Raw genomic sequence first — 71,871 nt, 5'->3', positions numbered from 1 at the left:
TCATTTCCTGTTATTCTCCCCAGCATTTCCATTCGCATGCTGTTCTTTTGCCGAGCAATGTGGCACATTCCTTCCACCCAGTCTACATCGCTAGATACACTGTCCATTTCCTTCCCAGTCGCCGTGGGGAGGACGCGGGTCGGCGGCCGCGGCTCCGCGGCTATGTCCGGTCACCGGTCACTCTCGGGGGCCGCCGGTCACCGCTGGACGGGAAGATTGGCCCGTGTCGGGCTGGCCGGCCGCCGCCGCCGCCCTGACCCGTCATTACCTGTGACGGGAGCGGTTCGGGGCGGCGCACCGGGGTCTCTATCGGAGCCGTGACGGCGTGACGGCTGTGACAGGCCCGGTGTCGGCGCACACTGCACTTACAGCGCCTGAGCGGCAGTTGTGGCGCACCTTTGTGGGCCGCCGCCGCTGGAGCGTAGTGGCTCGAAGCAAAGCTCTACGGGTAGTCGCTAGCTCTTTAGCCTGCTGGAGGATCTTCACGCGCATGGCTTTTTGGACGAGAAAGCTGGTGTTCACAAAAATATTGACAAATTGTCCTGGTCGAAATCGTGTATTGGAAAGTGAGACTGCTGTTATTTCGAATAACATTGAGCGTCTCAAAAAAAAAAAAAATAGCTTAGCATTGTTCCAATCGTACAATATGACTTTATAACTTATTTGTACTTTCATATGCTATTTCGCCTAACTCAACGGAATTATTTTGTCATGTCCTTCATTTAGGTATACAACAGGACAACTTTTAACAACAAATTTGGGAGTTGCCGATGCTCTTATTGACTGGTATTACGGAACCAGTATATCTTATACAATTTCAAACTAGCAATATTATTATGTCCCATAGACCTTGAAAAGTAAAACAATATTCTCCTCTGTTCGTCACTGCCTACATGGGAGCGCGCTCGGAGAGTGAGTTGTTTTCTTGTGTTGCGCTGCATTCACCAATGCATCCGGTGCTAGCTTCTTGTGATCCGTTGCAGTCGCGCAGGGAAAGTCGCTTGTGAGTGAGCGAGCATTGACTGCAGTGGCAAGCGAGCATTGAGCCGTGAGAAATGAGCTAATTGGGCGCATCATTTGGTGCTGGCACACTCGTTAATTGAAATTCCTTGCAGTGTCTTTGAAATTGAATATTTTCTTTAATTCCCTTTTTTGTTAATCACTAGTGAATGGGACAACACTAAGACTCTGCAACATTTCATCGAAGTATATGTAACATTTCAAGTTAACATTTCAAGTAACATTTCATCGCTACTCGCAGGGCATGTGATTCCCCTCCCACGCCTAACTTGAACTGCCCGACAAGTCCCCGTCCAGCCAGTGTCGCTGGTACCGCGGTCTGGCCAGCTGCACCCCCCCCCCCCCCCCCCGGCCGGGCTGCCGGCCACCGGAGCCGGGCCCGCACGTGCCGCCGCATCACAGAGGGGACTTACGGCGAGTCGCGGGCGGCGTGGTCAGCATACCGGCCACTACCATGGCCCGCCCCGAACGCAAACTCGCCGGCACGGCGGAACGTGATGCCACCGGGTCTAGGGAGCAAACAGGGCCGCGGCAAACACCGCTCCGCCACTGTGAGCACACAGACCGGGGGCCCGGGACGAGCTGAACGGGAGACTGTACCACCACTGTCTGGCGCGGCGGGACGGCATATGACAGGGGTGGAGAGCGGGGGCACGGCCGGCAAACATCCGCCGAGACCGCTCCGCCGCGTGTTGTTCGTAGTTCCCTCAGATGGGGCTGTCATGTTGTTCAATGTTCGTAGCACCTGTCGATGAGCTGTGCTGTGTTGTTCTTGGCACCAGCGAAACGGTGACGGAATCAGGACCATGGGATGAGCCCAGGCGTTTGCGGCTGGCTGATTGTGCAAGACACCTTCCGTGCTCATGGTTGCTGAAGCTGCGGGAAGACTGCCTGGTGGACAACCATATAAATAAAGGCACATCTTGATTATTTTCATCCAGGAAATGGTTGCATTGTCGAGGAAACTGAGTGTTTGTCGCATAGCTCATTCTTAATGACTGGCAAGTTTGTCATTTACCACACGCTAGCGAGATTTAATGACTGGAATACCGGAAACTCTACATTCATCACTGCCTGAATGAATGCGGCGCTGGAGCCCGTCTCATCTAGCGTGGGCCGACCGCTGTGACCCGGCGTCATCGGCGGCAGTGGGTGAGCGATACGCCGTGGTGTGAGCGGTGAAGGAGTCGCAGTCTCGACTGACCACTTAGGGCGGCATTGACGCGCCTGGGCGGCACAGGAAGCCGCCGGCGCTACACTTAGCCGCCCGCTCCGCTCCTAATTACTGCCTGTTTTTTGTTCAGCTATCATTTATACACTTCATCCATATGCAGGAGTGTTTGGGCAGGTCCAAATTACAGAGCGAGCTGGCGATTCGGCGCGAGAAGTCGGCTATTTGTCGGTGTTTTTGCGCGCGCCGGCCGCCGCTGGACTCTGTGCCGGACCGGACCGGTGAACTGACCTGCCGCGGCCCGTGCCGAGCCTGACCCGCCGCACACTGGTCGGAAACGCTCCAGCGAGAGGCCAGCGGCCTTTCCGCAAAAGTTTTTTGCTTGTTATTCCACAACTAGTGAAGCAAACTTCATAAAACTTTGCATACCTTCTCTGTCATATGTAAGCTATCATTTGGATGTCAAGCACTAAATATATGACGTGAATCTGTTAAGTTATGACGTCATAATTGAGTATAATACAGGATCTAGCACCACTTTAAGTCAACAAGGGAAATTGGGAGCTGCTATTCGGGCACCGGGAATGGTTTCATGCACTCCTTGCAAGGTCCAGTGCTTCACTTTAGCATTGTTGACTTTGCGTGACGTCATTTATGACGTCACTAAGGCCATATAAGTTTTTCGTCAATAACTCCTGATCAGATGGAGCTAGAGAGTCGGGAAAGCCACCATTAGACTCAGGAAGACCTGCCGAATCGAATGATATGCGATATGACCTCCTTCAACCATTTTCGTGACCTGAGGGGCTCCGACCTGACCTTGACCCGAGGTTAACACCTTAAGTTGACTTCACCCGAACACCAAGTATAGCATTCAACGCGCCTGAGCTAGACAAATACGATGATGTCAAAATCGCGGCAGTGCGACCATTTTTGGCAAAGTAATTAACCCGCGCCCTGCTGGGGGGGGGGTGTTTGAACACCCCCCCCCCCTGTGGTTTTTCGCGAATATCTCAAAAACGGCGGCGCTCCGCGCCGCCGTTTTTGGTACACTTTATCATACATCAATTCTACACATGTTGTGAAAATTTCAGACCAAGGTCATTCAAGGTCAGGTCACCAGGTCACTCGAAGTGACCTCACCTAATAAAAAGTTTCAATGTCTGTCATAGCTACACCGAGTGACCGATCGCTTTGAAACTTTCAGCGATTGCTAAGAGCATTAGCATGTACAAAATGTGTATCTCAGAATTTTGATATCGATGACCTAAGGTCAGGTCAATTTTGCGACCTCACCATTATAAGTCAATGGGAGAAAATTGAAATGCGCCTGTTTTGGACGAAAGACATTATAAACACTCCCAAACACTGAATAACAAGTGGTTTAGACACACTGAACATGAAAATGGTGTCTGTGACCCCTGTTTATGCCCTGAGGTCATCTTAGGTCACGAATGGTATCTAACAGTTTTTCGCAAATAACTTTTGATAGAGGCATGCTAGAGCGATGAAAACGCCTTAGATGTGTTCAGCTCGACGATACGGATCGACTGATATGCAACATGACCCTTTCCGGTCAGGTCATGACCTTGACCTGAGGTCAAATTTTCAAGTTGACCTTTCAAGGTCAAATTATAGTTCGTTCGATGCGTCTTGACGAGAGGAACACGATGTGGGTAAAAGTAAGCTCGTACAATGCTTGGGTCAAAAGTTATTGCAGAAAAACTGTTTCCGAAAAAATCGGCTATTTTTGCAGTTTTTGCCCCCTGCAGGCAAAACCGTTGACGTTAGGTCAAATCTGAGAGAATTACTCAGAAAGGGCGTTAATAGGGCTATCGAATGCGCTTTTCCGCGGCGCTGTAGCTCTATTGGTTCCCGAGTTATGCGTTGGCTTCTTGGAAATTTTCGACATTCGACCTGGAAATCGGCGAAAATTTGCCTTCAATGACCTCTGGTGACCTGACCTTTGACCTGACCAAAAAATTGACCGAAGTGATTTCCTCATTATTTTTGACGCTCTTTCGAACGCCGCCTTCCGCGTATCGCTACGTGGCCCAGGAGCCGAGTTAGAAGGGGGGTGTTCAAACACCCCCCCCCCCCCAGCAGGGCGTGGAAATCCAGGACCCCCAGCCGGGCGCGGGTTAACCTAAAACCGAGCCCGTGCCTTGTGGCACTTACCTGACCTAAGAGGTCACTGGCTGACCTAAGACCTTAAAATCGGGTAGTACCTAATTGTTGCGTCTTATAACGGCACACGAGCTTGTTTTTTCCGCGAGGCTCTAGCTCAATTAGAGGCGAAACGGCGAGGGAGTTGTACCAAGTCAACCCTCCCCGGTCAATATAGAAAACCAATCGGTCCGGCCAGGGTTAAATACCGGAATTGTGATCTAATGTAAAAAGACGGCCCAAGGTAACCCGACGTCAGTGACAGGTGTCCTATATTTGCAGCGTCTTATATTCACGAAGGTTTCAATTTCCACTTTCTTCAGCCGAGTGATGGTTGTCAATAGCAAGGCTCTCTAAATGCAAGCCGTAATCGTCACGCAATATGTGGAAGGCTTTTGATGTCAATACATACATAAATGCATATATAAAACACGCTTTTCACCAAATTCATAAACTCAAGCGCATCTGTTTTTAATGACCAGTCAACTACGCATGGATGCGTGCAGGCCCACATAGGTCAGCGTAAGCCGGGCGCGGCGGCCGAGCCGAAACTGGGGCGGGGCGGGCGGTAGTTGGGTAGGAAGAGCGGCTCCTGCAAATTTTGCGCAAATATGCGCAGTTAGCTTTTATGTTGCCCTGGTGTAAATTTAAATCCTGCTTCATCTCACAAAAAATCAGAGTGGAACTAGATGGGACTACCTGTTGTTTCCTTACCTAAACTTTGCAGTTATATTCCAGAATCACTGTAGGAGAGCCTTCATAAAAAAGCTTCAGTAAATCTTAGGTAGGGAAAAAGTATACCAAAAATTTTGCACTGACCAGTCGGCAACTTCATAACGAACATTTTGATGCATAATATGTGGGATTTCAATTTGGTGTCAATCAGCAATAAGACTCTGAATATCCGGCTCAAGAAACCTCTTGCTCCGCGTCAGTTTCCGAGTTCTGGGATACCCCATCTTCGGGGGCTGATTACAGTTATTTTTGGTCACCCGGATTAGTTTTTTTTGCCTAATTATAATAATTTGATCAATTTCAAATCTATCTATATAAAAAATAATCCGAAACTCCGGAATCGCCCGTGGCCTCTCGTGAGGGCGTTTCCGACCAGTGTGCGCCGGCGCCGCTCCGACCAGCCCGCCCGGCCGCCGCCGGCCAGCCAGGAGAGCGACCGTGAGCGGCGGCACGCGCAAAAACGCACCTCTTGGCCCATTACAGCACGGACAAAAGTGCCCCGCAGCCTGTTGGTAAATGAGCGTAATTATGCATCATTAGGCTTAACGTAATTATGACCCATGAGAGATGCGTTCCGCGCCGCGTCAGGACGGACTGACAGGAGGAGAAAGACGAAACATTCCGACGAAACAATTGATTTTCACTATCACATCCTGCTATCATGTAACAAGGCAGCGCAACGTTCCAGGTTATTTTCATGGGAGCGTGTAACAAGGAGTGATTCGCTATGATTTGCTCCCTTTCCTTTTTTGTTGATGGTATCGCCCTTGACTCGCATCAATCATTTGTGACGGTAGCTTCTATATTTCCCTACGCTCAGGTAGATCCAGCGATCCTCTTTGTTGGAATCAGTGTCGATGACGAGGTGCCGGATTTTTTTCCGATGTGTCATCCACTAAGCTCCTCAGACTCTACTGACAGTCAAAGAGCCAGCAGAAGCGCTTCTCGCGAAACATTTCCGCGGGAAACTGCACATGTGTTAGCGACTCTGCGACATCGAGCGTAAAATCAGAGCAGCACTCGTAACAATGGCAGGAAATAGCGACTGGATTTATGGCAGGTATCGTCGCTCTATTAGCTGCAACGACGTGCTGATGGTTCCCAGAATGCCTCGGTGGCGATCTGGTAAGGCAGGTGCAGGTCGCGTTACTGGCAGGCTGTCCAATCTATCGCAGTTAACGTGAACTTTCGATGGTTGCCACTTTAAAAAATGCCAGAAAAATGAAGTTCAACGTATCATTAGCAACAGTTTTGATTTTATTGCAGAGTAATCTCTGAGATGATACTGGCCCACTTGCATGGAGTGTGACGAATATATTTAGATGTGGATTGCAGATGAAAAATATTTAACTCATTTTTTAATTGTCTTATAACATTTGCCTCGTTCCAGATAAGGCGACGCTCCCAATTTCGATTTCTTGACATCATTACCGTCTATTTCATCGTCTTTGTGCTGACTGGAAGTCCCTCGACCTTCATCCTCGCCTTCAGCCAAGATGTGCTCTTATCATCTCCTCGGCCTGCTCTTCAGCGCACCCAGCGGGTGCTGCACAGTGCCCAGTGCACAATGCACGGGTACGGTCGCGGTACCAGTGAGTGCCGCTCGCATGCCGGCAGCTCACCTTCGCGCCGAGTCGCACGTAGATTGCCCCCGACTGGCAGCAATGGGGGCTTCTGACTGAGTCACTAATGACCCCATGTCACGCATTGCCCGCCATGTGTTGGGAAGATTGCTGGGAGGAATTCGAAATGCTCTCTGCTCCGAGTTCCCTGAACCACGCCGCACTCCAGGTCTGACAATAAAACTGTCGTGTTAGTGTGAGTTGTTTGACGCGTCTGAAACCCATCAGGGTAACAAGCAAATGAAGTCATACGGGAAAAGTTATTGTGACGCATAAATTGAACTAATTTGGGAAGATGGATGCATGCTCAAGTCGTGGGCATTCATGTCTAATTACGCATAGGATCGCGAAAAAGAAAACGATTTAGAACCACAGTCACTGCTCAATATGTAAGCGAGTAAAATTTTGATATTCAAACAGTTTTGTTTTATTGCCATGTGCTTCGATCCCAATCAGCCGCAGTGAAAGTACCAGATTTGATCCAAGCCAGCATAGTCCAGAATGACCGAGACAGCATGTACTCGTACGAGTAAGTGGCGTGGCGCGTCATTGACTCAGTGTGATTATGCAGCACCGCGAATGCATCTGACGACCGCGCAGCTCTCTCGGCTGTCCTGCCTCACTATCTTGAACTCCCCTTGCACCATCGCTGTAATGTCGTGGATCACTGAATCACCGCCTATCACTGAAGCGTCGTCTATCACTGTTCTGCTGTTTCCTTGGCCCACGGCGCCACATTCACAAACGACTGCTGACTCCCGCCGGCTTCTGACCGGGCGGTCCTGGAAACGGCAGCCGCCGGCGCTCCTAATTCAATCCCGGCCCGTCGCCAGATTAATATCCCGCCGGGATAATATGTCCGGCTGCGGCCGTCCTGTTTTGTGTTCTGCAGAGCAGAGGCCGCGGGCTGCTGCAGTGGGCGGCACCCGCGCTCCAATGGCCTCCCGCCGCCACCGGCGTGCCCTGGCGGCCTCCAGCTCCTCCGGCCGAGTGGCCACTTGGGGTGGAACACTGCACCGTCTGCAACCGAAATTAAATTATTTCCCGCTCGGCTGTCGGCTGGGCGTGCAACTGGAGCCGCTTGGCTGGCGGCCGCCGGGGCCGGAACCGCTGCCGGTACCGCTCCCAGGCGGCGGAGCCTATGTATATAACCGCCTCAGTATATCGCTCAGAGCCGGAGTCTGCCTGTCTCGGAATATGGTTCTAGTTCTATATGGTCTCAAACGGCACCGGTCGTACTCCGAACTAGTGCCGGCAGTACAGGGACCCAGTCGCAGCGCTGCTATAGCCGGAGGCGTCTGCCGCTCCTCCGAGAGGGGAGGGCTGCGTCTCTTATACGACGCCAGCGGCATGGCGACCGCTACTGGAATGTAATACTGACGTGTAATGACTGGGAACTGAGAACTTCCCTCTCGTCTGCCCCCGGAGCCAGTGCTGCCAGATTTGGAGGATTTCCGCAAATCTGGAGGATTTTGAACTCTATTTGCGGACAAATTTCGCTTTTGGAGGATTTTTGATTCTGGAGGAAAATCTGGAGGAATTGTCGCCCGATTATTATATTCAATTTCATGGAAAAATATAACACTTTCAATAATAAAAAGGCATTTTCCTGCCCAGCGTCACCCTACCCGTTAGGATATATCACGTCCTTTATCACCGTGAGACTGCAGAATGTCTCAGTCTGTAGCTATATCTACGAGGGTCGAGGGTACCAAACTACTGGCGGATCTAAGGGGGACATTTGGGGCAAATGCCCCCGGCCCCCCTGCAGCGCCCGAAATCGACGAAAATTTTCGTTTTTTTAAAGGATAAAACGAAAACTAAACAGCTTTTATAAGAAAAGGTATCTTTTAAACTGCACAGCAGTGCGAAAGGATTCGAAATCCGATGAGTTTTTAGAATTTGGTGAAACTTTTTTGGGGGTATAATAGCCCTCCGCAGCGTCCAAGACCGCCTTTCTATATCTACCAATAGGATTTGGAGGAATCTGGAGGATTTTTGTAACTGATCTGGAGGATTACAGCCTTCCCCATCTGGCAGCACTGCCCGGAGCTGCACCCCGGGTCCCTGCCGTCTGTGACCGAGGATCATCCTTTACGTCTTCCCCGAGGCTATCTCTCCCACCTCCCTCTGACCACCGGAGATGGCTGTTCTGGGCGCAGACTTCAGCCATTCATCAGCCTCGCCCGCTCTAAGTCGAGCCGGGTGCTCGCGAGGGGTTGACCGGACGCTCAGCCGGGATGATAACCCTGTGACTTAGCCTGCTTTTACGCCAGATGAGACGCCGATGACCCAGCCCGTTTCGTTCGTCTCATATACACCGACTCAGCTTCCCCCACCGGCCCAGGAAGCTGTGCTGTGCCGCGGCACCTGGACCGACATCTGGCTGGCGGCAGGCGGTACGGCACATACCGCACATAGTCGGCCACCGTTTATGCTAATTATACATCTTTATGTGGCTCGGACAGGACGCCATTCAGTGTAATGACCGCTGGCGGTCGGCGGTGGCGGAAGATGCGGCCCGCGGAATGCGCGTGTCAAGTGAAGAGGGGATACAGCGACGGAAGCATCGGGGCCGTCACTGGTTCTGCAAGGTCGCGGCCTCCCAGGACGCAGCCTCGTCTGAGAGCATCTGCTGTCAGTCACTCATCTGTATCCAGGGTTGTATACCAATCAAGTCGATTGAATTGATTGATTTGTTTCAACGCGTATTTTGAGTTGATTGGATTGAGTCGATTGACTTTTCGAGATGACTGGTTGACTGACTCGTTTGACTTTAGCGACTGGTTGACTGATTTGATTCCTGAAAATTAGAGTGACTCGTATGATTGAGTCGATTGAAAGGAAAGTTCAAATAACTTTTAGTTGACGAAAAATAATGACACCAATTGATGACATCAAAGATCACAAAACTACACTGAAAACTGCTTGTCATCACAACTGCAGTATGGGGTAGATGGCCAAATAAAGAACAGGGCCTAAACATGAACAGCCAACTTTGACTTTCAACTGCAATAACTGCACCAATCCTGGTGATAGAACCTGGCGATGCACCTACCTACCTTTTTGCACTCAGCAGGAAAAGATTTTTTAATCCAGATGATAAAGTACAAGGCCCTATATACTAATAAAGTGTGATTAATTAATAATTCACATCTCCACATCTCCTCAGAAACAACCCACTGAACTCTATAAATATCTGAAACCCCTACAAAAATAACTGAAACAAAAGCGCCGTTTTCGTCTCGCTATTTACGTTTACGTGCCTAATTAAAGGGACCCTCCCACCTTAACATTAGATTTGAGTTGAGATAGCCAAAATGGGGTCCCTGGCTCACAATTACCGGTTTCGGCACTCACAACATCGAGAAATGCCTTAAATCGGAAATATTGAATTTCAAAATTGCAGCATTTTGATTCAGAGGGGCTAATGCTTAGGAATACCCCTCTGAATGTGTGACGTCAGCGCAAATATCTAACGATTTTTAAATGTTTGACTAAAACGTTTTGAAGCACGCGGTGGTATATGCTATTTGCGCGCAACAACTGCCGCAAACGCCGCACTTCTAAAATAAAGTCGCTAGAGACAGCGGAGATCCCAAAAAAGTAAACAAAAGTAAAAGTCTAATATCTTGAAAACCGGTGAATATTTTTCAGTGAAATTTGGTAGATAATCGTTTTCGCTCTTTCTGAACCGAGCGACATCACTTTCATGCCAATTCATAAACTTTTTTGAAGGTGGGAGGGTCCCTTTAATAGCTAATTTGCTGCATTGTTTAATTTGCAGCAGAACGTTTGTTGATCCTTTTCTCCTGAGAGCCTAAGCATAACATATTTAATATATTTCATTTTCCTTGAAGTATTTTACCGAATATTATTAAGTGGTTTTATTTCAAATAAAATAATAACTAAAACGAAATTGTTGTTGTACAACCGATTTATTTTATGATGATCTACCATACTACATGATAATCAATGACGTCATCTTACCAAAAAATCAAAAGACGTAGAATAAGGATTTATAAAAGCTTAGCATACTTATTGGCAAAACGTTTTCATGCAGTCGGGCTCTGGTATTAACTGGATTTTTTGCCAGCTGGCGCCGTATGGTGGCGCTAGCAGAGCTTCTTACATATCAATGCTAGATATAAAAGAATAAATATTTACCAATCAATTTTTCATTTAAAGCCATTTGAAATATTTATGTCCATCCTACTACCGCGCTTATATCTAAAATTAAATACCTTTCGTGCGTCGCCAGCTGGCCAGCCAGCTGACGCAATCCAGTTGTTACCAAAGCCCATGCAGTCGCACCGTGCCGTTTTCGCGTTTTAATTTTCCTCGTTCCCACTTCCTTTGTCCTTAACTTATACTGTGGTTCCAGAGTTCCTGTCCTCTCCATTCCTTTTAAATATATTTTTAATCCTCATCCCTATCCCCCAGTCCTAACAGTTTCAAATTGTATTGCAATAAAATGTTTTGAATTCTTCACATAGGTACCTAACATTGACATGCCACGTCCAGAGTCGTGGACCGCTAAATACTTCAAATCTCTTCCTTCCCAATCTGACAACATCCCACGTCTCAAATGCACATTGTGTGGAAAGATTTTTCAGGCTGCCCGTCAGTCTCTGTCTAACCAAAACCGTCACATACAGGTAAGATATTTATTTCTATTTCCCTATGGTTAATATGTTATTGATGCATATAATCCATTGAAATAGACATGGTGTAGGGTAAATGGCCAAAGCACGAACACTGCCAAAATCCGAGCAGCCAACTTTCAACTGCAATATCTGATATTTAGTGTAAATGGAGTTGGAATATGGCCAAAATTAAATTGACAACTTTTAGGTGAAAGGTGGTGATTTGGGTTAAGGGGCGAGTCAACTACTGGGTTATTTTGCACCCACTAAATGAAACTTCTGCTCCAATTCTACCCATTGAACCTCAATATCATGATCCACTTGTCCATCACTAGGTATCCTTCCTTATTACATAGAAACTTTGAATGGCATTGCAATTTATAATTTTAAATGACAAAATTTTTATGTTTCTTCTGTAGGTAGGCAGGTAGGTAGGTACACCAGACTGCCATGGACACTTTTCCAAGTTGGTGGGGCAAAAAACCTAATGTATGTCTTGGTTTGAGTCGTTTGATTGAGTTGATTGATTCCTTTCATTGTCGCGTTTGAGTCGATTGAATCAATTCCCGAAAACTGCTCTGACTTGATTGATTTGATTGGTTTCCCAAATTTGTCGTGATTGAATTGATTGCTATTGACTGAGTCGTATACAACCCTGTCTGTATCAGCCACTTCCTCAGCGTCAGCTATGTAGACTGCTTCTATACAAATGACTGGAGGCTGTTCATGACATTGCGTTGTCATGATATGTCTTAGACTTGATGTTTATCACATTATTCACAACTCATAAGGCTACTCATGGGCTCTGTAAGTACTGGAAGTCTTCTTGGCCGTTCCGGTGCGCAGAGTTGGCACCTGCTCGCTACACAGGCTGATACCCAGCGTCTGGAATAAGGCGCCATATCGGACGGGAGTGACGCGCTGTTATCCCCTCGGCACGGCGGGTGGTTTTATGGTCCCATTAGAGCCGGTAAATACGGTCCTTTACCGTCGGGTCGCGGCAGGGAGGAGAGGGAGTGGTGGGCATGCTGAGAGGGTGCACAGGAACACTGCCGGCCACCGCTGCCACCGGCTGCAACTCACGGCTGCCTCGCGCGCTACCGCAAAGCACACCCACCTGTCACCGTGGCCAGTAAAGCCATCAGCGGGTGCGCGCAGGGTGTTCTTTACATGCATCGCGCGCAGCTGAGGAACGGCGAGCGGACCTCCGAACGACAGACGTTTCTGGGAAGGCTGGAGAGCGGGGCACTGAGCTGCGGCTGGGGGGGGGGGGGGGGAGACTATCGAACGGCGGTGACACAATATGTCTGAGGATGTTTGCAGTGTCAGCTCGTTGAATCACGACTGCATGCAGCCGTTTGACACGGAGGTACTGCGGCTCGTGCTTTCGTTGGTCGTTGGTGCTCCAAGTTACGATGTGAGAGTGAACGCAGGCTGCATGAAGACCTAACAAGAATTTGGCTTGCCATGCTGCGCGCGCTTAGGCTGACTAGATATGGGCTCCTAATTTCATGGAAGCAGCTACAGATGCCAATACTCTTACGATGGTTCCGTAACAGGCTGTCACTATTGTCCGAGTGCCAGCTTACAGAGTGGTGTGGACAATGGACATTGGTCATTGGATAAATTGTTCGTCTACAGCCGATCCTCATGGTAAATCGTGTCTGAGATTAGAGGTAGCACGGCGAGGAACAGTTTCAGAGCAATCCACCCTAATCGAAGCCTAATCGATATATCTGAATCTGAATCTGAATCGACCTCTGGGATATAACGGCCGTCAAAGGTAGCGGCACTCATTGTGGCTTTAGGCGTCACCACTAGCCTTTTTACGCCAGCCTGAAGTTTTTATTCTCGGTGTGGCGGCGGCTCGGTTCGGCTGTCACGCACGTGCCGCGCTAATAGTCGGTCTCTGGCACGCGACTGTTCTGATCCGAGTGAACCCGCCAGTTAGCGCACGTCTCGACCAATGAGCGTGCCGCGTGCGGCCGCGCGGCGCCGGCCGAAAGCTCGCCTTTATATTACGTTCACGCGTCGCAGCGGGAGCCTTGGTGTGGCGTGATGGCGGGTGTGGTTTTGACATTCCAATTGGCTCATTGAAGAGAGCAAAACAAGGTAAATGATCGCAGAATCTTAGGCACTTTGTTTTGTTCCTACATATCTTTCGTAATGCAGTGTGACGCATATATTTATGCATAAGGCTCTTCGAAGTTAAAGGAACTTTCCCACCACTTCCTTTGATAGTTTAAAACGTGTTATTAATGTGCATTTACTTTTCTCATTGCTTAACCCAGCAGGCGGTGGGCCTCCCGGCCACCTTCCGCGCGGTGGGGGGGGGGGGCATTTTTTGCCCCCCCCCTCGTATCTCCGAAACTACTGGACGGATCCGGAAAATTCAAACGGCGTTCGATAGACCTGTCAAATTTGTCGAGAGAAAACCAAATTTCATTGACCTCGGGGTCACCGATGACGTCACAGGTCAGGTCAAAGATAAAATGTTTCACCGTTCACGGGGCTTCTAGGGAAAGAGCTGTAATGTAACACCGAGTAAAACGCATTTTGTCGAAAATCAGCGATAGGGCGTCAGTTGTCTAGTACATATGTTGCTATTAGAGGTCACTGGTCATACCAGGTCAGGTCACAGGTCAGGTCACCAAAGGTCACCAAGGGTCACAACATGAGCCCAACTTTACTAAGGTTATGCGATGCATGTTTTATGGCCAGTTTTTCATTTCCAACTCAATGGTGTTGGTTATAAGACCATCAGGTACGGTTTAGGTCACTTTCTGGTGGAGGTCAGGTCAAGGTCAGGTCAAAAAAGGTCAAATTTCAAAGTTGATATTTTTGCATTAAATGGGCATTTATTCGATGCAGCTCGTCACGGGGAGTCTAATGGTGGTCTTTGTTTTGCGCTACGAGGTCTAGAATTGCTAAAAGTTGACTTTGAAAATTTGACGTTATCAATTTTGAAGTTTTTTTTTCGCTATAACTTGGCCAAAAAAAGAGGTATCGATCTCAAATTTGGTATGTAGATAGAAGGCGGTAGGGACTATCACATATATTTCGTTTTTTCGAAATTCAAATACTTTTTGGAGTTTTCGGCTATTATATTCAAAAAATATATTTTTTTTATTTTTGGGGATCAAAATCCGAAAAATTCGAAAAACCGAAATGACAGTTTTATATCCCTCTTAATTCCACACCTTTTATGTCGAAACATTTTTCTGTATCTCTAAAGCTGTAGGCCTGACACTCTTCCCGCGAAGCCAAACTAACATAAATTATTTAGGTGTTTAGTCGGGCTAAAGTTGCACAACTGAATAACAACATACATGTACCTAAGGAGATAGGTATACAGGAGAAAATTAAGATATAGTTTGGCTATTTCTAAATACCTACCTAACGGCTAACAGGTACATCATACATATATGATGACCGTCGAGAGGAGTGGCATGTCGCTCTCCCGCAGCAGCGCCCTTATCATACGTCAGCCGGCGGCGGAGCGCTGCGCTGACAGTTCAGCGTTCAGGCGACAGGTGGCAGCACCTGTCGAGTAGCCGTCTCCACCGGTCGGCCGGCCGTTCCTGGAGCCGGGCTGCCTTTCTCGACGTCACTTACCGAACTGTTCGCTGGGTGTCTCGGCTCGGCCGAGGGCGGGCCGTCGTTTATCAGGTCACTGCTGCCGTGACGGTAATAACCGGCCTGTCGGCGGCCAATTGGCCCCTTTGGTCCGACAGCGGCGCCGCTCAAACCCCGGTCTGTGGTTGCCGCCGGCCGGCCGCGATCGACACTCGCGGCGCGATTTTTTTACAGCCATGAGAGGATGGTTTCTATTGAACGACAGGGCTCGGTGCCGGTTTGGACAGCAGAGGGTTCGGTATGGTCTGGATTCGGGTCTGAGGTTCATGGAAGGAATACGGCCGCCAAAAAGGACCGGGCAGTCCCTATAAGGGCTGCACAATGCCCGTTTGATGATACCTATGTTTGATCATATTTTGGTCTTGTTTAGGGTATTTTAGGTAGGGATTCTTTTTGTTGCAATGTGGTCCACCTCAGTGCAAACTGGAAACGACATGTTCGAAACAAATGTGAATTCTTTTTACAGCTTGCGTTGGCTTAAGTCTATCAAAAGCGCATCAATTTGTGAACGATGAGTTACCTACCACTGTCAGTTGACGTCTGGCTAATGTTATTGTGCATTACAGCCACATCGTTCCGGGAACCGCAGTTCTTGCTATAGCGTTCAATCGCAGACATGCCCGGTTTTGTAATGCCTCTAGGTCGAGCTGACATTACCCGCGGCTTTTATAACCGGCAAGACGCCCATAAGAAAACTCGCTGTCACTCTAGTTAAATAATCACTGTCACTCCAATATATAATTATCAGCCTGCCGAGCTAAGCCAGTCCACACCAACGCAGCACTGTCTGCTGCAGTATTCAGTGCAACATTTCCATATCGTATGTACATTATACAGACTATATGTACAGCGGCCCATACGCTCCGTATCGTGTATCGTGCGCGATTCATAGCCCCCACTGTGACGTCCCGTCATCCACTCCATCAGGCTCCCCGGCCAATGTGGGGCCATTGTCGCGCCGTGAGCAGCACCCAAACTGCGCGCTGAGCCCGCCGGGAGCTGCGGGCGGACCATCGTCTCTCTCCGGACCATTTGACAGAGCTGGCTATCTGATGCTCGTCTCAGTCACCACAAATCCCGGACGGCTCGGACCAAACAAATGCGGCTGTGTGTAACGTGACGGGCCCGCCCGGCAGTGACGGTCAGCGGGGACGGGACGTGATGCCGCTCCGCTCACCGCGGTGTCATCGGGTGCCCCGGGGCAGCAGGGCATCGGTCCGAGACCACATGGGACCACCTGGTCCGCGAGGACACTGGGACCATTGCCCGGACGGACTGTTTTCTTACAGTAGCAACGCTATTTACTAAAACCACCTCAGGCGCCAGAACGATGGGAGATCACTGTTCACCTGAACCTCTAAACGAATAGCGCCCGTTCACGCCATATTCCGAGACCCAACGCCCATAAACCCGGTGGAACACCCTTGCGAATGGTTACCTGGTGGCTTCTTGAAGACATTTCAGTACCTGACGATCCCTGCTGACCGTCGGCCTGCCCTGGGGCGGCGCCGCGGGTCACAGACTGACCGCCGCGGGTCACAGACAGATCGACCGGCCGCAGATCTCGGCCGCACGGCCGGCGGTGGCGCCCGACCACAACAGGCTTTTAGCCGCGGCGCGCCTATCGGTCTCACCATCTCGTCCCGGTGGGCGGCGGCCGCTCTGCGCTGCGGCCCGCTCCATTATACAAACTCGGCTCCCGTTTAAATGGCCGGCCTGGCGGAGGGGTGGCCGAGGGACGAATACCAGCGGCGAAATGGAGATCACTGGTGGGGAGATGGGCACAACCGGCTGGGAGCAGCCGAGACGACTGGCTCTCCAGGACACTCTCAAAGCGTCTTTGAGGATGGGGATTAACACAGCCCTTCTACAAATATTATTAGGTAAGTACTTGCACACCAATATACAGCTGCGGCCTGCGGTCCCTGAGCACAAGCCCTCATATTATGAAACTTTTGCACCGAAACTTAGTCCTGCGATGGTTCCTAGCGGAGCATAGTCTTGAAAAGTGGACACTTCTCAGGTATACATTTCACAAGGTGACATAGAGAACAGTGAACAGTGCACACGTGTTGGCTCAAGTGATGTTAACATTTCACTTTAGGTACAAATGATACCTCATGCACCTCACCAAATCGCACAAAACGTCATCAAAAAGCCGCCGGTAGCCGGGGCACTTAACTCAGCGCCAATGAAGGGTCTAATTAGCTAATGCTGATGGCGCGATTGGGCCGATCTGCGGCGGTGGTGACCTGCCGGCGTCGACGGCCGGCCGGCGCGGAGGGAGTGTTCCTCCACTTCAGACCGGCCGCCGCCCTCGCCGCCGCGCGCCGCTATCGCCGCCGAAAATCGCCGCCGCCGCCCGATGCCGCCGATATCATTGTTGAATACATTAGCGCCGCCGAAAAATCTCAGCGCCGCCGCAAAAACGCCGCACGCCAAATGAGAGGCGGCACCGCACCGCTGGGGTTCTCAGGGGGAGGGAGTCCGCACACGCGGGCAGCTGGTAATGCTCGACTGCCTTCCTCCCATCACCGACCCCTTCCAGGCCGCCCGCCGCCGCCCTCCATCCGCCCGCCGTCCACCGCCCACCCGTCCACTGTGCCCGGATCATTGAACTCGATCGGCGGGATGCAATGGATACGCAGGCACGGTGATGAGGGAGGTGGCACGGCTGCGCCGCCGTCTGCCGCAGTGAGCCAATGATCGCCTCACGATTTCACGGCGCTAACACATTTCCGGATCCGTGCTATACGCCCTGAAAGGATGGCTTAGAAGAACATTGGAAGGTATGCCTCTTAAATGAAATTAAATAATGGAAAACAGTGAAAGAAGTGAAGATAGCCAACAAGTTTGTTTCGGTAGAAGGTCCTTCCAATGAGCCATGTTTGGCGCAATTGCTAAAGGATCACTTGAAAACTTAACAACAAAACATGCTGTTTTGAGTTCAGTGAGGAGCAATTGGGGTAGGGAAGATTTCATGAGTCCTTTTCTTTGAAAATCTAGTTATCCTGCCGTTTTTACATCATCTGCTCTCGCTGGTGAGATTGGAGCAGTTGCGGGCTGTTACTCAAGGCTGACTGTGGTTACGACATTTTCGCGGTGCTCTCCGGCGCAGCTGTGGTGACCGGATGAAAAAGCGCCACTGTGCGGCCGACCGGTGGCTGTTGTGGACACGTTCCCAGCTCGGTCCATCGTTTTGCGGTCTGTTTTTTTGTCCGCGGCACGTGTCAGCGGTCGGCGTCGGCACGCCGCTGACTACACTGGTAGAGGACCTTTGCGATAGGTACTCCCATAACTGGCCCGGCCGTTATCAGGAGCGGTCTCCTGGCGAGCCGACTCCGAGTGGCAGACCTCTCTACTCCGCCGAGTGCCGAGTGCCCTGGAGTGCCCCGGAGAGACACAGACCGGTCAGCGGGCACTCCGGGGCGGGGCGGTGACCGACGCCGGGGCGGACCGACGCTCGCCGAGCGGGGCGGAGCGCTCTCCCGTCGTGATCTGATCTCGTGTCGACGCGGGACGCAGCCGGCGGCCGCCCCGTATTCATAGTCACCGCTACCTACTGGGTTTTTAGTAAATTAATTCACAAGCTCAGCGTTCATTGTACGGGAGCAGAGCGTCGATTAGTGGGCCGGAATATAAATGACGACATTACGGAGCAGCGCGGAATGGATAGATAGTGACCGGAGCTGGCAGCGCGGAGCGTATGTGCTGGCTGTGTGGTGTGGTATACGGTCTCCGTCAGCCGGACACGCTGGCCTGTTTCTATCTTGTCGAGGGTGGTCATAAAGCCGCTCGGTGAAGCCAAAGATGATATAAACCGCACGGTGCTCGTGACATTGCAGTTCGGCTGTCGCGACGATTGATACAAAATAAACACTAATGTAGGAAGTACACGTTTTATCTGACGGTTGTATGCGTTCTGCTACTGTTCTTGGTATACATGATTATTGGCTACATAAAAATAAACAGCAGACTCGTCACTTATGTGCACACAATTCTTGCCATTGTGATGTATTGTATGTACTGTTACATACAATACATAAAAACGCTACCTACTTTTTAATTGGTTTGCAGATCTTTAAAGCGGAGTTTCATTGCAGCATTGACACTCTGTACTGAGATACTGTAGATAGCCATCTGCAGCGTGAAATGGGTGTTCTGTGCAAAAGTACATGACAAAGCTAATTTATCACCCTACCACTCACTCTCAGTTGCCCTCGTCCACCGCAGGAACATACATCACAGTGTCAAAGGGGCGTGCCACTCCCCGGCTCCCCACAGCCCAACCTCCGAGACCGGTCGTGATGCAGCGCGAAATTCGCACAGGCCGAACATAATGCCAAATCATTTTCCCCATTGAGTTTGTTCTCGGTGCTCGGCCGGGCGGCAGCGCCGTGATGAGCGCTATGAAGATGTCCCGCGCGTGGACCCTCACATTTGTCATCCGCGCCCCTCTGCCGCCTGAAAGGCGTCGCTGATTCATACCCCGGCGCCTGTGTCATGCAAATGCTGGTGAGCACCGGTCCCAACATTGATCAACAGCTATATAGAACTCTCGGGCCGCGATGGCGGCGCAGCGTTACCGGTTGGACAGCATTGCCGGATCTTTGCCCGCCAGGAGAGCCGTCTCCTATTCATGACCGCGCTGTCCTGTCCAGGTAGGATACTGTGTCCTGTCCGGACAGAACGTCACGTTCCGTCCGGACAGGAGTGTCATCTTTTCGAGTCAACAGTGTCTTCATCCTTCCCGGCATTTCCTGTTGGGACAGAAAGCCCTCGAAGCAGGAGCGGACGACCAGGAGACGAACGTTTCCCCAGGCATCGTTGGGGAGGATCTCACTCGCCCGGCGTGACTCTCTCCATCTCCGGGGCCAGCCCTGTTGACTCGGACCGCGTTACGCCCATCGGAGAGCAGCGTGCACGCGCTGCTCTAGAAGCGTCCCGGCGCCGGTAATCAGAAGATCTTATTCAGTAGGCGGAACTATGGTCAAGCGTACCCATTTTCGGGAACGCATTTTCGTTCCCATGTTTGGGAACGATAAACCCAAATATGGGAACGCCATGTAGGCATTATTTAAAACAAGAAAAAGAACCGTTAAATGACGTCCAAAAAATATAAAACGATCGTGAACCGCCTGATATTTGTCTCAATATTGTTGGGAAAGAGTTTGATATTGTAAGGCCCATCGTAGTTTCTAATCGCTCCCCTATTTCTAAAGCAATCCATCATCCGGGCCGCGAGCCCAAATTTGGGAACGCTCTCGTACACTGGCGCTGCAAGCGTTCCTTATTATGGGAACGGCGTACCCAAAATTGGGAACGATTTCACCGACGCCTTTCAGGGGCTCTTTTCAGTAACAAGCATCACGTCCAACGCCGCAAATTATTGTTAACGCAACAATCATCAGATGACCTTTCCGGCAAGACCGTCGCATGTTTCGCCCGGTCTTCTGCGCTTTTATTCCCGTCGATCTCGCAGCGGGCACGCCCCCTCTGCAGGATTATACGTAATTCACAACGCTCAGCGATGTTCAACAAGGTCTTCCATACCTATATCCACCGTCCGCGCCGAGGGTGGAGACATGTCAAGCACCTGTCTGTTTATCACCGATAGTTGACAAGCACAAGGAAGTATCCAAAAATGGGAACGCTGAATATGTTACACCCTCAAAGCACATAGTCCCAATGAAAATCTAGTTTTTTCCTTTCTTAATGAGTGTAAGCGGCAAAAAGCCTGGTAGGATGGGCACGAGGAATGATCGAAATCAGCATAAAAATTATAAATAAGTCACACAGAGCGACCTATATAAGAGAACTTCCCCCAAACGATCATGCTTAGAAACACGGAAGACAAAAACCACGCTCATGACGCTCCTTATAAAACAACGCTAAACAGCTAGCATCCAAATAAAATATGTTTTCCGGGCTGATGAAATACAGCTGAATAATTTTCAACCACTGAAACTGAGTTTACAACAGTAGTTCGGTAAAATCACTGACGTTCCACGCGGTCGTGCGCCCCGACACCAAAAGTCAACAATATTACCTCGGGACTGTCCGCGTGTTCGCTTGCATATGTCAGCATCGGGTGTCGCTAGTATGAAACTTCGTAACCAGGCGAAAATTATTATACTTGACCTCAATATGTAAAAAACGCTTCATTTTCCTTAACATTGCATGTTAAATGTAGTATAACCCATGTTTTCACCATTCCGTCATTTCAAAAAATCGTTAAAAATATCATTCCACGGTCAATTTCCTTGTTCAACGGTCAGATTAAAGATAATTTTATAGAGACTTAGTAGATACTTAAATTAGCGTGCACTTTTTTGAGACGTGGTGCACTTTTGAGTTTTCGTGGACGAACGGCCGAAAAATTACCTTGCGTTCTCATAAATGGGAACGCCCGTTCCCATATTTGGGAACTCCGTACCCAAAAATGGGAACGTTCCTATATTTGGGTACTCATGACCATAGTTCCGCCTACTGTATTGGGGCCTTAGTGCGCCGGCCGGCCTATTCAGGTGCCGAACACGGCAGAGCGGCGGAATTTATACCCACCTGCCCAGCGGGTCAGGCGGGCTCGTAAAGAGCTGCCGAATCCGTCAACCCACCGCCCTGTGAAGCTGTCACGCCGCCGCGCGTAAAAACACAATGGCACCCGAGCGGGGTCGCCAGAAATACGAGCAAAAAGCGACACCTTATTGAAATTGTCACCCATAAACCGGGCCCAGGGGAACGACGGTGAAGATATCACCTTTACGGGAGCGGCGGGCGCGATCGGCCGCAGTGATTTATTTATAGTGCTGTTATTACTGAGAGCGAACGATTAGTATCAGAGGGTATCATGTTGAGAAATGCTTATTTGTGGGCCATTGTGATGTCCAGTGTCCACTGGGCAGAGAGCACTTGTTACAGGTTGCCAGTTTTGTCCACGGTTTATGCGGCTATGTTGTTATTACCGGTGATTACAATTTAATAATTGTTGTATTGCCATTAAATTGAGAAAACCAATCAAGCGCATTCCACTAATGTGCCTCGTGTGCTGCAGAATCATAAGCAGCTTGCCTAGGGAAAAGTAATAAATAAAACAAACTACAAAGGTATTCAAATCCTAGGTAGTCCTAGGTAATCCTAGGCATCTTAGCGCGCACCAAATCATTCCTTCAATGTCTGATTCCTATCAGACGCATCAATAGTCTGCCACGCCCGCGACCTCTGTCACTGGCAGCGTGATCTCATCTCGCCGCGTCGCGATCAGATCTGACCAGATCGTGCGCCGGTCTCGGTCAGTTACACGTGTCACCGGTCGCACGGGCGGCGACACTCCATTTGTCCCCGTCCGAACCCGGCAATTAATGCCCCGACACCGAGCCCGGACCCCGCCGCAGTCGTTAGCGGCCGGTCTCACCTACACCGGCCACACGAGACAGTTGTGACGGGGCCGGCTGGTGCGCGTGCTCCGTTGCACGGCGATGATCAGGCGGTCGGGCGGGCGGGGCTCGCGGAGGTGTCAGCGCCGGCAGGCCGGGGGATGGGCGCCGCCCGGCCGACCGCTTTGATCGAGGGCACTGCAGCCAGAGCAGACGGCGGCGGTCCCAGCCCGCCCACCTGATACCGGACATTGCCGAGCGCTGTAATTTACACGGACACGTTACCGATCAGCTCCGGCCGATCGGAAAGTGGTCTGCAACTTATTTTACCTGCTAACGTATGGCAACTTACTTTACCGGCTAATGTATGGCACTTTTCACAAGCGGAAACCACTTCCTTCAGCGCAGCAATAATAAGAACGGGCGTGGCTGCACACTGTAATTCACTCTTCCGTGACGCCACCTGTCATTTGCATACGATGCATGGCGTCTTATGGCGTGCTCTTAATTTGTAACGCGCCAGCTCCAATTACTGATACCGAACCCTGATGAAAGAGGCCAGCACGGCGGCGACCACGAGAAGCGCCCGGCCTGCACTAACATTTACATTATCCGCTCCCGCGGCCCTCGGCCGGGCTGATCGAATTCTCCTCATGAGCCGCCATTAACATGACAGTGGCGTTCCGGCAGCGGCCGCCGCGGTGCTCAGCCGCGTGTGTTTTTCTTGGCTAAACGAAAGCAAACAGGTGCGCGCGGCGCGATGCGGCGTCACGTCCACGCTCTCCGGGTCCCGCACCGACCTTGCGGCCGGTCAACACGCCAGCCCGGAGCCGTGTTTGAGCGCCGTTTTCCCGTCGCCCGCGAGCTCTTTCCGTGTGTTCAGTGATCTCGGGAGATGCCGACCGTCCTTTCGCGTCCCTTGTCAGATGGGAGGCAAAGTGCCGGGCATTGTCCCCCTCAGGGAGAAACCGGCTGATATTTGTACTAGCTTCAAATGTATACAGGCTCGCAGCCAGGAAACCTTGCGTTCGGTGCGTAAAGTGAACGTGCGGCCGCATGATACTGGGCCCGCCCTGCTGGTCAATGAAAAAGGTGTTTATTTTAGTGATGACTGATGGAGGCATTTACATTAACAGCAAACATGGGTGATTACAAAAACATTTAGGGTACACCTATGAAAACATCACACTCGTGACCCAGCCTTTGGGCGGTTAGATACCCTCAGGGTAGGACGTCGCGTCGCGTGAAAATTGAGCGGGATTAGTGTCATTTGCAACAGGACCTGTAACCCTATATGTTTATGGCCTTGCCTGTAACTGTGACCTGAGCTTTGCAAAAAAAGATGCATTTTAACATGGACCCTTCTGTGCCCTTCTGTCCTTACCTTCTGGAAAGATGTTTCCAAATGCGTCGCCAGTGGTTACGTAAACGGAGTGGCCTCACAGTACCGCCGCTAAAACACCTGTGTCAACAATGTGCGTGCTCTGCATAAGCGAGGCGTCATGGTGACATTTGCCGCGAGTTTTGTAAGACGGGCGACAATGGCATAACGTGACGAGCGTGAGACAGAGACAATGGCCGGGGCGGGAGACGGCGCGACCCGCCTCTGTTCGCCGCCGCTCCCTCACACGCGGCGTGTCACAACAGAGCGCATAGACGGGTCACTTTCGGCGGACAGACGCGTCACGCGCGGGCCCGCGACGGAGCGCCTCCGAAGGAGACATTAGCCACCTTAACGGCGGAGACGGTAAGGTATGTTGACGGATCGGGTAGGGACGCACGGCGAAGTGAGGGGAGAGAGGGGGAACAACGGGAGGGGGAGGGACGGCGGGAGGACGGCGCATGGCCGCGGGGAGGCAGGGGCGAGAGGGAAGCGGAGAGGGACATGCCAGGCGCCAGTCGACAGAGGGCAGCGAGCGCGGCAACACGTGCAGCAGTGATTTTTTTTTTACCTTCTTCCATGGAATTCCTAGAACGCTATTTCGTTTTTCTCGTTAAAGGGGAGGGGCCGTTGTGAACCCGCAGGCGGTGTGGTTCTCTCGAGAGAACTCGTCAGCGGGGGATCGACCTTACATCAACCAACTATGTGAACGTGATTACCGTGCAGACCGGACCGAGGACGTCAATTAAATTTAGCTTAACCGGAGCATGAAGTAACGTTTAGTGAGTTCAGTGAGCGCATATAAGTTTGTGTTTTTATATAAAAGCATCTCTGTAAAACGGCTGGCATGTCTGATGGTGCAATGACAAATTAGAAAGTACCCACTTACATTTGCTGTTTCTCTGGGTTATGACCCCCAATTACGCGACGGGCCGACTTTCCATCGTTACATCTCGTGAAACGGCGCCGGGTCACGGCAGCGGTGTCACCCGTGTCACCCGGTGTCACGTGGTGTCGGCGTCCTCTCTCAGGCGCCGGCGGTGATGCTCCTGTCGCGTCACGCCCGCCCCGTCACGCCGCGTCACGGCTACCTCAGCCGCCGAGCCGAGCGGGCGCCAGCGGCGGCTGCTTAGACGGTCGGTGCTCGGGGGAGGCCGGTCACGAGCGGCGCATATCGTCCGGCGACCGGTCACGACACTCCTCTGCACCCGCCGACCACCGGCAACGTGCGGCTGGAGTGGGGGGGGGTAGCATGTGTGGTCCTGGGTCGGGAGAGAGAGAGAGAGAGAGAGAGAGAGAGAGAGAGAGAGAGAGAGAGAGAGAGAGAGAGAGAGAGAGAGAGAGAGAGAGAGAGAGAGAGAGAGAGAGAGAGAGAAAGAGAGAGAGAGAGAGAGAGAGAGAGAGAGAGAGAGAGAGAGAGAGAGAGAGAGAGAGAGAGAGAGAGAGGGAGACGGTCATTGACGTATCTAAGTAACTCAAAGTGAAATAAAATAAAGCATACTGAATAGTATTTCATGGGACTTTCTTCGACCTCAAGGTTATAACATTTATACATATTCCAAAAATGAGAATCGTTACGTTTTGTAAACTCTTATATGAGACATACTTTCGACAAAGGCGGTAATTTCGCTCGATAAGTCTCGAATCTCCTGACTTTCCTCACCTCACTGTCGGTGGGAGTTTCGCGTGTATTGTAGTTTTGCCTGAGCACAACATAGCAACATAGTACATACTATACGTCAACTTACCTTCAATCACTAGCGTCTGAAGAGACCGACCACCCGTGAGAAGCCATTATACCACGATTGAACCTGAAAGGGAGCGTCGCCTTTATCCCAAACAAGCTTTGCTGTCCAGTTATACCTGCTTGGGTTGCGCCGGCGTGGCAGAAAAACCGCGAGCCTCTAAGTAAATGGGCAAGAACAATACACCGCCTTATATGACAGCCTGTATTCTCTGATGCTTTAGGGCACTTTGAATCTTTTAGCTGATTTAGCGTCTGGCCTTTTTGCGATCTCCATCACGTTGTCTGCTCAAGTGACGGTACGGGCCGACCTTCGGGGCGCCCTGCCCACTGAGGGCGGCGCACAAAAGGGGGCGTAACGGAGCCAGGTGGGTTTTTGTGGCCGTAATGGGCGTTTTTATGTGGATCTGTTGCCCAAATATGCGTCCTGAGGTCCGGGGGCGGGTCGGATGGCCCTGAGAAGATGCGCTCATTGAGTCCCGATCAGCTCGGAGTCAAACGCTTGACAGGTGCGCCGGACGCTCGCTGAGGAATTCGGCAACTGGGAGACATGTAATGTGCAGGTATTGTCAGCTTTTGGTGCACTTTGTAGGTACAAATTGCGAAAAACAATTGATAAGGAAGCGAATTGAAAAAAAAACTTCGGCAGTAGTGCTATTAGCCGGTACCTCGCTTCTCGGAAGGAGTTGGTGCAAATATAAATGGTATGACTACCCCCAGTTCATCACATAATATATCCAGCATGTATCTAATCGCAATAAATGACACTCTAGCCATCAAGAACCTTCGCGGATCTGGGGTCGTTTTCGTTCCTCCCCCCCCCCCCCGCCCCCATTGAGGAATGTTTGCGATAGCTCCCGAACGCCTAGAGAAAGGGCGATAAGATTTTAATACCTGAATGTTACCTATCTATTCGATATTCCCTGTCGTCAATCAGGTCAGGGCGTTCGGGAAAATACTAATAGGTAACTGCTATTAACGTCTTAGGGTCTATTTTTCTCACCCATGTAAGACAAATTTCGGCATCAAAGACTCTAACTTCAAACACATGCACACAACTTTCTAGCGACAAAAACCTACCACGAACATTCCTATGTAGCTGATACAAACTAAACAACAATTTGGAAATAGTTTTAGTGACCTGATGTCAGGTCGCCATGCGAGTTCATTATAAAAAAACCTACGTGGTCTCGCCAAACGCAATTTTGATAACAAACCAAGAAGAGTGTAAAATAATCTGAATAAAAAGGTAAGGAGTAAGGACTTTTCTTTTTTTCATAAGTCGGAAGCACGTGGACGTGGTAGCTCCCGCCCAATGTCAATTGTGGCCCGTTGACAGTTGCGTTCTGGCATTAAAGGGACCCTCCCACCTTCAAAAAAGTTAATGAATTGGCATGAAAGTGATGTCCCTTGGTTCAGAAAGAGCGAAAACGAATATCTACCAAATTTCACCGAAAAATATTCACTGGTTTTCAAGATATTAGGCTTTTACTTTTGTTTACTTTTTGGGATCTCCCCTGTTACTAGCGACTTTATTTGGAAGCAATAATTTGGCAGCCTTAACCCTCGCCCGCACATGCCATTTTCCCATCCTAGAACGCACATGGGGGGGGGGGTTGCCACCCCCCCCCGCGCCATTTCGTTCCTGTTGGAGATAGAGCTTAGCGGTAAAGACCAAAAAGATTCTTTGGGAAGAGACGAATACAATGATACCCAGTTTTACCTTCTCAGGTCAGTCATTGACCTTCCAGGTCAGGTCAAACTAAAAAATGTTGCTGTTTTGGGTCACCGTTTGATATCAAGTGCGCTGCTTATCATATACCGATGACGATGCCGTTTTCTGGTGCCAAGCCAGCTAGAACCTCTTTCTCACACTACCCGACCAGGTTTTTGCTGCTGAGGTCATTTCAGGTCAAGTTAGGTCAAGGTCAATTATATGTGTTTGTATGTCTGTGTGTGTCTGTGTGTATACTGATGTGGGCACCGATTGTTTATGTGTCCATATTACATGAAATCATGATCTGAGAAGCTTTTACCAAAAATGCAGTCAAAAAACTTCACAAAAAGCAAATTCCGCTTGCCTAAAACGCAATTATCTTAGATGACCTAGGTTGACCTTGACCTTGACCTTGACATCTGTACATCGTCGAACAACATGTTCCATGATAGGTGGGAGGTAAGACTGGTAAAAAAGGCCGAAATCAAGGTGTCAAAAGCTCACAAGGCCCATAGCCAACGCAAGATGTCGAGATTTGGCCATTTGGGTCATGACATGACCTGAAAAACAAGGTCATATCTCCTAAACCAAAAGTCACAGAAACCTGAAATTTTCAGTGGACATCAAGAAAGGATAGAGGAGCAGCTATACGAAAAATCAGCCTTCTAGCTCTAAAAATGTTGAGTGCAGAGCAGAAAGGCTACCTGGGGGGGGGGGGTGGCAACCCCTCCCCCCATGTGCGGGCGAGGGTTAAAGTGCGGCAGACGTTGCGCGCAAAGCAGCGTATACCACCACGTGTTAACGATGGTTTTAGTCTAAGATTTAAAAATCGTTAGATCTCCGCTGACGTCACAAATTCTAAGGGGGCATTCCAATGCCTTAGCCCCTTAGAATCCGAAAACTGCAAGTTTGAAATTCCATATCTTCGAATTAAAGCATTTTTCGATGTTGTGAGTGCCCAAACCGGTATTTGCAGGCCTGGCCACCAATTTGCCTATCTCAACTCAAAACTAATGTTAAGGTGGGAGTGTCCCTTTAATCGCGATTTGCGTTCCCATTAAAGGGACCCTCCCACCTTCAAAAAAGTTAATGAATTGGCATGAAAGTGATGTCGCTCGGTTCAGAAAGTGCAAAAACGAATGTTTAGCAAATTCCATCGAAAAATATTTACCGGTTTTCAAGATAGACTTTTACTTTTGTTTACTTTTTGGGATCTTCACTGTTCCTATAGCGACTAATTTGGAAGCAATAGCTTGGCAGCTGAAAGTGCGGCACTTGTTGCGCGCAAAGCAGCATATGCCACCGCGTGCTATCACTATCAAACGTTTTAGTAACAGATTTAAAATCGTTAAATCCGCGCTGACGTTATACATTCAGAGGGGGGTATTCTGATGCATTAGCAGTGGCGGTCGCAGGGGGGGGGGGCCATCAGGGCCATGGCCCCCCCCCCCCCCCCCCCCCCAAAGGCAAATCAGGGGGGCCATCATATCATTTGGCCCCCCCCCCCCCCAAACAACCGATGGGCCCCCATAGCCGTATGGAGTCCTGGCCCGTATTCGATTGTTACGAGGCTCGAGAAACCCACGCCAGCTATTAACAGCTCCCATACCAGTCTTTGAGGGTCCTACACTGACCTCTGAGGGCCCTTCAGTGGCAGTCATGCGTCCACATTGACCGCTGAGGACCCACATTGACCTCTGAGGGCCCTCCAGTGGCCTTTGAGGGCCCCTAAACCGGCCTTAGGGGCCCAACCGGCGTCTGAGAGCCTCACACCGGCCTCTGGTGGCCTCATTTCTGTCTCTCGAGTCCCAAGACCAGCCTTAAGCGCTGGATTCTGAAGACCCGATGTCGGCCTCTAAGAGCCCGCATCGGCCTCTGGGGCCCATCTTGGCCTTTGAGGGCCCTCCGCTGGTTTCTGGGTTCCAACGCCGGCCCATGCCGGCCTTTTAGTGCCCCAAACTGACCTCTAAGGGCGCTATGCTGGCCTGTAAGGACACACATTAGCCTCTGAGGGCCCCCGCACTGGATTCTGAAGACCCAATGCCGGTCGCTCAGGGCCCGCATCGGCGTCTGAGGGCCCATCTTGGCCTTTGAGGGCCCTCTGCCGGCCTCTGGGGTCCAACGCCGGCCCATGCCGGTTTTTTAGGGCCCCACACTGACCTCTGAGGGCCCCATGCTGGCCTGTAAGGACACACATTAGCTTCTATGGGCCCCGCACTGAATTCTGAAGACCCGATGCCGGCCTCTAGGGGCCCGCATCGGCCTCTGAGGGCCCATATTGACCTTTGAGGGCCCTCTACTGGCCTCTGGGGTCCAACGCCGGCCAATGCCAGTCTTTTAGGGTCCCATTCTGACCTTTGAGGGCCCCATGCTGCAGGGACGGCGCCACAGGGGGGCAGGGGGGGGGGGGGGCAGCCGCCCCCCAACTCCGAACACTGGGGCCCTCTTTCAGCCAGCATGTCGTATGGACGGAATACTCTCTGGCTGTGCAGAAAGAAGACTTCTGGGCAGAGCTGTAGAAATGACTTCAGGAGCGGGGAATCAAGCCAAAGGGGGCCTTCTCAAAGTGTCGCCGCCAAGATAAAACTTACGGGCTTTGCCCCATGTTTTTGGAAAAGAGCCCAATTTAGCACAAAGCAAGTGAAAGAAAATCATGTATTTTATATCTTGGGTGATTGTGGCCCTGTCCTATCTTCCCAGGCTGTAGAAAGGGCCCGGGCCAAAGAGGGCCCATGCCACGTCTGAGAGGGCCCATTTAATATATGAAAGGGCCCAGGCAAGGTCTGGGAGGTACCATATTATGCCTGAGAAGGAGAGGGCCCATACCAGTCATGACAGGGCCCACAGGGGTGCTGAGATGGCCCTTGGAAGGAGTACGAGAGCCTGTAAAATACCTGAGAGGGCCCATACCAGCCGTGATAGGGCCCATATCAGTACTGAGAGGGCCCACAGCAGGGCCCATAACAGTACTGAGGGGGTGACCAAAAGTTATGTGAAGGCCCGTACCCTGACATAGGTATTACTGAGGGTTATGTCAGTCAATAGCAATAATGGAAGGGGCGGCCCCAGCAGTACTGAGAGGACTGTTGCAATGACTAGGAGGGCCCGTACCATACCTGAGAGGGCCCATACCACTCATGAGAGGGCCTGCAGCAGTACTGAGAGGGCCCTTGCAAGAACTGGGAGGGCCCGTATCATGCCTGAGAGGGTCCATACCAGTCATTATAGGGTCAACAACAGTGCTGAGAGGGTCATTAAAAGGTCTGGTAAGGTCCTTAGAATGTCGGAAAGGGTCCATACCAGGCCTCAGAAGCCCCCTAGTACTTAGTAGTATAAAAAGGCCCATATCAAGCCATGACTGAGGGTCCCTACCAGTCAAGAAAGGGCCTTTACCGGGCTCCAATGGCCAATGGCCATGCCAAACTGAGGATTTACCGAACTTCAGAAGGCCCATACCAGGCCTCAGGAGCCCAAACCAGGCTTCAGAAGGACCAAATAAGGTTTCAAGGGGCCAAGCCAGGTCTTTGAGGCCTCTACTAGGCCTTAGAAGGTTCATAATGTACTTAATGGGGACCTGACAGGTTTCCGAAGGCCCAGACCATGCCGCAGATGGCACCTACAAGGCCTCAGAAGGACAATTTCAGGCCGCATGGACCCTAACAGACCTCGGAAGTCCCGTAACAGGCCACACAGTGCCTATACCAGGCTTCAGAATGTCCATACTTGGCCTAATGGGGCGTAACAGGTCTCCGAATGCCCATTCGAGACCTCAGAGGGCCCATATCCAGTCTCAGGAGAACCTAGGAACTAGGCCTCATAGGGTCCCTATGATATCGAAATCGCCCGCGAATACGCCGCACTAAACCCTGGCCGCCGGTCAACCTTCGGGGTCAATCGTACCGTGCTTGAGAGGGCCCATATCACTCATGCGAGGGCCTTTAGGTCAACCTAAAGGCATTGCCCGAGGCGCCGCTCCTGTGTCATGTGTGTACCATTGTTTTTGGGCCGGCCCTGTCGAGCCGAGCTCCTGTTTGAGCCACTGTCCGTCCGAGTCACTTTCCAGTCGGGAGGCGGGGCATGATAAACTCGAGTATTGAAAACATGCTTTTCTTCAGAATTTTGGCTGCTCGGGCTGATTCAGGTTTTTCACGTGGAATTCGTTGGTGTAGGGATTGTAGGAATTTAGTCATGTAGGGATTGTAGGAATTTAGTTTTATGTAGGGATTGTAGGAATTTAGTCATGTAGGGATTGTAGGAATTTAGTTGTATTGATCTGGCCGTGACATATTATGCATATTATACAGGGATTAGACATTTAGGCGTATGAATGTGAACGTGTGTTACGTTTGTTCGTCCGTTGCGCCCGCGTCCGCGTTGGGATTTACGTCAGTGGAGGTCAGCGTGATGGTAACCAAGCGCGCCTGTTGGTCGGCCTTAGCCTCGGGCCGGCTGACGGGGGGCGTTCCCGCCTCGAGTCCGGTACAGTAGGTCTACTAAAAAAGTCCCCCGCTCCAGAGGCGGCCGGCCGGCCGAACCCCCGGATTCCAGCCCCGACTCTATTGCGCAGGCCGCGGCAGTGACACCGGTCAGGTCGCGGCGCCCGGCGAGTGGGTCAGTTGGCGGCGGCCGGCCGTGGAGTGAGGACGCGATGTTTGGGGCGCAGGGATGCCGCAGTGCAGAGGAGGGGAAGATAGTGACTCTGCACGATGCCGGAAACGATGCCTTTGTGATCTAAGTTAAACACCTGCACTGCAGTGCATATCCTCCCTTGCCCCATTCCTATTATATCATAATCCTTCAATAATCTGTAATGACCATTCAACGCAAGCAAGCAAACAAAACAACCCGTTTAGTGGCGACAGCATCTCGGATAAAAAAGCGACAGTGATGATTATAATTGACTTTGCGCGAGGGCAAATCGAGGGGTATATATGTATCATATGCCGAGCATTTTATTCCCATCTAGCAAATTAAGATTGGGGATCTGTCCAACAAGTCAGCGGCCGTTCTAGACACAGATAAATGCTTTGTTTTCGGTCGCATCATTATCTGCAATAATTCGAAGCGAGGTTTAACCCTCGCCGGCCGAGAAGAAGGGGTGGGTGCCGCCACCATGTATTTTTTTCTTTTGCGGTAGCTCAAAGCACACTGATAATAGAAGGCTGACATTTCATGTGCCTTACATTTGATTCAAGCCGGATCATTTGAAATCAACCACGTTTTCATGTCAGGCCGCTTAACTATGACGTCTACTCTTAACCCGCGCACCGACGGGGGTCTGCGCCAACTTAGTTCCGACGGGGGGGGGCGGATAACCGCCCCCCCCTGAGATCTCGAGAACGAAGCAAGATAGCGACAAGCGGTAAACGGCATCGGATACGCACGGTCAAGATCTACAATTTTTACTAAGGTCATTTTCAGGTCAGGTCAAAGATGACGTCACAGGGGTCGAAAAATGCAAAATGGCGGCGCTAGATATGGAGAGAGTTTTTCTCGAATAACTTTCGAATTAGTCAAGATAGGAGCAAACTAAGGGCATCATCGTGATCCTCTCGTCAATCCGCATCGAATGATATATATGTTGACCTCGAAAGGTCAAGGTCAAAGGTTGACCTCAGGTCACGTGACCTCGAGGTCATCATGTATATCATTCGATGCGTCTTGACGAGCTGAACACAATGAGACCATCCACGCGGCTGTATCTTGTTCCTGTACGGAGTTATTGGCCAAAAACCTTTCGTGACCTTTGATGACGTCACATGACCTCACAGCTGCTCAACAGCAAAACAGACCTCAAGGTAGTGAAGGTTGATCGTATATGAAGTCATGTATGGTATATGGGGCCATTCCGACCCGTTTTAGTGGTAAAAATAGGGAGTTGATTTTTCCCCCATTGACTTATAATGGGGAGGTCGCGAAATTGACCTGACCTTAGGTCACCGATATCAAAATTCCGAGATATACAAATTGTAGTTACTAATGACCTTATAACATCCTGCGACTTTCAAAGGCCTCCGACATCTACTGTAGCTCTGGCACGGTGACAAAGTTGCAAAAAAGTGACTTGAGGTTGGGTCATTCAAAGTGACCTGGTGACCTGACCTTAAAAGGTAGGAGGTTCAAACTTGCACACCATGTGTAAAATTGATGAGGGAATAGTCATACCAAATTTCGCGGCGCTACGCGCCGCGGTTTTCCCGCTATCCGCGAAAAACCTCAGGGGGGGGCGGATATCCGCCCCCCCCGTCGGTGCGCGGGTTAAGTAAACCTCTGCAGACTGCACGGTTGTCGGTTATAAAATGATGCAAATCCGTAATGCACTTAGTGTCATATAAGCATAATGGGAAAATATGGAAACTGCTAATTTGGCGTCGGAAATGAGCTAAAACTATACCTCACGCACATGAAATCGTGACTTCATACATTCTTGGCAAGGTTTAATGCTTCACTTTTGCATTGTTCACCTTGCGTGACGGAGTGCTCGTCAATAGGAGTGCTCGTCAATAACTCCCGATCAAAATGAGCTAGCCAGTCGGGACAGCCATCAATGGACTCTGCAAGACTGGTCGAATCAAATGTTATGCAGCATGTCCTCATTTCAACAGCTTCGTGACCTGTGTTGCCCTAACATGACATTGACCTAAACATCCTACATTGCTTCACCTAAGCAAAAAAGCATATACATAAATTGACGCGTCTGAGAACAGAAAACACGATTGTATCGAAATGACGATAATGCGACCTTTTTTGTGAAGTTATTCACCAAAAACCGATCCAATGCCTTGGGGCCCTTGACCTGCCCTAAGATGTCACTGATATTTAAAAATGGGGTGACAGTCGCTGCGTCACGTAACGACGCAAGCGCTCGTTTTTTTTTTTCCGCGAGACTCTAGCAATTAGCTCAATTATAGGAGCTAAACATGGGGTTGGGGAATCGCTCCCTTCTCACTCACTATTTGGCCGGCATAGTGTTTGCAATTATTGTTAAAATCTAACATTTTAAGATTTCAAATGATACATTTTTTCCGCCCAAGTCTTTCAATTCATTGAAATATGACGTCATTCATGGTCATAACACCAGGTCACGTCAAGTGACCTTACCTCAAGGAAAGTTCCTGTGCTCATCATATCTAAATACATCGACTAACCGATCGCTTTAGAACCTTCAGCGATTTCAATGGGCAATATTATATGTATTTGAAACGTTTACTTTGCAAGTTTGACATTGCTGACAGAAAGGTCGGGTCAATTTTGAGATCGCTAAAGTCAATTGGAGAAAGTTGAACTGCGCTTTTTTTGACGGAACGCATAATAAACACTCTGAAAACATGTGGTGCCTGATGAGATACAATACTGAATGAGAAAATTGTTTGTTTTGGGAGCCATCTTTTTCGGTCTGAGAAGGCCCTTGCAGAGCTATGACATAACTATGCTATGCTCTGGTGTAGTAATTTGGTTGTGCGAGCCAGCGACAGTGATCTGCGGAAGCGAGACTGTTCCCGTGGGACGATTGCCCTGTCGGGCGGTCCAGCCGTCTCCCCAACGGTCACCCGAAGGGGATTATGTGTCCTGGAATGGTTGACATCAACTACAGGTTGGCTGGTGGGGTGACCTCCAGTCCAGAGAGGGAAGCATGAAGACTAAGTAGGGGCGATGCGGATTGGTTTTTCCCGAGGATAGCGAGGACGGAAGGAATCTAGCACCCTTGACCCTTCCTTATACTGAATGTATCTCAGGCTGTTAAATCTCCTAAGCTTTTTTTTTCTCGACATCGTCAAGGTGTCATTAATAAAAATATGAAATCCGGGAGGATAAATTAAATATAGAAATTGTGGCCACAGAACATTATCAGTTGCGTTCAACATACTCGTAAGCATGATCACACACCCAGCTTACACATGAGCCATGTAATAAATATTTTTGATAGACAGACATGCTTAAGTTATGAAATCATCTAAAGTGTTTGTAAAGTTTCACGATACGGATCTAATATCATGCTATCCATCATGACCATTTCTGGTCAGGTCATGTCTTTGAACATAGGCCAAATTCTTCAAATGACCTCCCTCGCCGGCAAAGGGAGGGAGGGTTGATGCAACCCCCTCCCCCTCCCTAAGGTTTTTCGCGAATAACTCGCGTAAAAAGTGGCCGATCCCGACGAAACTTTCAGTACTCTCGCATTGATAAATTTTACACCTAACCTGAAAATTTCATGACCCTGACCCAAATGACCTTTGACCATCTGAATCACCTGAAGGTCAGGTCAGGTCATTGACCTTTGGTGACCTCGGTTCACTTTTTCGAGTTTTACATGTTTCTACGCTAGTTTTTGGAGCTGAATTCGAATTTGGCAACCATTTGAAAATTTGCGAAGCAGTTTTGGTGCCTTCGTAACATGTTGCGAAGCTGTCAGAGGCGGATGACAGGTATTACGAATACCCGTCGTGACCCCTACCGGTTGACCTGACCTGACCTGACCCGACCTGGTCTAAATGCTTTAAGACATCATCTCTGATCAAAACTACACGATATTCGTGATCAGCACCCCGGAAAACCCCATAGCAGCCACACTTTACGACTTTCTAACAGGTCCCCATTTTCCCGATTTTCGGGTCATTGACCTGACCTGGAAGGTCACCCGATGACCTAGGACCTTAAAATTGGGTATCATCGGCTTCCTCTCTTGACGGGCAACACGCTCGTTTTTTTCCGAGAAGCTCTAGCTCAATCAGGGGCCAAGCGCGAGGGGGGTCGTGCCCCCCCCCTTGTGCCGTCGAAGGATGCAAAATAGCCTGTGCCGGCGAGGGTTAAAGATCAACTTTTGGTTCATTCGAAGCGTTTTGATAAGAGGAACACGAGGCTGGTAAAATTAATTTCATGCAAGTTTAGCTTAAAACTTTTAGTGTTTGTGGAAAAGCAATTGGTTTTCTCATAATACCGATGGTGGCAGTTGCTGTTATTTACGTGCTAAGCCGTTGACCTTAATTAAATCTGACAATATTATTCAGACATGGCGGTAAACGAGCTGCTTGTTGTGTTAGGTAAGGCTCTTTCGGTCGATTTCAGAGTGGGAAGGATGACAGGAATTAGGGGGAGACAGGGGGCCTGGGCGGGAGTCCTGAGCCTCATTCTCCGCTGGGGCCGAGCCCATCACGTGGGTTGGATTGCCCTGACACATGGATAGCCCTGGGCGGTGTTTCACGGCCCCGCGCTGCAGCACGCTGCGCTGCGCTGCCATGCATTGTAGCGGCGGTTGATATAAATTCGGCTCCACGCTAGCGTTACGAGCTTCCGAGTCTGTTGATGTTTCCATGGAAATTGGAAACCCAATGCACCGGTGCGCACAACGCACCCTGTCCAAGCAAAATTTTACCATCGATGACCTCTGGTGACATGACCTTTTACTCCGAACCGATCTAAAATTGGCTGAAGTATTTTTTTTTCCTTTTTGCTACTTTCGACGCTACTTCGAATACCACTTAAATGCCCAAATTAGAAGAATCAGACATTTTGTTTTTTTCACAGACAATGACAATACAAAAACAATGTAATAAGACCAGACGTTTCGACAACAAAGTGCCTTCGTCAGTGGAAAACAAGATAGGATAGGATTTACATCGATAAAAAATATAGATTTTTTATATATTTTTTATCTTCTATATTTTTTATCGATGTAAAGCCTATATCTTGTTTTCCACTGACGAAGGCACTTTGTTGTCGAAACGTCTGGTCTTATTACATTGTTTTTGTGTTGTCATTGTCTGTGAGAAAAACTAAATGCCCAAAGCTGAGTTATAAGAATGATGCTCAATCCCCATTTTCCCTCCAGTGAGAGTCTAGGCATTCCTGTGGGGCACGGGCTAACAATGACTATCTCATAATCATTGTGGCCATGAACATCCACTGCCATTCTTTAACACCGGTTTCGCTGCGCTGAGCGGTGGCCGTCTCGTTTGTTGGATTCTACAGCTGGCTGGCGGAAAGCGTTACCGGCCGCCCGTCCACCGCCCGCGGGCCGGACCGAGCGGTCCCGCTGACCCTACCTGACCTGAGCGCGGCGCGATATGGGACGGGCAGACGGGGGTTCGGCTCAGCGAAGGCAGCGCCCACTGGTGCTGGGGACTTTTTTAATAGACCTACTGTACATAAGCACAGCAGGAGGAGGAGTCGGGGCTTAGTGTCTGCCTGCCTAAGTGCTGAGCTGCGCTGTGCCCGACTACTCTTCTGCTGCTGGCTCTCCTGGCTCGAGGTAGGTTCCCGTCACGCAGGGATTGTCGCGGGCTCACGGACATCCCTAAACTAGGATAGGAGCACCTGGGTGGAGGATTAGGTAGATTCGCGCGTCAATTGTCGTTAGGGTATTGGTAGGGTAGTACGCGGAAATTATATCGTCATCTCTCTAGCAGTCCTTTCATGATGTTCGGCTTTGATAATATATGTGGGTATGAATTGACCAGAAGCCTTTTGGAAATGGGATGAGTCGGAGGAGAACGGAAATTGAGCGGAGTCAGATTCATTCGGTACCTAGTTAGTCATTGTGGCTCAGGAGCTTAGCTCCAAACCCAGGGTTCGCTACAAACCGCGTGTGCCCCAAAATGGCGGAGTTATTCACCTGAACCACGATGCATAGTTTAGTACATTTAGTTTAGAGGACAGTGGCCCGGGTGGCAGACGGGTAAAAGGCTGGGAGACGTCCCGGCCGACCACTGATCCTGTAGAGTAGAGTAGAGATCTGGAGGGGAGGTAACGAAGGGCCTACAGGACCGGCCTAAGCCCCCCTCACATTGGTCAGGATAGTAAACAGCTTCCAACAAAAAAGGATACCTATTCATGTTACCACAAGAACAATGTCTTGCCTGTTGTCGAACAGACCCCCTCGGTTTTTCGGGAATAACTCGCGTAAAGAGTGACTGATCGCGACGAAGCTTTCAGTACTCTCGCGTTAATCAATTTCACACCTATCCTGAAAATTTCATAACCCTGACCCTAATGACCTTTGACCTGTGGCGTGGCCTTCTTTTCGAGACCATGTTTGGCCGGAATCGCGATTCAGCGTACCTATGTCGGCTCGCATTAGCCGCGCGTTTGCAGTCTTTTCGTGGTTTCAAGCGTTCAAACATGGGATATGATGTTGCTCCCATGTATTAGGGTGGGTGTCAAGGTCACCGGAAGGTCAGGTCAGGTCATTGACCTTTGATGACCTAGGACCTAGGTACACTTTTTTCGAGTTTAACATGTCTCTAGGCTAGTTTTTGGAGCTGAATTCGAATTTAGCAACCATTTGAACATTTACGAAGTAAGTTTGGTGCCTTCGTAACATGTTGCGAACCTGTCAGAAGCGGTTGCCACCTACTACGAATACCCAGCAAAGCCTTACTGGTTGACCTGACCTGACCTGACCCGACCTGGCCTTAATGTACAGAGACATCATTTATGATCATAACTAACATCATATTCGTATTTCGTGATCATCACCCCGAAAAAAAACCCATAGCAGCCACCCTTTACGACGTTCTAACATGTCCCGATTTTCCCGACTTTTGGGTCATTGACCTGACCTGGAAGGTTAGCCGATGAACTAGGACCTTAAAACTGGGTATCATCGGCTTCCTCTCGTCACGGGCAGCACGCTCGTTTTTTTCCGCGAAGGTCTAGCTTGATCAGGGGTGAAACGACAAGGGGGGTCCAACGGACCCCCGCCCCCTATACGTTCGTGGCTGGAAAACACCAATAGGGGTGAGGGTTAAGAGTGTGTCTTTTAACACAAAATTTATTGTGTAGAAGGCAAGGCAACAGTTGTGGGAATGGTAGGTCAATGTAGAAATGAAGGCTTGCATAGTATTGACGGTATTGACGATATTTCGGAAAGTTTGGGCCCCCATCTTGTTTGGGCCCTTTTTCTGAAAACCTGCCCCCGCAAGGCGAAATCCGTGGCGCCGTCCCTGCCATGCTGGCCTGTAAGGGCCCACATTAGCCTCTGAGGGCCCTCCCCCGCACTGAATTCTGAAGACCCGATGCCGGCCTCTAAGGGTCAGCATCGGCTTCTGAGGGCCTTCTGTTGGCCTCTGGGGTCCAACGACGGCCCATGCCGGTCTTTTAGGGCCCCACACTGACCTCTGAGGGCCCGTGCTGGCCTGTAAGGACCCACCTTAGCCTTTGAGGGCCCCGCACGAGCTTCTGAAGACCCGATGCCGGCCTCTAAGGGCCCGCATCGGCCTCTGAGAGCCCATCTTGGCCTTTGAGGGCCCTCTACTGGCCTATGGGGTCCAACGCCGGCTCATGTCGGTCTTATAGGGCCCCCACGCTAACCTCTGAGGGCTCCATGCTGGCCTGTAACGACCCACATTAGCCTCTGAGTGCCCAATTAGGTCTCTGATGGTCTCAAACTGCTCTTTGCAGGCCCTGTACTGGTCTCTGAGGGCCCTAAACTGGCCCCTAAGGGCCCAAACCAGCCTTTAAAGGTCCCACATCGGCCTCTGATGGTCCCATTTCTGTCTCTGGGACCCAAACTGACCCTTATGTGCCTCTGAGGGCCCCGTACTGGCTTCTGAAGGATCGATACCGGCTTCTGAGGACCCATTACGGTCTTTAAGTGCCTCATACCGACACCTGAGGCCCCACACTAGCCTCTGAGGGGCCCCAAACTGGCTTATGAGGTCTCTACACCGGCCACTGATGGCCCTATTATGTTCTCTGGGGGGCTCATGCTTTACCTTCGGGGGTCATGCACTTGCCTCTGAAGGCCCACATCAGCCTCTAGGGCACTACCTGGGCCTTTGAGGCCCTTCGCTGACCCTTGGGTCCAACGCCGGCCTCTGGGGGGTCTGACACCGTACTCTAAGGGCCCCATTGCAGCCTCTAGGCGATAGGTATCGCCGAAGCGCTATCGATGGGCTCATAAGTGTAGGAACCATGGGTGCAGTGGGCGCAGTTGCACCAATAATTCTGCAGTGGGTGCAGACAATGTATTCTGCATCCACAACAATCTGGAACAAAACCTCCTTTTCTCAGCAACACTGCTTTCCATGCAGCACGAAAATTTAGGATATTTGCCCACTATCCATCTTTCGAAGCATTTGCTACTGTAATGATCTTCAAAACTTACATTTGTGCCCAAGTAAAAAAAAAAGATGAAACGGAACACATGTGATTGAACGGTGAACAGATAGGTACCGATGACCCACTGTCCAAAGTTTTAGCACGATGATCTTAGAAAATGGCAAAGTTAGCCGCCTAAGCCGCCTTTACTTTTGCGGTAATCTATTCACAGTTGTGTGAATTATTGACAATATCAACACTTCAAAATGCACTTATCGGTATTTTTTTCGACATGGTACACCCTCAAAGCTCGCAATAAGCCTCCGCTCGGGTGCCGCTCCCTACCCCCCCCCCCCCCCCGCTTCACCGGCTATGGCCTGGATTTCTGCACCCGTGCACTACGCCGCTCATGGGCCCCTTTAAGCTAGCACCGGGCCCCCTGGGTCAGCGCAGGGGCCCCTTTGCCAAGTTGGCCCCCCCCCCCAAACTCCAAGTCTGCGACCGCCCCTGTGCATTAGCCCCTTTGAATCCAAAGTGCTGCAACTTTTAAATTAGATGTTTTCGATTTGAGGCATTTCTCGATGTTGTGAGTGCTCAAACCGGTTAGTGCAAGCCAGGGACCCCATTTTGGCTATCTCAACTCAAAACTAATGTTAAGGTGGGATGGTCACTTTAACCCTCGCCGGACCTATTGGTTTTCTACATACGCGCCGGCCGAGGGGGGAGGGGGGCTGGTAAGACCCCCCTCGCCGTTTCGCCCCTGGTGGAGCTAGCGCGTCGCAGAAAAAACGAGCGTGTGCGCCGTCACAAGACGCAGAGATTGATATCCGATTTTAAATAGGTCAACCGGTGACCTCTGAGATTAGGTGAAGTGCCCCAAGCCCCAAGGTACGGTTCCGTTTTTTGGTGAATAGCTTCGCAAAAACGGCCGCAGAGCCGCGATTTTGGCAGTATCGTGTTCGGCTCGCTCAGGCGCGTGGAATGATATGCTTTTTGTTTGGGTCAGGTCAACTTAGGGTGTTGAGGTTGACCTCAGGTCACGGTCAGGTCAGCACCCCCAGGTCACGAAGTTGGTCGAAAGAGGTCATGTTGCATATCATTCGATTCGGCAGGTCTTTCTGAGTCTATTGGTGGCTTTCCCGACTCGCTAGCTCAATTTGATTGGAAGTTATTGACGAAAAACTAATATTAGGGTCATAAATGACGTCACGCAAGTCAACATTGCAAAAGTGGCGCATCGAACCTTGCAAGGAGTGCATCAAATCATGATTCTGTGTGATTGAGATAGATGGTGATCGTTCCCGGCTCCAGAATCGCGCAGTTTTCATTTTTCCCCATTGACTTATAATGTCAATGTCACGAAAATGGCCTGACCTCATATGACCTTTAGGAAAAATCCCAGCTATACAAGTTGTGAGACTCGTAATGGATACTAGATCTTGCAAGTTTCATTTCCCTGTGAAAGCTCCTTTGGCAGTGAGGGCGTTGCGAAGTTGCGACATCTGAAGGCCGTGCAGAGGTTCACTTATGACGTCATAGGCATAGGCGGTGGAACGGGGAGGGCACCGGGGCACCGTGCCCCCTTTTGATTTTGGCATTTTAACATTAGCCCTATGGGCGTTGCACGGAAAGAATGAGACTAAAAGTCGGCAGTGCACCCCTTAATTGAATGTGTTACGCCGCTACTGGTCATAGGTCAGTGACCTGACCTGACCCGAAATTGTGGTTGGTGTCAAAAGATCCAACTTGAATCAAAGATCAGCTATGCCAAGTTACAGCTCTCTATCGCCAGCGTGTTCGGAGCTATCGCGAAAAAAAATCCCAAGCATCTAACGGCTTGGGTCATCTCTCCAAGCCAAAGAATACAAGGTTTATTTTATTGATGTCACATGTATTAGTCAGAACACATTGACTAGTCAGCACACGCGCTCACACCCATTATCCTAGCTGATGATATGAATATGTACACGTCACAAGTACCGTTCCTACCAGTGATAATGTGCAAGCATAATGAGTTGTCGGAGAGATCGCTGCGTTCCACGATCATAAGTCGATCCCGTCGATACATCGGTGACATACACAGGCAACAAAGCGGAACTCAGGCGTGTAACAAAGTCGATGCAGACGATAAAATTCAGCATTCACGTGACGCTTCAATAGTCGCAGCGCTCACCAGCGATCTGTGTGCAAACAAAACAGCAGATCTCGTGTGCAGTCTGGCGGGCAGCTCTCCACACTGCCAATGTCTCAGTCTGTGTGCCTCTCTCTCTCACCGGTCTGCGAGCAGCGTCCATACGCGCGATAAATATGTACACACAGCACAGTGTCGCGGAGCCTACCGCCGCGTCTCTGGATCACAGTTGGATGGGCGCCCGGCCGCGCCGCGCCGCCCTACACCTGCGTCACGTTCCGCCGCTTCCTGTCGCCGGCGATGGACGCTCGAGAGCCGTGCGGAGCCTCGTCGAGGCGCGGCTTGGGCAGGGTGGGCGGCGGCGCGCGGCCTCCCGGTCGGCCGCGCTGCTGCGCCGCCACCAGCGAGTCCTTGTCGCTGGGCCAGCCGGCCGGCTCGCCGCCCTCCGAGAGCGTGTTGTTGTTGCGCTGCCGCGGGTCGGACGTCAGCGAGAGGAACGAGTCGGACGGCTGGGTGCTGACCAGCGAGCGGCCGTCGTAGGTCATGTCCTCGACGTAGGGCGTCTGGTAGCTGTTGTAGCGCGCCCGGCCGGCCGCCGAGCCCAGGTGGAGATTGGCGCTGTAGTGGCCGTAGTTGCGCGACTCGGATGGCGTGTACGGCCGCTCCGAGGTGTTGAGGATGTTTGAGGCGGTCCACATGACGGGCGTGGGACCCTCCGAGGACAGACTGCGGCCATGCTCCTCCTTCTCCAGATCGTAGGCGATCTTGACGGGCGTGGGCTCGCGGCTCTCCATCGGCGGTACGGTGACGGTGGTGATGTGCTGTTTGGCTCCGGTGCCTGGGTCGGGCTTCCTGCGCCGGTGGCAGAGGAAGTAGTACAGCGCCATCAGGATGATGAGCATCATCACTCCTGCCACGCAGAGCAGCACGATCAGCAGCAGCTGGTTGTCGAAGGCGGCCGGCGTGGGCTGCACGGGGGCGGCAGTGCCGCCGGTCGGCGCAGGCGTGGTCGATGTCGGCGGCGGCGGCGGCATCACCAGCGACACTATGTTGGAAAGCTCGGCCGCGTTCCCGGCTTCGTCGACGCCGCGGATGGCGAAGAAGAACATGGTGTTGACGGCGTGGAAATCGATGACGGCGAGGCTGGGGGTACCGGCCGGTTCAGGCTGGCTCCACTCGGAGACGGTCGGACACTCAGAGAAGTGGTCTCGCAGCTGGTTCCGGCTCTCCGAGAAACGCACCTCGTAGTGGGCAACTGCAAGACGAGAAAAGATGGTTCAATGTTTGGGATCCTCATGTTTCTTCTATCGGCCATCAACAAAACCATGTTATGTAAACGACATATGATGACAAACGGTCTGACTTCATCTTGGTGGATGCATACTTTGGAAGAAAGTGGCATCTTCATGAACCTCTGGTTGATGCGATGTCCTGAAAAATTACGTGGTCCCACCACAGTGGCAAATAATGCATGGTATAAGGTCTCACCTCTGGTCTCTGGTTTGTCGAAGTCGTTGCCGGGCGCCGACCAGCTGAAGGCGATCGTCTGCTCGTCGGCGTTGGTCTCTGCGCGGAGGTCGGTGACCCGGTTGGGCGGGTACCGGTCGGCCGTCGGGTCGGCGTCCCCAGTGACCAGGAGGCTACCGCCGGAGGCGGTGCGTCGCAGGTCGAACATCGGCACGGAGGTGATGGGGCCAACCGTGGAACCGCAGCAGGGCCCCGCCGCCGGGTCACGGCCGGTGACGACCCGCGCGCGCGCGCCGCCCACCTCGACCCGCACGGTGAAGAGCTGACCGGCGTCCGACAGCGCGCCGAACTCGGTGAAGTAGCGCGAGTAGATGCCGTCGCCGTACAGGATGTCCGGAACTGACGACAAAAGGTGCGATCAGCCGTGACGTCTTCGTTGGCTTTCGTTACATGGTATCATTTACTCCTTTTGTCGGTCATTAAATAACTTCTACATGCAGAAGTAATGTGAGAGAACTCGGAGGTATAGCTGCCCGGTTCGCCGGTCACTAAACAGCTTATTATTCTGAATGAATTGATCTGGTCTTGCATGACCTGATAAGCTTCAAATGATATATTAGGCGTAATAAGCACGTGTTTCGATTATTAGAAGCTAAGCTACGAGCCCCTACATAATTGACGTGCCTCGATATCTCAGTGTAAAACAGCCATCAGCGCCATGTCATTACAGCCGAGCCCTGGCCACCGGTGGGGCGATCCTCACCTGCGAGGCCGTTGTCGAGCAGCTGGATCGTGGCCTCGCGGCCGTCCGGTCCGGTCACCACCGCCTCCACCTGAGCGTTGATGACCGGCGCGCTGCCCTGCATCACCTGTGGACGACCCGCGGGCGTGAGCGCGCCACTTTCCGAGAGCGGCCGCCGCGCCGGCGCCCAGACGCGCTCTCAATTACGGCCATACATCAGCCGCGCGCTGATTTATCGAAACGACCGGCCGTTTTTCGGCTCGGGGCGGGTTTGATGGAACGGGGACGGCGGGTGCGAGAGGAGTCGTGCACGACATCACTCACCGAAGCGTAGACGATGAGTGGCGCGGCGGTGGCGTTCAGAGTGCCCGTGGCGTCAGCGCTGGTCCACACCTCGGTGCGCACCGTGTCTTCAGAGGAGGACGGCGAGGACATGACCTGCACGACGATGCTGCTGTGCGACGGAGCCAGGTTGTCGATCACGTACTCCCATTCCCCTTGCTGAAAACGGAGGGCAAAACCGCATGAGGCCATGGTGCATTGTGTCCACATTTTACAGGTCTGCATGTGAGGCTGATCAAGCTCCGCGCAAAGCCTCTTAATGACTTTATATATGTCCCGCAATGCCTAAAAAGAAACGCCTTGGACCGTTGCACGATGTTACATTTTCGCTCCAAATCATAAATTGACTCGATACAATCTGCTGTGCCAGCATAAATGACTGTCAGCTACTTCTGCGAACGCTTCCTTGCAGCAGTCAGGTCCCGACTTACCACAGGGTCGATGCGGATGTACTGCAGGTGGTTGGTCGTGTCCGGGTACATGTAGACGGACCGCAGCTCGCCGCCGGGCCGCCGCAGCTTCACGTGGCCGATCTCGCTGCGCGTGTTGTACAGCACCGTCAGCGTGGTGTTGACGCCCAGCGTCGTGTCGATCAGGAACCTGCCGCGCACCTTCTGGCCGTTGCCGACGAACTGCTGGTCCTCGACGCGCACCATCAGCCGCCGCTTGTCCGAGATGTACTTGTCCAGCGCGTGCACGTAGGCGTCGGCCAGCGCGTGGAACACGCTGATAGAGGTCTGGTCGCCCAGCCACGAGTCCTCCACCAGGATTACGTCGCCGCCCGTCGCCGTGGCAACGCGTGACAAACCCGGGGTCTCGTTGGGGTAGAACACCATCACTAGCCGCACCTGAAGGAAGAAGACGTGTTACATCGACGTGGGAAAAACAAATTTTGAGTAATAATTGTAAGCTTAGGGAAATGATGAAAAGCTTGCCCTATTGACAAGCAGCACATAAAGCTGAAATAAATGCTTAGGTCGATGTTACCAAAAATTTTAGACATCGACGTTCAATCTGTTATCAAACCGCACTGATTACGTGGAAAGTGTCCACGACCACATCGCTGCCGATATCTACCACGAAAATCCGCAAAACAAAAATGCAGCCTTCTGACAGACACTATCAGCCCGATGATAGATAGCGTCAGTTCCTGGGTCGATCGACTTACCCTGTTTTCCTGCAGCCTGGCGGTCATGTAGTCGATATCGGCGTCACTGGGCTGGTTACGACTGTTCTGCTGGTTGCCCGTCACCCAGATCAGCGTGGAGCCGGGCGCCCGATCTCCGAGGGACTGCAGTGCGCCATCCACGGCCGCCCTCCAGCTCTTGTTGTCCTCCATGACATCGTCGGCGATGGGCGGCAGGTTGGCCAGCTCGCCGCGGCCCATCAGCAGGTCGGGCACCGTGGTCAGGTTGCGGTCGGTGGTGTAGGAGGAGCCGAAGTGGCCGATTCCGACCTGGATGCCCGTCGGAGCGTCCCAGTTGACGAACTTGCGGATGGAGCTGCTGACAAAGTCCCAGCGCTCCTGCTGGCGCATCGTGGCCGAGCTTTCGAGAAGGAAGAAGAAGCGATCCGGGGCCGCCTTGACCACGCTGAAGTCGACCGGTGGCGGGCTGGACTCGATCCTGGGCGGGTTGATACCGCCGCGGAAGTCGTCGTGGCTCTGCATCACTTCCCAGACGGACCTTTCGCCGCACAACAAGTTGTGCTTGGTCGGAGCCGCCCTGTCGTGACTGTCGGAATCGCAGAACGGTTGCGCCTGTAACAGCACGAGCCAACAGCCATTAGAGTCCGATCTTTATTGTCCGTAAATCACGATGTGTGTCCGAGTTAAGGGAAGTGCTCGTGCCGTAGCACGCGATACAACTAAGTGATCCGTATACGGCAAAGCTCTTTTTATCAGATTAGGTAGCCACTGAACTCACGATCCCATAATGAGACCACAAAAACGCACCGATCTTGTCGGCTGCATCTGGGCAGACGAACTGGATCTGTATCAGGACCAAGTCACGATCGCTCGGCGGGCATCGAAAACACGCTCGTGGTCATGCCCACTGGAGATCAGCCGGTCCGACATGTTCTGACGGCTGCGTGCCGCTAACCGGCGACGGGTGGAGAGCGGGCCGGTTTTTACAGTGGTGAGGAGGCCGGAGGGGGGCAGAGAGCGGACAGAGGAGTGAGCGCGGTACGGAGGTGCGCCTCGTGCGTGTCCCGCACCACTCAGCCTTAGATAGAGATGCAATCAGACTAGCGCCGGCCGCTGCCGCGTTTTTGTGAGAAATGATTGCCCCTGTTCTGGGGTAGTAATCAAAGAGGGAGGGGGTACATGATGCATCGCACACCAGATCAGGCTGCAGACATGGTGAAAATGCGCAGGAAGCAGTTTCCTCACATCCTTCCTGCACGGCGCGCCTCTGCGATGACGGAGTTCGCTCGAACCGCGCAGCTGCACCGATTTTCCCGGCCAGTGATTAATGACAGGTGCGCCAGCAGGAAAACCGGCGATCGGCACATAGTTCGGCCGCATAGTGCTCTCCTTTCCTGACAATTACACACAGGCCCCCGACCACAAAGCGGAGGGGCTGTACCGATGACGGCGCTCCGCCGCAAAACTTACAAAGAGGGATCGCTTAGACCACAAAGAGAACGGAACCGCCCGGTGCAAATTGGCTCAGGGAGCCGTTACACTGCGGGCCCTAAATCTTATTATCGGCAGCGGACCCAGCCACAACCACCGGAACTGCGGTACATACCTGGACGGGTAAGTGCAGCGAAGACTCGCCGGTCGAGTCGCTCGAGTTTGTCAGCGGCACGAAGGTGCACTTGTTGGAGCTGGGCTCGCATCCGGGCCTGGAACACACAGCGAGTAGGCCGCCTCTGTCAGACTCAGGTCGTTCAGATTCATGGGTCATGCAAACCACTTGCAGGAGCAGCGGCGATTCTCCCGAGTCACGGCCACACGGACAGTTCACGTGAAACCTGGCTACCGTGCAGCGCCATCGGAGCATAAAACACCGGACCGCCGCTGGCCGAGCCGCGGCTCTTTCCCACACCGCCCGTCACGTTCCCACGATACAGCAGACAGGTCAGACAAGTACTATTACATGAAGGAAGTTTGCTCGCATTGAAACTGGTCCAATTATCGCGCGCATTTTTAGCTCTGCTACAATGCGTACGCACTCGTAGTGACCTTGAGTCTCCAAATCCCCGACTATATATCAAACATCTCGTTCCCGCAGAAACTGTATCAAAAAATATCCGCCGTAATCTTGCATAAGGCGGTTGACTTTTCCTCCGAGAACAATAACAAGTCGAGCTGTCATGCGAGGACAGGTTTAAAACTCGCTCAGATAATCCGCGATATGATAATCTGGGCTCGATCGGCGGCTGTGTCGGGCGGTATTTCCACACAATAGCCCGCAGTGCTCCGAATGGCCCGGAAGACTGAGTGGAGTACTCACGGTGTGACGGTTCCGGCGACGGTGGCGTCGGCGCAGCCGGTGGGCGCCCACTGGCCGGCCGAATGCTGGTAGAAGGACGGGTACAGCGGGTCCTCGGCGTAGCCGGCCTCCTCGAATACGCCCCAGCGGTACTTGGCCCACTCGTGCACCAGCACGCGAGCTGCGGCAAAACAACGACACTTGGTCAGAGGACGGGCGGTTCTTTGGCAGGCGCGGCGATCCTGTGACACGATGTCAGAGCCAGCGCCCGTGTCTGGCAGACAGGCGCATCTGTCAGGCGCGCGGCACGGTGCGGGTGGACGCCCAGTGATGGATGGCGATGTCGGCCGGCCGGCGGCGCCGACTGACGCCGCCGTCCGGTGACAGGCACCGCACCACGCCCCACGGGCTCCCGGGCTGCAACCCCACGCCCCGGGCTCCCGTGCTGCCTCCCCGTGAGGCGGCGGACCGCTCTCCGGCCGGCCGCGGAGCCCGGGTCAGCTCGGCCGCGCTGCGTGTCTGAGATGTGGACCGTAACGCGCACTCCGCAGCGCCGGCTAATGACGGGGTGTCAGCCGGCCAGATGAGTGCTCTCAAAACGTGCCGAACGACCGCACATAATGTGGGTCGGAAGCGGTGCATTCCGCGGACGTCAGCATTAGATGCACGGGTTATCGCGTTGCAACTAATGGCTGAAATTGGACCGTATAAATCACTGCGAGGTGGGGTCACACTGGCTACTTCCTGTGTCGCAATGCTCTTACCTCGGTCCTCGCTGGGCTCGTCATCGGTGACGTAGTCGGCGGCGAACTGGACGAAGGCGCCCGGCTGTCCGCAGAGGCCGGCCTGGTGCGTCCACGGCGCCGCGCCGTACACCGGGTGGGCAGAGCTGACCCGCACGTCCGACGTCAGGTAGCTCTGGGTGGTGGCCTGGCCGGGCGTGGCGCCGCCCGTGCAGCTGCGCGGCCACGAGTTCGGCACCACCACCGTCACGTCGCCAAAATAGGCGCGTCGATTGGTAGTCGTGTACAGGTACGAAGAGGCATTGGTGATCAGCGCCTGAAACAACAGGAAACGTTGGTGAGTGCTCCTGCGGCGGCGGTTGTTCCTACTCTCGCTCGGCGGGTGGAGCAGTGTTTTTTGCAGCCAGGCGTTATCTGTGATCTGTTGCAGTGTTGTTGTTGGGTATCTGAGAACGTGACTGCCGTGAGATTTCGGCGGCAGCTGCCCCGCCCTATACGCGCAGCGCCTGCACTTAACACTCTGATCGTTTGGCGTCTAGCCAGTCCTTTATCGCATGCAGTGCACCGTCGATGGCTGGAATGCAGGCTTGAGGCTGAGACAAAGCCGCCCAGGCTGGCGCGGCTGGTAGTCGGTGGTGTTGAGAGGCTGCGATCGCTCCCATCGGCAGGAGTGGTGCTGAGTGCGGACAGCATGTGGCCCAAATGAACTGCAGATTGCGCCGTCAGCTGGCGAGCAGCTGCCGTTCGCCGCCGCAGGGCAAGTCAAGCCCAGTCAGCGGGTTGTCAGTGAGGCCCAGCAGCGGCATGTGGTGTAGATGATGGTCAGCGGCTTCCAGGTAAATCGTCAAAGCAACGCTGCCATCACTGCGCATGATTGATAAGGGAGAGGCAGATGAAAAAGAGAGGGACGCTGACCGATCGCCGCGCAAGACCAGAAGAAAAAGATGGAACATCGTTTTTTAGACAAAGAGGTCTGTCGAAATAGAGGAGACACCTTGGAACCATGTCGAAAAATAAACTATTCATCACTACCAAGGAATGACAATAGCATTCAGGATTTCGGTTCCCAGAGAATGAATATTTGTGTGTCGCTGGCCTTGGACAGCTCGGCGGCAGAACAGAGTGGACGAACAAACACGAGAATAGGACGAGCAGTGGATTCAGAACCCACCGCGAGGGGCCGACCGACCGGCAAGAACAATGAAATTCCGAGAGCGCGACCCGCTGGGTCGCTGTCGCTGGACCCCTGTAATCCTTCCGGCCCGGGCGTCTCATTTGTCGGCGTGAGACGGTCGGCACACCTCTCACCCCGAACAGAGCGATCGGTGCCGGTAATCCTCCGGCACACGGCAGCTAAACCAACACGGGACGGCCGCACGTCCGCCCCAGCGCCCCTGCCACTGTCGACGCCTTGTGTGTGCGCCACTATTGTGTTCCGAATCGGGCGTACAGAATCGGCGCGGCTGCCGCGCGGGGATCGCCATCAATAGCTGTGACAAGCGCACCGGAACGGGCGGCCCTCGCCGCTCAATGCGGCAGAGAGGGCGCAGAAAGGAGGAGGCGGGACGACAGGGCCTGTGCGCCGCACCTGCGGGAGTCCGCCGCGCGACCCCCTGGTGTCGGGACAGGAGGGGTCGTGGGACAGGCGCGAGGAGCCGCGGGACCGGACTGAAGGACGGAGCGCGGCCGGCGCGAGACCAGTGATGGATGGTCCCTGACGAGCTAACGCTCTATTAGGAGCGAAGGGCGTGGGTCCGGGACGGTCTGCCCACACGGACACGGTCCGAGAGCGGCAGATGAACCGTGCACGCTGCGCCGAGCGCTGCCGATCAGCGCAGCACTCGGCGCCGTCCGCGATGAAAGCTTGTTGATCCGCAGTCCGTCATCAGAGCAGCGCTGCTCCCGAGCGCACGCTTTGATCGGAGCTGGCCAGACGATGTTTCTCTCCGCCTCAAAGCCCACCGACATCGATACAGCTGTCGGGCAGCTTCACCCTGGTGAGTGTGCTGACACAGGTTCGCGTTACCCAACCCCTCCTCTGTTTGATCTCCGACCCAAGCCAAAGGCCGGCCGTCTCAAGCCGTTCCAGCACCTGCCGCTCAGCTCGGTCTCACGCCGGTGTGGATAATCAAACACCGGTCCGGCCCGCCTCCGCAGGTCAAGAGGTAGCGACGGGAGCGGTATCGGAACCTGCCGTGAATCTGGGCCAGGAACTGGCTCGTCGGCTGACCCGACTTCCCAGCCGCGGCGCCATGACCGGCCAAAACCGGGCGACCTCTGACCCGAGCGCGTCACGTCACACCTGACGTGACGCCGGTGGCCGTGATTCGCGGGCGCCGTGACGGACGCCACAATGAGCCGCCTCCGCCGGAGTCCGGGAACACAGTGACCCGGCGACGGAGGCGGCGGCTCGGTGGGAACGGACGGCCACGGGATGACCGGCCGGCGCTGGGAGAGGCGCCGCCGAGAGAACACGGCGCCGAGCAATGACGCGACACGTTGGAGCGATGGCTGTTCCCCGGCGCGCGGGCAGCTCCAGCGTCGACTCGGTAGGGTAATTCCCACCATTATCGCTCGTTTGCAGACGGCTCCCGTAAGGCATTCTAAAGCGAAAACAATTTATCCGATGCTTAACGAAGCGGATCGGCCAGCCTTCTGGCTAAGAAGCCGCCGGGATGTGCGGAAGGTAACGCGTTGTTTCTCGCGTTTGATTTACGAGACCTCCCCGAGTTGCGTAACGTTGCACTCGCGCTCGTACTAGCAGCGGGAGCAGCCGTAATCCGCAGTTGTCGGGCAGTTTGTCGGAGTTATATTCGCGGTGTAACGCTGTCGCCACCACCCCCGACTGTCTCCTGTCATGTTGCGCTCTGCGGGCCGTGTCGGCAGAAGGAGCTGTGAAACAGGCGCACGGTCGGGCCGTACACCTTAATTTCCGTCGGCCGTGGCGACCCGTCCGCCCCTCGGCGGCCGGAATACACGGACAGAGAGACCACAAAGCCGGCGGCCGGGCGGCTCTGGGCGGAGTCGGTGACCGGCCGCGACCCGCTGGGCAGTCTCTGGCCGCGTGACGCGCCGTGACTGAGCGACTCCGGGTGACTCGCACCTCCACCGACCGTTTCCCATTCACTGCCGAGCCGCGCTGCACGCAGCCGAAAAACGCCTCGCGGCAAACGCCCTCTGAGATCGCGTCCCGCTCGGCCATTCAGAAAAACGCGGTCGGCGCGGCGACAAAAAGCTAGTTCCGGGGATGGTGGCGGCGGTTGGGCGCACGCCGTGCCGCGCGTCCACCCGCTTGGCGTCTGAGATGGACGTCTCGACGGCCACCGACGTAGGACACGCCCAGCGCGGGCGTCAGGCCGGTACACTGACCCACTAACGCCCGAGGTGGTGGTTACCTTTAATTACCGGCGTAAACGACCGACCGGCGCCGGCAGCCGCATGGGCGCGAGACGACGCACCGCGCCGCCGGCGTCAATGCCTCCCGAATAGATGAATATCTGGACCTAACGGGTATTGGAGTAAGTGCGCACCGGAGCACCGCGCACGCCCGTCCATCCTCGGCATCTGGGTCATCTTGCATGCAAAGCGTACGCGCGCGGCGCCGAGGGCGGGGCGGCGTTCAGAAGCGCTCCGAGCGCCGTTAGGTCGTGGGCGGGCCGGGTCGTAACGCGCCGCGAGGTCGGCCGTGAGCGGGTCACCTCTCGGAGCGCCGGGTGCGCGCCTGGGCGTGACGCCGACGAACCGAACGACGGGCGGCGGCACGAGCCCGCCGCTGTCTCTGACGCCACTACCGGGCCGGCGGCAAACACAGCGGGTTCGGTTACGCGTCGGGCGGCGGACTGTGAAGGGTGGAGCGGCGGTTGCGGGATGCGGGTCGCATTGCGCCGGCTGGGGCGTGTCGAAATGAGCTGCGAAGACGCTCCGACGACGCTCTGTGTGCGTCGGACCGAGGTGCTTCAGGGCTCTGATGTAACCGGGTCAAACCGCGAGCGGCCCGCGCCGGCCCAGCCGCCGAGCTGCGGTCGACAGAGAGTCCCGTGAAACCGCCGCGCCGCGCCACGAGCGCCGCTTCCTCCGCACAAACCGTGCGGCTCCGCATCGCGGGGCGGCACGCTTCAGACACCGGTGCAGGCTTCAGACATTGGCAGGACCACGGCACGGCACACAGCAGCCAGCGCTCTAACCTTGACAAATGCATGGATCAGTCATTGAATAATGTTCCATGCTTTATGCGTGAGGGATCGGGGAGAATTCGGCTGTCCGCCGGAGAGATATTCCCTATCTTTTACTCCTGAGCGTCGCAAGGAGTTACGCCGTTCTTCAATCATGTCCTGCGCCGCGAAACGCGCCTCGACTGATCACGTAGGGCCGCGCGGCCGCCACAGAGAGTTACGGCCGCGCCGGGAGCTGGCCATGCATTCTGCACTCTGGAGCCGCCGGCTGGCCGCGAGCGCAGCAATCAAACGAAATTCCGGCACTGCGGAGATGGCCCGCAAGATAGCCACGCAGCGAGATGAATGGAGGAAAACGGAGCCGGCAAACTCGGCTCAAACAGGCAAAACTCACGCGAAATCTCAGCGGAGATCTGTGCTGCGGTCAGCCCGCCGGCGGGAACGGAGTCGGGACCGCGGCGGGGCGGTGAGTCCGGACTCGAGTCGGGCGGGTGCCGGCTGCGGCGGTCGGCAGATCAGCAGCCCGGCGCTGAGGAGGGAGGAGGCGCAGCTCCGTGTTTACCGCGGGTGGAGCGGTGTCGACAGAGACCAACCCCTCCGGCGAACCGGTGACGACAGCGGGCCAACCCCTCCGGCCGCCGCAGACGCTCTGTTTACCTCACGTCGCGACTGCGCCACGGTCGCCACACACGCCGCCCGGACGGCTGTCAGCAGGTGACGCCGCTTCGTCTGGAGTCTGTTGGTGACGGGGACGGAGAGGAGAGGTCTGGGTCTGGGAAAATGCAGTCCAGGCAACCGCATTGAGACAGGACCAGAAAAAATTAAAGCTTCTATACGTCATTAGGAGCCCGAAAATTTTCTTTCTGGTTGAGCTTTCTGGTTGATAAAGCATAATCATTGTAACTATAATGTTACATATTAGGGTCAGTGTAGGTATTCTCACAAGACATCACGTAGACTATAATTTTTTACGCATGTCGGAAAAGAGAAATGTCGGGCCAGAATTCCTCAACACGAGTCACGGGACTTCAGATCTTTGACCAATTATAGCAGCAGCGGGCATATAAGTTGAACAGCTGACACTTTTTGGCCCGCTCAACGACAGACTGAGAAATGAGTCAAACGGACCAGAGACGGGACCATAGCCGGTCGTCAGCCTGCTGGCCTTCCGATGGCCCGCTACCCAGGGGTGACCGGAGCGGCTGTCGGTGTTCCAGGACTGCCGGGAGCGCGGGCGCTCAAAGCGTTCCTGCTCCTCTCCGGGGGCGCGTCGCTCGACACTCGAGCTCTCTGTTATCGGCGGGCGCTGGCAGTCGGGTAAACAGAGGCGGAGCGTGGGCCCACCCCTGCCCGCGGCACTGTCACGCCCACAGGTGAATCACGCCGTGTATACAGAGACGGTCGGGTCAAAACATGGGCACCGGCCGCCGGCAGGCCACTTCAAAACGCCGCGCGATGTGGAATTCAAACATTGGGCCAGATGGGCTGCGTTACGGTGATAAAGAATCGCCAGAATATCGGGTTGAGTTTAGACGATTACCGTTCATTTCCTGGTATAAGTCAGCCGTAAGTATGACGGCGCTCTCTAGTCACTGGTGTCGAGCCGATAGCGGGGTGTCAAAGCCTGGTATTTACTCCTAACCGGTCGGTCACATTCGAGCTCACACCTCGACAGGGCGCCTGCCAATTATCCCCGAGAGCCCCCAGAAACACTCGGTATATTAGCATTCTGACTGCTAAAACACTGGCTACATATGGGCTCTTCAAACACGTCTTTGCCGCTCTCACGGCGGGGAGCATGTGCGGAATTTCGCGTCGGTCTGTCGCCGTTTGAACGCTGTTATTTGTCCGGCATGGAACCCCTCCCCCGATCGGGTCAGGTAAAATTAGCGCCATCCTATACCCACCGAGCCACTCAGCCCTTTGGAGGACGCTCACGGGGTAAAGTAGCCCCTGGGTCGGCAAATTGCCGGGCCCTAACTGCGAAGATTAGGGTTCGGCGCACAGTCGGCACCGCCAGGTAGCCCGCTGAAGATCACTGGAGGCGCGACACCTGCCTGGGACGGCGCACTGCGCAGGTACACGGGGACCCCGGACAGAAACATGCCGCCTTCGATCGGATCAGCCGCGCGGACAGGACTGGACAAATTGACACCACTCGGGGACACGGGAGGGACACGAGTGGGTCGGTCTGAGACGGTCCGGTGTCGGTGGGAAGACGGGCGCGATCATGACCCAAGATCAGAGGAACGGTGATGTCATGAATCGCGGCGCCGTGACCTGAGGCCGAAAGAGAGTGGAGTTGCACACGGGTGGGGATGTTACATATTGCAAAACTCGCTGCGGTGCCATGCAGCACAATGGCAGCAGTTTACCGCTGTGACGTGTAACAATGTCCACTGCTACCAGTTCTGGGACCGTATGCATGCTAAACAGACTCGTCATTGTTATGCCACTACCCGGAAAACCTCTAACTGAATATTTGATTCGAAAACATCCGCGCTACCGTATACTTACCCCAGTCCGGTGCTGTCTCAAACTGTCATCTCCCGGCACTAATGAGCCCGAAATGAGCTCCTTGGAGAGCGCTGTCATAATGTCTGCCATTTGGGAGAGCGGCGCTCTAACGACGTCCCGCCGGGCGGCCACCTGTTGCCGTCATTATCCGGACGTGGCCAGCAAACAGCAGGTGGCGCCGGTCACCCACACTGCACGGACATCAGCCGACATCACCGGTCACCCACACTGCACGGACATCAGCCGACAGCACCGGTCACCCACACTGCACGGACATCAGTCGACATCACCGGTCACCCACACTGCACGGACATCAGCCGACAGCACCGGTCACCCACACTGCACGGACATCAGCGGAAGCGCCCGATCGGGCGGCCAGCGCAACGGGCCCATGACGGAAGCGCTCCCTGAGGACGGCGCCGCGCCGACCAAGAACGGCGGCAGTGGTGGTATATTTTCGCCGTCCATCCTCGAGATCCAGAAACCCTCATCTCGAGGCTCGAGCAACAAGCAAATAAGTCTTATCTCCAAGGTGGGCTACGACAGTTCGAGCGGATAATAGAGCCTTTGCCTTGTTACGATCATGACGGTTGTCGGTTTTCCGGCCGGTCGATGCAGGGTGCGTTTCCGCGTATCCAGCTGGGCTCCGGTGCCAGTTTCGCACGTGACGTGTCGCGGAGGCGGTCAGGCGTGGCTGGCTGTCACCCGAGGCCCTACGAACGCCCCGCCGCCGACAGTAAGCCACTTAATGCGTCTCGGCGCGGCACGGGAAGCCTCGCAGCGCCGGAGACACGTGCAGCAATATGACCGCATGAGCGAACATCGAAGCCAGGTGCGGGGGCGAACGAACCCCTGTCGCCGGTCCGGCGCGGGGTCGGAGACCGCAGCGGACCCACAGGGACCAGCGGACCAGACCGGACCGAGAATGGACCAGACTCTGTGCTCCAATGGACCACGGTGGTCCCGGAATCAATTTATTGCAATTAGCGGTGCGTGAGGATGCGGTTGACGGCTGTGTTATCAGACTCATAATTCACCTCTCTATTCGTAGCCACCAGTGGGACAGGGATTGCATCCGTCTCCATTATGGAGCTTTTACCGCAGTTGTTCCCACATATTTTCGGCGTTGAAATGAGTCTGTCTGCGCGCGGCGGTCCGGGTGGGTCGGGCTGGGCGCGGCTGACCCGCTGCGGGCCCTGAATGGCCCGCGCGGTCTGCCACCGTTTACCGTCTGGCACAGAGGTCAGCAGCGCTGCTGGGAGCAGGGAAAAGGTCGACCGGCCGCCCCGCGTCTCAAAAGTCCTGCGCGCAGCTCCCGTCATTTCATCGCAATTATCTACGAACCATTTAATGTAATTGTAGACAATCATCTGCGGAAAATGACTCGCAGTGGCCAGCGGAGACCGCACGTTTCCTCGCCGTTCCGCAGGCCTGTCAGCGTCCGCCGGACGGCCTCTCAGCCGTGCCCGAATTCCGCCCGACCCGCCGATTGTCCGCCGGATGTCTGATATGGCCTGGGAGGAGACAGACTCTATCCCGGCAAAAACCGCAGACCACAGGTACTCACAATGGCTCGGAGATTGAGCGTTCACAGCGCCTGAACACGCCAAAGTGTCGTCAAGTGTCGCGTACTTTTTCCCCGTCGCAGTGGGTAAAAACTGGAAGATGTTGGCTGAAGAGGTGCTTCGGCCGGACGGGCCAGCGGAGCAAAAATCCTGACACGTCACACGAGTGTTCGTCCTCTGACGGAGACCGATGAGCCACAGAGAATGAGGCAAAATTGGTCATGAAGTCGTCACAATGGACCGCGAGGAAAAAGGCGGCGTGATTCGTCGGAAAAAGTCACCGTGGATGAAGCGGCCGTTTGGAGAGGTCACCTGCCCAGAGAGAGGTCTCGGGAGAGACGCGGGGGACGCCGGGTGGAGGGGCGGGAGAGGGCGGCGCCGTGAGTGATGCCTGCCGATCAGACGGTGCCGGCGCTCTGACAGTGTAAGTGGCGCGTGTTGGCGGCACTGTTCGTCACGGACAGTCGGTGATGGACGCTTCCTCCCGGCACCGGCTCGCCTGGAGAGGGAGAGAGAGAGATGGGCAGGGAAAGAGCCATCAGCGACCAGGCATGACTTCAACAACCGTGGGAAGAACTACGCTCAGACGGCTGGTAGGGAGTCGCTAGCGGGTGACGCTACAACCTACACACCGCTGAAACATCCAGGAATGTGCGACCATTCCAACGAATAGCGATGACGCAGTGTCACGCAATGTCTGTGCACTGTCGGTACCGTCACTGTCACATCCGATCGGAACCACCGCCTCCGCGACACGACGCTCACAAATCACAGTTTCCTGATTTGGTCGCCACGTATCACTCACCCGATCTTCGAAGATCCAGTGGCCAGTGCCCACTGAATCATCCACAGCTGAGACGCTCAAAGAGGCCGCCCGCGGTAAAACGGGCACCTGAGCGGGGCTGGATTTTCATTTATTGGCCCTGAATCCACCCCGGGTGCGGCGGCCGACTCTAGTCTTTGGCGGCGTGCGATGGCACTGATAGTGGCGCGGCGGCGGCGGACGTGGCGCAGATTATACAGAATGCGGCTCGACTATATCCGGAGCGGGAATGAAGCACCGCCCATCGCCGCAGAACATGACAAATGGCAGCGGGAGTAGCGAGCAGAGCGGACGGTGGGAGGGAGCCCGGGACGGCTGCGCCGGCACTCCGCAGAATGCGGGCACTTCATTTGAAATAATAACACATAAGCGATGTCGCAATCAACCAATCTCTCCATCTTAATGAGCTACATTTTGTAAGATATTTCAGTTCACGCACGCTAAATCACGCTCTTTTATGTTGACTTCTCGACATAAAAGACGCGATAAAACGGCGAACAATCGGTTGTCAGCATAGCACGCCACAAAGGAGGGAGAGATACCACGGCCAGACAAAAAAACAAAGAGGGGACGTTTTTACCATGCGTACAGTGTGCATGCCACTCCAAATTACCCGCATGATGGATGTATATGCAAATGTGCCCCACGGCTTTCATTTCAAATCACATCAGACGGATTGGATATGAACTAAAGCATTCATCACAGATGGCTGCGATCTCGGCGCGGCCGTTTCTTGCGGGGCATATTGATGGCGTCCCGGGCGCGTGGGCCGGCGCCCGGCGGCGCTCTTACGTCAGGACGGCGCCGCCGCCGAGGGCGCGGTAATCACCGATCGGTTCAGCTCGGAGGTGCCCTGTGTTCGGGCCGCGGCACCGTCACCGCGGCCCGAGCCCGGTCTGTTTACAGCATCGGCTGCAGCCGGGCGTGAGCTGTCGCCGGTGCATCACACTCTGATCTCGGTCCTCTGTGAGCGGTTGCCGGCGCCACCAGTGTTGTTTATCACCTCGGCTGTGATCCGACACATCCCCACCGACCCCTTCTGGACCCCTGTCCGCCGTGCTGCAGTGTGCAGGACCGCTGTCTCCTCCTCACACCCACACCCATCGCCAGAGGACAGGCTGTGGACGGCACCGATTTCACGGCCCATCAGCAGACTGGCGGTAGTCTAACGGCACTCGACGCACCGTGCTCTGGGCGTGCTCCTGCCGTGCTCTGTCCGTGTTCCGGGCCTCCGGCCGTACCTTTCACCGTTCTCTGGCCGTATCTGAGGCCGCATGTTCCCGCCGAGCCCCATGACCGTCCGCGGGTCGTCCGTCCGGTAATGCGTCTCGATCAAAGGGCCGATGATGTCTCGACTGGGCACGCGAGCTGGCCGTTACGGCCCGTCCGGCGATAGTGGCGCGATCAGACCGCGGCGGTCGGCGGCGGCGCGGAAAGATCTGACGACGATCGCCGCCAACTGATGCGAGTGCTGACCCTAATCACGGCCGGCCCAGGACACAAATTGAGCCGTTCCATCGAATATGCTAATGTTTATCGAGGACTGTCGGCTACTATCTCGGTACGATGGCCTCAGACGTTATCCCGGCTCCTGTCTGAGGCCGGTCGGTTGTCTTCACCGCTCGCGTCCTCATTTCTCCCCACATGCCGTCCTCGGAGCGGCTCACCCCGTCAGCCCGCCCTCATTTCGGAGTTGGGTGCCGTCCACGGCCGGCGTGCCCCCGGCTCAAAACTCCTTGCCGCGGCTAATGACGGGTTTGCCACCCCGGCGGCGACCCGCGGTGCCATTACCTGGCCAGCCCAGATTAAACGAGTGCCGCATACGGGCCGGGCCGGCTGCGCACGCTCGCCGGGTCCGTGTCACTGACGGTGGGGAGTTCGGCGGTCCGTCCCGCGCATCCCGCCGCGGCGGCAGCCACCTTTTGTTACGCCGGCTCATTGACTCGGTCATTAGCATATCATTAACACTCGCGCGGCGGAGGTTTGCGCAGTTTTTCCATAGGCAGCAGGCTATAATTTGCAACTAAAAGCCGTGGCAAACAGTAAAATCCTGGCCTAATTTGGTTAATTTCCGTTCCGTGAAGGCGCCGTTTGAATGAGGCGGCGGCGGTGGCGGCGGCGTCTCGGACCGCTGACCGCGCTTCGCTGACCTGCCGGGTCACCAGGTGCCGTGTGGTCACATTTATAACGCTGCCGTGCTGCCGGGCCCGCCCCCGCACTGACACGCTGGGAGCGCCGGTCACGTGACCACACTACCGTGACTCACCGCTGCACAATGCAGTTGTGGATCACGGGTTACGTGAGGGTCATGCGGCGGCTCTGTCAGGTAGGTGACCGACCTGAAAGACTTCTGAAAGATAACTCATTAGGGAGTTGAACAGTAGGCACTTCAGTGAGAAAATTAGTGCGAACATTAATTTTCCTTTAACGAATAAAACTGCATCTGACGGGGGAGGCAGCTCGGATCTGCACACTCATATGCTGAGACTGCCGAAGAGTCGTCTAGGGTTGCCTTGTGGCCGTCCTTATATCGGCTGGGGGACGTTCAGGCATTCTTCTGTATTCGAGGGCCGTCCTGACTGAGGACCGCGGGTTCATTACCGTCTGAATATTGACGCGGCGGCCGCCGGCGGTGGTGCCCTAATGACTGATGATTGGAGCCGTACGCACAAACGCCCGCGCGGCCGACCGGCCAAATTACAGCAGCGCGCACTGAATAAACTGACCGCCGCCCTGCGTCTGACCCTTTGTCTCGGCGCGGCCAGATATGCCGCAGAGCGCCGGCGCCGCGCGCAGCACGAAAACAACAGCCGGCCGGCCTCCCGCCGGAGCGGCGAGTAGCAATTAAAACAGCTACCGACGCCGTCAACATGGCACACCGCTGGGACGGCGACCGCACCGCGCACCTGTCGGGAGTGGAGACGGCCTCCGAGGTCCCAGATTGGTCTGAGGTCCCTTTGCGAGTCCCTGAGGTACCTTCTACCGGCTACCGTGCATGACAGTCCTGAAGCTCAGTCCTGAGAGTCCTGAGAGTAGGTATACCACCGTTCGATAATGGAGCCGCGGAGCTACCCGAGCTGCGGCCAGAGGTGGTCGGGGTGACGGCGGCTCGCGGGAGCTGTGAGAACACCGGGCGGGGTGTGAGAACTCTGGGCGGGGTGTGAGAACTTCGGGCGGGGCCGCTCACCTCTTGACACCCCCACACTTTAGCCGTGAGAAGCCAGGTATCGTTTGGACCCTCCTCTGGGCTGGCACCTAGAGAACCTACTCTCAGCCGACCCCATGCCCTGGGGGACATGGTCCTCCCTGAGACGACCCTAACTCTCCGTCCGGCGCACGAGGTCGTCACGACCGTCCCGCGCCCCCGAGCAGACTTTCTCTCTCGGAACAATGGCACGGACATACCTCTGCTGGCATACTGGAGCAGTCGCTGGCGGACTGAGCAGTCATTAGCACATAGTTTTGGCACCTGCTCCCAACGAGCGACTGTTCAAATTGTTCCTGACGGAAAATTATGACAAAGTTTGCATTTGTATTGGTACATTCATTATTCTAAGATCATTATCTACATGGGTTTCTGTAAATATGCGAGTGACTTTATATGTGATTTTTTTCCGAATCTGATGGTTGCTTTGCGGAACTGAGTCGTATAAACAAAGCTTCATCACTAAAATGACGCTGTAGTTAGTTGGCCGTTGTGAATATCGCGAACCTCGCCTCCATCTGACCCGCCGCGCTGGGGTGACCCAGAGAGCGCGCGATCTCCGACGCACCGCGACCCGGTATGTATGTATAGCTAACGCCGCGGCCGACAAAGTTCACCGGCCGATGGCGCGCTTGCATGATGCAGATTGCTCACACGTAGGTGCCAGCCGAAATTTGTAGCCCATTTATCACTATCAAATCCGCGCGATTCCCCATGCGGCGCGACCGCGACGGAGCGCGCAAGAAGGGCCCATCGGGCGATACCATCTTAATTGCGGCGAATGCCTCGATAATGAGAGTATATCATCCGTGGCTAACAAACGCGATCGGCCGCCGCGTCATGACGGCTCAGTGGGACTTCTGGAGCGGCTCGGCGGCGCAAAGACTGCAAGTCAGTCGCGCCGCGGTCCGGACAGTGGTGGTTAGACCGCTCGGTCAATCGGGCGAGCCTAGCCTCGTCACCAAACACTTAAGCTGATGCTAGGCACTGGACACTAGACAGTGGTCACTTCGGACCGGACACTGGACAGTGGGTACCTGACGACGGCCCGGCGCTCGCTGCTGGCGGCGGCATGGAACATATAGCCACTGCTGACGGCAGAACATGACGGTCGACAGCCTGAACATGACACCCGACTCCAGCTATGGCTTCCTCAGCACCTTATACCGCGATCGCCGACCGACGGGAGGGGGCAGCTCGGAAAGGGGCGAGCCGGCGGGATGTGGACAGGGATGCGCCCTTTGATTAATCGCATTGCAAGGCTGTCATTCCTGTATTTGGTTTGGCATGAGGTGCGTCAGTATTAACACCATGATAAATTGCACGCCTTATTAGTCTCCCATTGTTCGACGAGCCGATAAGCCGGATATCAAATATTTGTCTCGGCTCGTTGGAATTCAATAGCAAGTAGACATTTGTCACTAACAGTCCTATTCAAAGGTAGCTTTGAACGGTGGACTCGGGGGCGCCAGCCGGGCGGTCCGTGGCTCACTGCACAGAAGGCGGCGTAAGTGTTACCGGGGAGCTGCACCCTGGCACAAACACCTCCTGCAAGGTACAAACGTCTCCTGCAGGACCACAAACACCTCCTGCGGAACCACAAACACCTCCGACAGCGGCACACCAGCGTGTCGCCGTGCCGCGAGACGGTGAGCTGCGCGCGGCGCGTGGCGCTGGGTGGAGTGTCCCTCCTCCCATTTGTCAGCGATGACACCGGCCTTCCGACCGCTGCCGGCCCGTCACCGTCTCTGTCCGGCCGGCGACTCAGACAGCCCGTCAGCGTGGGCCGGTCGGCTAATCCGTGACCGGCCGCCGCGCGCCAGGGTGGAGTCCGCCCGGCGCATTGACACCCCGGTTTATGTGGAAACCCAGCCCGGAAAATTGATGGCCCAGTCACCATTAATGTCTCCGTTTATTTGTCGGCGATCGGGTTCGCCCTCTGCAGATGGGGTTGGGGGTGACCGGGTCGGGTTACTGGCGCGGCGGACAACAGTCGCGTCCATCGTCCTGTCCTGTGCGGGGATCGGCTGGCTGAGAGCGGGGCCGTACTGCAGGCCGGGCCTCGGACCGCCGCACTGCCGCCGTCAGACAGAGCGTACCGGCCAGATGCGGGTGTTTAATTATTCGAGCGTCGTTAGGCCTGTCTTCACGCGTGTGCAGATGAGCGCAGTGCGCGAGTGGCGACACAAAGACCGATAAGATACGGGTGCAAATGAGCCGTAGCACTGTGGGGAAGCAACGCAGTAATCACTGCAGACAAGATTGCAAAGACTTAAACAAACTGAGGGAGTATCTATTCCATCAGACAAAATTAGCAAGCGCTAGTAACTAACTGGTAACTGAGCATCAGACGAAAAAAAAATTCGATACAATATTTTTAGAGAGCGGTCCTTGCAGCACCTCTCCTTCTCAAATTGTTTAAAAAAAAAATACAATGCCACTAACTGATGCCGGCTCCAACGAAAAAACAATCTCAGCACTATAATAATATCTGGAACACTGTGTTGTTCCAAGCCGTCCATATATTTAACAAAATCATCCGTATGATTATTTGCAGGAAAGTTTTAGTAAACGCAACACTGCTAAATAAAGAAGCATTTATAGAAGTAATGCCGAAAATTGATGGGGGAATAAAACATGTAGCAGACTTAGCATTTTTATCCTTTAATTTCTGAAGATGGCGAATATCCATCAAAATCAAATATCTGTCCACGGCACTGGGCAGAGAAATGATGTTATGCCATTTTGGATATAGATAGGTACGAATCGGTTTAAATTATAATTAAAGGCATGCTTTCTCAGATCGGGAGCAGTTTTTTGCAGTTTGCAATTTCTTCATTCAAGTTTTTTTTTTAGTATGTAATGCACCAGACGAAGCTCTACACACATAGGCGGATGTTTACAACAAATCACAGCGAAACTTGAAAAGTTATCAAAAAGCCCGATAAACACATACAAGAGAGCAAATGTGTTATATTCGTCGATATGTTCATATCATTTATTAGATGTTTTACGTATGCACATTATCGGGCTGGACCAAAATTTCAGCATATTTTTTGAAGTAAGCACTCAAAACGTGTCTTCTTAGAGTTGGGGGACAGTTTCGAAATAAAATATTTCCGAGTGGGAGTTGAAAACATTTGTATTCGTGTTGCATTTGTCGCGGAGGCGCGGAAGGAGAGACGACTGAGCGGGCCGAGACTTGTATTCCAACTGTGGTTCTGATTCTGATTCGCCAGTGCCTGTGCGTTATATGCAGGGTGGTTGCACAATGAAGGACCGGTCCGCCGACCCGCCGGGTCGGTGGACGGTGCCGACACGTGGGGAAAGTGACGGCTATTTCTATGTAACAAAGCTTGAACGTGTACTCTCTTTATCATGATATGGAAGAAGGGAATCGGTCCCACATTATCTTCCCTCCCCCAGGGAAGCGTAGGGAACCGAAGCGATCATAACAAAGAGAGGAAACGTTTAGCTGACGGAGAAAGAAATTTCCATATGAGCGTATCACAAAATGGTATGAACAGATAAGTAAGTTTCGTGACAATTACACCTACTACCGGGCGATCCCTCCGCACTCTTGGCGGGGACCGTCCCTGGGCATCTCCATGGCCCTCGGCATCTCTGGCCGAATATCAATACAATATAATTTCAGTGAATTGACCACGATTAACGTATTTGAATGTTCATACCGACTTCAGAATATGCTCTTTTTATGCTTATAAGTGTCAAAGTGACACTGCAAAATGCAGGTAAAAATTAAGCGCATTTGCTATTTCTCCGTGAATTTTGGGGTGGGCAACCACAATGAAGCGCAACAAACGACAGAACACTGACGAAAACGGATAATGAAACAGTACGGTTTTTGAAACACATCGAAGTTAAAACAAATTTCACAGCACAATTTCACTGTCACTTTTTGACGAAAATACAGCAAAAGCTCATAATGGGTGAATTCTCTTGATTTCGGTGCCAATTTGTCTTGAATTTAGCGTTGAAGTTTTTGTTTTATCTTCTCTCCTCCGAGCTTGAGTCTTTCAGCGAGGTGGTGTCCATCACTCGATGATGCTGAGGAGGACGGCGCGGGCTGATGAGCCGTGCGCTGTCGGCGGGCTCCGTAGCGAGTCCAGGGCAGCTGATGACGTTACCGCAGGGCAGATGGTATTGCCGGGCAGAGCTACTCACTGGAGACGGTGATGTCGGACGATGACGAGTCCAGGATGGTCAGCTCCCTAGTCGATGACGTGACGTAGGGGCGATACACCGTCACGGAGCACGGACTAACCAGTCTGCGATGTCAGTGCAGATGTAGAGGCTGGGGTCCGTGGTGAGGGGCACAAGTCCCCTCGACCGCCGCTGCCACCATTGTCGCGGAGGCGCGGAAGGAGAGACGACTGAGCGGGCCGAGACTTGTATTCCAACTGTGGTTCTGATTCTGATTCGCCAGTGCCTGTGCGTTATATGCAGGGTGGTTGCACAATGAAGGACCGGTCCGCCGACCCGCCGGGTCGGTGGACGGTGCCGACACGTGGGGAAAGTGACGGCTATTTCTATGTAACAAAGCTTGAACGTGTACTCTCTTTATCATGATATGGAAGAAGGGAATCGGTCCCACACATTGAATAATATGCAATGACAGCTGCCTTTGTGCGGGCTCCACTCAGTGAACTCACTAGCACATAACAATTTTATTGGCTCATTTTTACGGTCGGCACCGGTACTGTAACATCGGCGGCGCGTGTCAATCACACCCACACCCACCCCTCACCGTATATGTGCGTGCACGCTCTGGTATGACCCCGCGCCCTCACCTTCACGCTGCTGAGGACGTCCTGACACTCCTGCACGCTGACCCGGTCGTCGATGCCCACCACCAGTCCGCGGTAGCCGTTGTCGACCAGCTCCACCCGAGAGCTGCCGGCGCTCAGCAGCAGCGCCGCGCAGCTCAGAGCCCAGAGAACCGCGCGCATCGTGTCCGTGGGGAGGTGACCTGACCTGACCTGAGCTGATGACAGCGCACTCAGAGCAGGCGCATCACAGGCCCGCGCGAGTGACAAGTCCGCAGGAGAGAAAACGGTGGAGATGAACTAACACAAGTCTTCCGGCGGCCGAGTCCGTATCGCGGTTGTGGCAGTGCAGAGGCGCAGGTGCGGCCTATGCGGCAGTGCACTCGAGTTCGGTCACAGGTCACTCAGGCTGTCCGGCCCAATCACCTCGTGCGGCGCGGTACGGGGCTCTCTCTACACACGTCCACCCGGTCCCACCTTCAGACGCACACTGCCCGGGCGAGCCGGTCCGGCGCGGAGAGGGAGCACGCACCCGGGCGCTGCCACTCACTCCGCCAGGCGGCAGCACGGTCGATGGACCTCCTCCGCCCGGCACCTCGCGCCGCTGCCGGTCCGCCGCCGCGGCCGGGTAATGGGAGAGCGGCCACCGGCACCGGGCCGACGCCGCGCCGTCAGCCGAGCTCTGCACTCAGCTCATGTCCCTCCCATCTACGGACGAGGTCCAGTGAGCTGCTGCTGGCTGCTGCCATCATAACTCCCGGCCGCCGCCCTGCTCTAATGGCCGGCCGTGTCGGGTGCAGCGTCCGCCGCGGGCCGGCGCCGCTGCCGGCTGTGCCGCCGCCGCCGGCACCCTCTCAGCTACCGACGCGGCCGCAGATAAAGAGTTAAGTGGTCTGGACAGGGCGCCGCCGGCGGCCGGGCCCTGCACTCAGCCCGGCGAATGGTTTATGAGCATGAAAGTGCAGGAGCCGCTGCCGAACTCCGATCGCAATCGCTCGCGGCGGGATTTTCCGCGAACGCGCCGCGCGAGATGGAGCTCGTAAAGCGCCATCGGTGGCGTGCGGCCCCGCCCCGGATGGGTTTTGGGAGGTGTTGACTGTTGAGTGGGCCGGCGTGGCCCGGGGCCGGGGTTGGCCCGGGGTGGTGGTTTGACTGACCTCTCGGTGACACAGGCCCGGAGGTGTGGCACTAATGTCCGACCCGGCCGGCGATAATTTGACTAAGTGTGGGCTCTGGCGTTTGAGTGGCACAATGTGTGTATTCTCCAAACGGTGCTGGACGGACGGGGATGTGACCTGACCTCTGCTGACCTCTCAGACATGTGACCTCTGCTCAACATTTCCTGTGAACATTTCATGCATCGGCATCCTCCGCTCTATACTCAAATCTCTGCCTGTTGTGATATGGTCCGACCACAAACGACATTCGTTAACCTCTTATGACTTTATGTTTGAATGAATATGTTACCTGCTATGAGAGGTGCTCCACTGCTTTTTTTTTACACCATTTCAGTTATATTCTCGCAAGATAGGTTGTCCATTCGCTTTGATGGTATCATACAGTCGACTGTACCTACGTTCGAGGTTTGCTCTAACCGTTCGTTGACCTTCCAGACACTCGAGTCCCTGTCGATGGTGGACCCCGCGATCACCTCCCGTCCTCCCTCGCTCTGCCCTCCCGCCGCGCGCTCTCCGCTGCCAATGCACGCGCGGTTGTTGTGATCAGAGCCTGCCCGTGGAGCGCTCTGCCAATCGGTGGCGCCACGCAGACCGCCGCCGGCGGCGAGCGCATTGGCACCGCGCGCCGCCGGCCGCCATTGACTAATGACACCGTAAAATTATCATTTTCTGGCCGGCCGCGCCTGAGCCGTTTAGCGACAATGCGGCGGGCCGGCGGCAGCGGCGGCGCGGCGCCGATGGGGTGGCGACTCCCCGTCAGCGATGGCCGGTACTTCAGGCCGAGATGAGGGCAGATCAGCCACTGGAGAGCTGGCGCTGGGCCGCCCCGCCCTGGCCTGCGAATTATACCGGGGCGATTACAGTCCGGTCCGGGCTCAGGTGTTTACTGCTCCGGCTGCTCAGGAGGCCAGGGCACGCCGTCCAGACAATGGCACCGCGCCTGGTCAGGCGAATTTCGGCGCACGGGGAAGCTAGGGACGGCTGTAAATTACCGGGGATGAAGGGAGCACGAGCTGCTCTATAGACGACGACGCGGGGCGAACGGCACGGCCACTCTTTTTGTAAAACAAACGGCTATAAATACCAACCATTGCACTCGGGTCGAGCCGTTCTTGGCCCGTGTTTATAAACAGCTCGAGGACGCGGGAGGAGATGGATGTTATACGCATCAACACCGGAAGTAGCGGTCGCGTTTTGACTCGGCGCCGGCCGTGTTTTGCCAGTCGCGGGCGCCACCAGTCCCCAGCTGCACCCCGGCGCAGTCGATCAGACTAATGTTCAAACTCGGTCAGCCCTCCTCCGTTCTCGCGCTGTTTGACAGTTCAATAATGAGTCGGCCGACGCCGGGCTGGCAGCTGGAGCGACGGCCGACGGCGTCTGCCAGCCGGGTCTCGCGCCGACAGCGACGACCGGCGACGGGCGCCGACGGCGACCACCGAGCGACAAATGGTCTCCTGTCGCCGCTCAGTGGCGACATCCGGCCGGCGCCCTGCAGAGGGGGCCGGAGAGCGGGGTGAGGGGTCGACTGCGATCACACCGACCGGCCACCCACGGCCGCTGCTCTGCCCCGAGAGCCCCCCCCCCCCCCCCCTCAGAGTCAGACCACCGGCACTGGTTATCGTCATCAGACTCCGCGGGGGCGCCGTCAGTGGAGGTCCGCTGGTGTCCGGAGCAGCGGAGGAGCCGCGGAGGAGCCGTCACGGCCCTCGCCCCTGTTCCGGTGCCGTCCCTCGCAGAGGTGATCGGGCCGGCCGAGACCTTTGTCAGAGGTGGAGCGGCGCCGCGGGCCGGCCGCCCTGGTCCGGAGGGGGCCATCCTGCTCAGAGCGTCACGGTGACGGCGTGACGCGACCGATCGCCGTGACGACCACCGGCGTGACGGCGGCCGGTCAGTGGTCCCAGTCCGGCCTTGGTCCGCCGGTCCCCGCCACGTGCTACCGACAGTCGCTGAAGGAGCGGCTGTCCTCGCCACGGTCCGTGGCGCAGCACGTGGGCCGTCCTCTGAGGGGAATCCTGCTCCTCCGAGGAAGAATTCGCTCCGTCGAGGACGCCTCAAATGAGGCGACACACGTGGATGGGGGGGGGAGCATGCATGTAAGAAGAGTCCTAAGCATTTTTGGCATCGCCAAGTGAAAGTTTACCACATAAGTTGTCACCACCAGCCTCTATGTTTTCGAACGCACTGCTTTTGCACTGCATTTTCAAATATCGCGCTCTTAGGTAAGCAATATCTTCCATCCAATTCCTTTCACTGTTCATGCCTGACATCACACAAATGATGGCTATTGCTCGGGTGAACCCCTGACCCTAACACCGCTGCAGGTGGCGGGTGGCGAGGGGTCGGCCCTGCTGCCTGTATGTTCGGCGGCCCGGCCGGGTCAGGTGCTGCCGCCGCGCCGCTCTCCGTAATGGATGATATCGGGTGACAAATGAACAGCGCCGCGGCACCGCTGCCGCTGAGATGCGCCGCGCCGCCATCAATTCCCGGCACCGCAGAGCCGACGACGAAACAACGATTCATTTCGGCTAATGTGCGGAATTTCTTTTGTGCTAATGTGTCCTTGGTGATAACATGAATTGTGGAGCAGACCAAATTTCATGGTCCTGATTTTCTCCGGAAGACGCGAGATGTTATCGGGACGCCAGAGTGCGCTCGGGAAGCCGGATATTGTCTAAACTAAATATGGCTGACTTGATAAACGAGCTCTGCTCGAAGTTTCATCAACATTTCTAACCTCAATTCGTCTGAACGGTATTTATATTTATTTATACCTACCTATCTCTACCTATGTATATCATAGAGAAAATCAAATCCAAAACATGATTTCCCTACACACTTTCGGCAAAAAGAGCCCTGGAATGGAATGTTGTCAATAACTCAACATTCTCCCTCTCTGCAGCTCCTCCTGACATTTATCATCCTCAGCTCTCCTTTCTGCCACATTTTTGCTCAATCTCGCGGCGCTGGCCATCAATAACTGTGTGGTAACGCTGTCGCACAGGTCATCTGTCACCTCAGCGCCGGCAAATTGCCGTGCTTGGGGCGACACGGCCGACAGCCGGCGGCGGTGACGCAGACCGGCCGGTCGGACTGGCAGAAAACCAATCATCGCCCGTTGACACTGGCTGGCTCCGGTTCCCCGCTCCCCGCGGAGGGGTCACGGGTCAGCCGCCGCCAGCTGCCCGACTTCCTCCCTCCCCGGCTCCCGCTCCTCCCGGCTCCGCGGCGCGGCTCTCACGGCTCCCCCGGCTCCAATCCGTCCTCACCTCCCCTGGCTCCCCTGCTCCCCTCCCCCTGGCTCCCCTGCTCCCCTCCCGGCGCGGGCTGCGTCAACACCCCACTGCTGAAAGAGCAGTCTGAAACACACGGCGACGGCGCCGTTTTTGTACTGGGCCAGACAGCGGTTTTTGCGGCGGCCGTATTTTACACTTTTGTAAACAAACGCGAAGACTTACAGACGTTCACTGTAACGTTTGAGCTGGCCATGATGGCTCAGTTCCGCACGACGCACACCATTTTAGGCATGGGAGCTAACCTATGACGAAATAAGGAGGAAGATCGGTACCAACCACAGGAGCTGGTTCCGCAACATAATCTGTTTGTGCTTATGCAACCTGCAGACTCTTTCTTGCCAAGGTAAATTGTTCCGCAGTACATTTTTATTGTGTGGATACGTTGCTGAGACTTGTACTTAACCGTGAAAAGGTGATCAAGGCCATAAATGTTATGCCTATTAAATAGATTAAATTGGATCTAGAAAAGTCATCCAATGACATTTACTAAAGCAAAACGTACCTATATTCACACGACTTATATTTATTTTAATATGAATCGATTGGGCTTTATATGCCTTTAGGATGTTATCTTATCGTTGCTCAATGTACATGGTCATCAGTAGATCATATAAATAAGCTCTTTTACATGATCGACATAAGAAATGTTCACTTCATATATTTCCCATTTCACAAAAAAAAGTTTGCCCACATATCTTTTCCTGATTGGGAACTGATTGCGCACACCAAAACCATCCACCTCACTGCGATTGTATGCTCCTCTTCTCAATATTGGACTAGGTAAATTCATTCATTCCTCGGCCCCCGAGGCCCCCTCGCAGACAGCCGATCCGGCCGCAGAATCCTCACGGTCGCCTGGCCCTCCCGACCGTGATGAACGCGCGGCGACGTTTCTCGGCGCGGCGGCATTCTCGGCGCGGCGCGGCATTCATGGCGCGGCCGGCGTGTTTGTTTGCCCAGCCGTGAACCAATAACAAACAGGCGCTGGTCACCGAGACGTTGCTCCTGGCGCACAAACAGAACGGTAGCGCTGATCCTCCTCCGCCGACCGTATAGCCCACCGGGTCCGCCCCGCCCCGCCCCGCCTCGGCCGCCGGATTGCTGGATGGTGAATAATGATCTCACTGGTTGGGAGAAGACTGGCCATCCTCTGTGAAAGACTAGGTCGGGGATGATGGGGCCTGGCGCTGGCTAAAAAACTGCTGACAGGCACA

At 54.0% G+C, this 71,871-nt stretch overlaps 1 protein-coding gene across 1 annotated transcript; it reads right to left on the bottom strand.

The window, feature by feature from the left end:
* Nucleotides 1-42,126: 42,126 nt before the first annotated feature.
* Nucleotides 42,127-66,686, bottom strand: LOC122386511 (calcium-activated chloride channel regulator 4A-like). The gene is made up of 10 exons (XM_043375783.1): nucleotides 66,211-66,686; nucleotides 49,139-49,433; nucleotides 48,396-48,555; nucleotides 47,688-47,784; nucleotides 46,103-46,693; nucleotides 45,366-45,782; nucleotides 44,917-45,093; nucleotides 44,614-44,719; nucleotides 43,872-44,249; nucleotides 42,127-43,638 (listed from the first exon to the last, which is right to left on the bottom strand). The coding sequence occupies exons 1-10, from the start codon at nucleotides 66,367-66,369 to the stop codon at nucleotides 42,644-42,646; spliced, it is 3,375 nt and encodes a 1,124-aa protein (XP_043231718.1). The 5' UTR covers nucleotides 66,370-66,686; the 3' UTR covers nucleotides 42,127-42,643.
* Nucleotides 66,687-71,871: the final 5,185 nt, after the last annotated feature.

This window comes from Amphibalanus amphitrite, unplaced genomic scaffold, assembly GCF_019059575.1.
Source record: "Amphibalanus amphitrite isolate SeventyFive unplaced genomic scaffold, NRLGWU_Aamphi_draft 000254F_arrow, whole genome shotgun sequence".
Classification (NCBI taxonomy): Eukaryota; Metazoa; Arthropoda; class Thecostraca; order Balanomorpha; family Balanidae; genus Amphibalanus; species Amphibalanus amphitrite.
Note: the sequence above shows the minus strand (reverse complement) of the source record. Positions and strands in the feature narration are given on the sequence as shown.

Bases quoted from the DNA above. Each gene is read 5' to 3' on its own strand.
- LOC122386511 (XM_043375783.1), bottom strand. From the start codon at position 66,369: ATGCGCGCGGTTCTCTGGGCTCTGAGCTGCGCGGCGCTGCTGCTGAGC. The intron at 46,694-47,687 runs GTATGTACCGCA...GTGCTGTTACAG, and splicing joins CGCTGCACTTACCCGTCCAG to GCGCAACCGTTCTGCGATTC. The intron at 44,250-44,613 runs GTGAGGATCGCC...TTTTGTCGTCAG, and splicing joins GCTCGACAACGGCCTCGCAG to TTCCGGACATCCTGTACGGC.